Source organism: Adiantum capillus-veneris, chromosome 1 (genome assembly GCF_014529385.1).
Source record: "Adiantum capillus-veneris isolate H3 chromosome 1, ASM1452938v2, whole genome shotgun sequence".
In the NCBI taxonomy this organism is placed as follows: domain Eukaryota; kingdom Viridiplantae; phylum Streptophyta; class Polypodiopsida; order Polypodiales; family Pteridaceae; genus Adiantum; species Adiantum capillus-veneris.
In genome coordinates, this window is record NC_140931.1 from 66,030,928 (window position 1) to 66,103,016 (window position 72,089).

Below are 72,089 nucleotides of genomic sequence, written 5' to 3' on the forward strand. Positions count from 1 at the left end.
TCTTCTTTTCTTTGTAATTTTGCACGTGCATCAGTCTTTTCTTCTTGGGAGCCTCTACTATTCTTTGTTGTAGGTTGAAAATGCACGCAACATGAAAAAATAATGACCTACCTACAATCTCGGAGAAGTGCGAAGTGCAAGGCTCCATGTGTGGTTGAATGAAGCGGCTATGCCTAGTCTATATATGTGTGTGTGTGTGTGTGTGTGTGTGTGTGTGTGTGTGTGTGCACGCGCGCGGGTGCATGTTGGTTGACTTTTTACCCATTTCGCCTTTGCCCGATGGTGATCACATGTCTGACTAGAATCTTCGGGAAGTGCTCTTTCAGGAATTTTTTGCCGGTCGAGTTTATGCTCTTCTTCTACCTCGACCTTGGCTTGCCGCGATCAGTGTAATGCTCTTTGGCACATGCATAAATTTGATATTTAGTCGAGGAAGCTTCTATCTACTTTGTGGAAAATCCGCTTGCCTATGAAGGAGCGGTTGTTTCTTTGGTGTTGTTTGCTTGGTGTGCTCCCAGTTGGCACTTTTCTGAGGACACGCCTTATCCGCCCTTCATCTTCTATCCGTTGCTTGATTGCGGAAGAGAATGTTTTTCACTTGTTGTGAGATTGTTACATTACTCGAGATTTCCTTCGTCAAGTATCGGCATACATGTTGCTCCGTTTTTCCATGACAATCTTCTATAAACGGTTTTGGGCATTTGGCATTTTCTCTCCGGCGTTGCAGGGCTTGGCGATCTTTTTCATGTGGGTCAAATTCTGGGTTTACTGGAGCCTATGGCGACAGCATAATGCCAATATGTTCCATCGCATTCATGCATATCCCTTCCCGTTCTTCAAGATTTGTCTTAGGCAGTCTTTACGGTTCGCTTTGGAAGTTGGTGATATCACTGCAAAGATACATCAACTTTCCTATGAATGCTTTTAGCCATTTTGTACGGTCGAACACTTCTGTGTTCCTTCCCTTGTACATGATCTTTTTGGTGGGTTTTCCTCGCTTTGAGGTTTCCCACATGTAAATTAATCAAATTTATTTACAAAAAAGTGTGTGTGTGTGTGTGTGTGTGTGTGTATGTGAGTGTGTGTGTGTGTGTGTGTGTGTGTGTGTGTGAGAGAGAGAGAGAGAGAGAGAGAGAGTATGTGTGACAAGGCAAAATGTGATGTGAGTGGGACAAGCAATGTGTAGGCAAGGTATTGGGACAAGTGTTGTGTATGAGGATGTGTGAATAAAGAGAAAGTGTGATGTGTATGTAGGTGTGTGAAAGTAGCCAACAAAAGTGTGTCGAGAATGGACAAACCAGGGGTAGCAAATGTGAGACCTTCAACCAAAAACCCCTGTCTTACATGTTGGAATTAGGGTTACAGAGAAACACATACAGCTTGGAGTAGACGAAGGAAGCTCAAGGCACACAATGGACAGTGTATTACTTAGTGTGCAATGTAAAGATAGATAGCCCTAGAGTGATGGACGTATATACAATGCACGAGGGAAAAAACCTCCTAAAGAGGGAAAAAATGCCCCGGCCGTCCTAATGTGTTTACACATCACTACCACATGTATATGGTAACAAATCCCCCCTAGAGTGATGCGGTGAACGAGAGCTGGCACGTGAGTAAAGGGAAGTGCCATGCCCTGAGGACATGATTAGTCCACAAAGGGGAGTAAGCCCAAAGCTTTGCAGAAAGCTTCAAGCTTCGCACGAAACAATGCCTTTGTGAAAAGATTTGCAAGGTTGTCCTGTGTTGGCACATAAGCCAAGCTGATCTCTCCTGCTGAGAGCCTCTCCCTGACATAGTGGTAATGCACCTCAATGTGCTTTGTGTGAGCATGAAAAACTGGGTTCCTCGCAACTGCCAATGCGCTCTGACTATCAGTGTAGATAGTGTTGGTAGTGTCCTGTCCAACACCCAAATCAATCATAAGGCGTCTGAGCCATACACACTCAACCGTAGCTGTGAAGACTGCCCTGTACTCACCCTCACAACTCGAAGTGGCCACAGTAGGTTGCTTCTTGCTCAACCATGAAATACATGAACTGCCAAGCATGAAACAAAACCACATGCGGACACTCGCGTGTCAAAAAAACCAGCCCAATCTGAGTCCATAAAAGCATGTAAGTTTGGCGGCAATGATCCCCCCTTGGGATACAACAAGACAAGATGTAAAGTGCCACTAAGGTAGCTAAAAATCCTCTTGACAGCTTGCCAATGCTTAGACCCTGGGCTATGCATAAATCTGTTGACATGTGAGACTGCAAACTGAATATTTGGTCTTGTGTTGCATACAGAAATGAGGCAGCCAACAGCAGTTTGGTAAAGAGTGACATCAACAGGATCACCAGCATCATGAAGACTCAATTTCAAACCTGTTTCCATGGGAGTGGCAATAGGTTTGCAATCCTCAAGTCCAAATTTACATAGCGATGTCTCTATGTAACTTTTCTGACACAAGGCAATACCACCATCACACTGCTTAAACTGTATACCCAGGTAATGATGCAACATCCCCAAATCTTTCATCTTAAAAGTAGCATTCAAATCAGCCTTAAATTCAGTAATATGTCTCTCATTTGGTCCAATGATCAACAAATCATCTACATAAACAACCACAATGAGAAGTACATCACCCTCACGCTTTACATACAATGTGCTTTCTGTTGGACTGTTACGAAAGCCTTGTTTGACCAAATGAGTGTCAGCTTTCTCATACCAAGCACGAGGAGATTGCTTCAACCCATACAAAGCCTTCTTACATCTGCACACTTTGTCCTCTTGTCCTTTCTTGACAAAACCACGAGACTGCGTTACATAAACTTCCTCAAATATGTCACCATTCAAGAAAGAAGTAACAATGTCTGATTGATGTACATCCCAACCAAAATGAGTTGCCAATGCACATAGGAAACGCACAATAGTCATACGACAAGTGGGAGCAAAAGTCTCTTCATAATCTATGCTTTTTTCCTGTGCATAACCCTTTGCAACAAGTCGAGCCTTATGGCGATTGATCTCACCATCCGGCTTGCGTTTCAACTTGTAAACCCACTTCGTACCAATGGCCTTTTTGCCAGGAGGCAAATCACATAAAGTCCATGTGTCATTTTCTATAAGTGCATCATATTCAGATTGCATGGCAGCCATCCAATTTTTTGAATTTTGTGCTTCATCAAAAGATAGAGGTTCCTCAACATCATGTAAGCTAGACACAGCCACAGCATAACTATCTGATGCATAAGATGCATGGTGAGAGTCTGAACAAGTACGATTAGACAAAGGTGCATCCAATTTACTGTCACACAATGTATACACCAACCATTTTGGCATACCTCTAACCTGCTCATTTTCTTCCCTTTCCTCATCAAGTACATCATGTACATCTACATCAGTAATAGGCTGATCTGTAACATTTTCAGAAACCCCCATAAGCTCTACATTTGCCTCATTGGAATTTACATTCGTATATCCACCACTGAAAAGAGGCAACAAAGTGTCATAAATGTGCTGTGAGCTTACATTATTGTCTCTAGTACATGAGAGCAAGGGCTGAACAGAATCTTCCACAAACACTATATCCTGTGAAACCAGAATACACTTTGTTTGCGGACAACCTATAATCTTTTCTTTCAACACTATAACCAACAAAACTACATTTGACAACCTTATCATCCAATTTTCTGCGCTGTGTTTGTGGCACCAAAGCATATGCCAAACAACCAAAACATGTATGTGCTCAATCAAAGGCTTTCTATCATGCCATGCTTCATATGGAGTAATAGACTGCAACGCTTTTGTAGAAAACCTGTTTAGTATATAAGTGGCACACATAATGGCCTCAAGCCAAAAAGAATGCGGCAAAGCTTGACTTTCGACCATACATCGTGCCATTTCCGTAAGTGACCTATTTTTCCTCTCAACAACACCATTTTGCTGAGGTGTATAAGGCATTGTACATTGGTGTTTTATCCCACGACTAGCCAGAAATGCATTAAACTCATGAGACATATACTCCCCCCCTCAATCAGAACGGAGGGTACCCATAGTACATTTCGAAACATTTTCAACCATAGCCAAAAATTCTTTGAAGCACATAGAAACTTCGAACTTCGCTTTAAGCGAAAATACCCATGCATGCCTGGAGTAATCATCAATGAAAGTCACGAAGTAAAGGTAATTGCCCAAGGACGAAGTTTGCATGGGCCCACAAACATCACTATACACAAGCTGCAACCTGCATGTGGCCGTAACTGAACATCCTTTGGAAACTTCAAACGTTACATCTTACCTAAAATACAGCCTTCACAAACATGTTTGATAAGTGCTTCAAGAGGCGGCAAAGAAACAACCATATCAATTTTTTGCAAACGCAACATGCTAACAAAATTAAGATGACCAAAACATGCATGCCAAAGTTTTGCATCTGAAATAGCCCTTGAATGTGCAACTACATTTGCAAAATTTTATCCACACTTGTCATACAAAGTGAGCTTATTGAGTCCACGGCACAAAAGCCCAAATGTAACAATTTCATCTCCAAAACTGAGATCGTGAACTGTACATTCTGTCATCCACAAATTTGACTACAAGTCCAAGTCTAGCAAGTGCAGATGCAGACAAAAGATTCTTCTTGATCCCAGGTACATAAAGTGCATCAACAAGTGTGAAAGAACTACCATTTGCAGCAGTAAGTACAATCTTTCGAACTCCCTGAACCAGATAAGAGACATTGTTGGCCCAAGTGACTGAATTCCCATGAAGGACAAACTCGAAAGAGGTGAACAATTCACGATGTGAGGTAATGTCCTTTGTAGCTGCCACTGTCGAAATACCACACATGTAAATCTGTAGCAACTGACATGCATGCATCATGGACAGCAGGATTGCAAGTGCACTCTGCACTAAAAGCCCATTCCGCATCAACATCAGCACCACAATCTCCTATCATAGAAGACTCAACAATGGCTACATTTGTAGTGGAACCAACATTTGTAGTGAAACCACCCTCTTCCTTCTTAGCCTCTTTGACCTTCAACTTAGAGCACTGCTTGATCAAATAATCATTAGCTTTACAATAATGACAATGCATCTTCTTTTTTCCCTTATCACCAAAATTTTCAAACGAATTGCTACCAGCACAAGCATTAAGAACAGAATTTTTGCCACTCGCAACAGAACCATAAGAAGTGGCTGCATTACTGTTACCACCCTTTATTTCAGAAGCAATAAAATCATGTTCAACTACACGCTGCCTAGTCGTGTTTTTTCTGGAATGTGAATCTTGCAACAGCAATGTGCATAATGCATCAAACTTGACAACTTCAGGATTTCTTTGGGTCATAAGTCTCCGAGTACTAGCAAAAGTTTCGTAAGAATCTGGTAAGGTACCAAGAACAATCTGCACAAGGAAATTGTCTAAAATGACTTCACCTGCAGAAATAAGTTGCTCATTAATATCCTTGACACCAACAAGTAAAGTGTCCATGTCATCTTCCGCATGCATACTCTTCGATTCCAGCTCTTTACGCAGCAAAGCAATTTTACCTTCATTACAGACTTGCATAAAGACTGCTAGAATATTCCAAGCTTATTGACCTTCGTGGACAATAATTCTCTCTCTCTCTCTCTCTCTCTCTCTCTCTCTCTCTCTCTCTCTCTCTCTCTCTGTGCATAAAGACTGCTAGAATATTCCAAGCTTATTGACCTTCGTGGACAATAATTCTCTCTCTCTCTCTCTCTCTCTCTCTCTCTCTCTCTCTCTCTCTCTCTCTCTCTGGGTAATTGCGCAAAAAGGGGCTGATTTCTATCACTTGAGAAGACCTCTTAGAAAGCCCAAATGGTGCCAACTCTAAGGGCAAGTACATGACTGATATACTTAGCATGCCTGAATGCAAAATCTCAAGAGCCATATACAATTGGCCACATACGTACGGACTAAAAAAAACTGTATGAATTGAAACAGGTCGAGGGAAAAGACCTCTTGTAAAACGAATTAAAAGTGCCCAAGCCACCTAATATAGAGGATGCCAACTGCCTCTAAAAGATATGCACTTCACACCAAAATTACTCTCAATGATTGTACTGTCGTGGTCCATTTAAGGTCATAAAACGCATAGGCAAAGTTGCCTACAATTTGGACTTACCATCCTCTTCAAGTGTGCTGGTCTTGCTGGAGGGGAAAATTGTTCCCCTTTTTTGGGGTAATGAGGACCCATTCAATTTTTACAATTGTTCTTCCTCGGTACATTCCTCGAGTGAGGAACTTCCTATCGGCGTCAGTGACTGCCCCTCTTATCTGATGGGAAGACCATTTGCCTCCCAGTGCTTATAACAGCACGGTCCTCAATACACTTGAATACACCAAGGAGGCCGATCACTTGGACAAGGGACGTGATTCCCAGCAAATACCAACTTGCGTATTTCTCAACAGATAATACACGGGTACACTCCTTCATGCCAGCTTAAAATGCAACATTCATCTAGGTGTTAGCCTAGAAAACTGACTTTTTTCAAATAAGGCCAACTTCTCACCTCCAAATGCTCCTACCCTGAAAAAACAACACAACAGATATTAGAAAAGTCAAACATAAAAACCTCCAAAACACTATTCAGGAGAGGCACCATGGTTTTCCTTAAAACTTATGAGAGCTAGCTATACCTTAACTCTTATCGAGTGCTAGGGAGTACGTATATAATCGGATGGTTATGCCTTCAAAACTGCTCATTGACCCCCAAGGCACTAGCATCCAGCTCTGGATCATCTACTGGCCGTCCAGCAAGTATGGCATTCAAGCCACTCACTAACCTCTCATAAGCTGAAATATTTACACAACCACAAACACTTACATTTCAGTCCACACTAAAGCACTGGAAAATCCGACATAATTACCAATTTGTTTCCACAAATTAATAACTAAGCACATTCAAGTCTACATCACAATGACGTCAATAGGAATGTAAGACGCAGGGAAAGGTCTCTTAGTGACCTTTCACATTAATAATACGACTGCATGCCGACTGGCGGGGAGGCCGCAAGCCATGGGCAGGAGCAATAATTACTTGGGAAAGGTCCCGCAGAAGATCATGAAGGGACCTTTCCCGGCCGTAAAGGTTCGGGGGAGGGGGCCAATAAGCAAGCGACAGGTGGCGGGTACAAGTGTGTAATGATCACTTCTGTGCAGGTGTGCACCAATCTGATGCACTTTGATTGGAGGGCATGAGCAGTATTCCAGAGGTGCTGAGGTGTCAATCATCGGACAGTTGTAAGCAAATTTTCCGGCATTTTCCGGCTCCGAAAGCAGAGTGGATGTACGGCGGGGAAGAGCTGCCCCACGACCCCCAACCTTACGGGGTAGGGAATGGTCTGTTGGTGACCATTCCCTGTAATGTAGCTGGCTGCATGGAGACTGACGGAGGCCGGAAGCCATGCAAGAGCATGCACTACAGGGAAATGGTCACCAACTGGCCATTCCCGGGCCTCAAAGTCGGGAGGAGCAACTGTAACCTACGACAATGTGAGAAGTGGCAGATTGTGGTTGCGTCAGTTGTAGGGAATTCTGACAGCTGACCTAGCGGATATCCAGCGGCCTGAAAATTCTGGCTGCCTGCGTGACAGAGATCAAGCAGCTGCAATTCATATTAAGAGCCCTGAGGTGGGAGGATGTGATTGGCAAACAGTCCAAAGCATTCGGGGTGCTGACTGGGCACACATCTGTCGGGTGCAGGCTAAAGTTACGCAGAAGAAAGGAGGCTAAATGGGTAAAACCCCCAACTTTGACAGTAAAAAACTGCTCTGCCCTAAGGAATAAAGAAGCAGTTGATATTGGATTCCCTGAGGCTTGCACAGTAGTATTAACCTAGGGCAGCATTTCTACCTCCGAATCTCCAATCTCCTATTTGCTACAAAAAACTGGTGAGTTTCAAAGCATTGCCCAATTCTTGTGTAAGCATGCCAAAACAATCACTGTAGAAGCTCACCTTCAGGTAAGACTTCCTGTTGTAGAATGATCTCAGCAAACAGCAAACTAATGGGAGAAGTCTTGGGCTTGCGGTCTTTCGAAAAGAAAGCTGGAAATTTGCCTTTCGAAGCTGGAGGCGGCCACACAGCTACTTTTGCTACAGAAGGTAAATCAGAATGCAGGTCCTCATACCCAAGCTTCACTGTTACCTTGCTGCATCACACAGAGGCCATTTTAAGAAAGGCAAACACAGACTCACGTACACAAAACAAGAAGGGAAACACAATACCAGTCGGATTCTTCCACCATAAAATCAACAGCATCACAGAGCACAGTATGCGAAATGAGCCTCAATTTATCTGACCTGGTCTCTTTGAACTTTCTTATCTGATGCAAAAAGGCCCACTTACATGCACGCAGAGTAATCGTAGCAACACAGCATTTGAAAATTTATTTTGAAAGGACTCAGAAATAATAAAATTAGAATACCTGCTCACGCCTGGATACATATGCTTGCAGCAAATCGCCCAAAATGCTGATAAACATCTACTAGCAATATGACCAAAACCAGAAAAGAAATCAAAACATGCTGGTTCAAATATGTAGCTACAAGAGAAATCGGAACTCTGCTAGTGTACCGCTGCATTAGACGAAAGATATTCTCTTTCAACTTCTTTGAGAGGTACATAAAAGGGAATCGTATGTGTAAGGACACACAAACTTTCAAAAGCAGACCGTCCCACCAGTACTAAGTAGAAACTTTCCACCAGCTTTCCTGCATAAAAGTAAAAAAACATCATTACTTAAAAGACCAGCAGTCGCTGTGTTACATAATTAAAACTAGTATGCTTAAAACTTTATTTGCATAGTAAGGCATATATTCCACGGCTCATTGTTGCAAAAAACACGATGGTGAGCATCTTTTGCCAAAAACGGATCTATTTCAAATAGGCACCACTCAAATAACTAATAGAACATAAGAACTATGCAAAGAACCCAGACTTACCTTCATGGTATGTGTCAAACTGGACAGCTATTTGATAATCTTTGAAGCCACATATGAGCTGGCAATCAGAACCACAACTTAAACAAAAATGGCCAACAGCCAAGAAAGTAATGCATGAGACATGTCCCACAAGCAGACTTGAAACTTAGAGCCCCACTTAGACCCTTCTTATGGAAAGAAAGGCATGAGACATTGATAACCACTTTCATACCTTGTTTTCTATAGTATACAAGATCCGTGCTGACTCCTCTGACTGACCATTGCTGTCTTTCCCTATATTCCATGGAAACTTGAACATACGACAGAAATTAACTTCTATGCTTATTACGCTTCTCAATGTCGAAACAACCATTCCATCACGCATCAATAAAAAATCTCACTTCTCTAAAAATGTTTGTTATTATTCGGTCATCAAATGCCTCTTCCGGCACAATTTGTACTGCAGAGCATGAAAGCAAAAATGTGAGAAGATCCATGATACAAACTCACAACAGTATAACAACACTTATTTGAGGTCAAGCTTGATTAGCAAAGCAACAGAATAAGAGAGGTGAACCCTTTCCACAAGACATGCAATAATGCAAAAAAGCTTTACATGTGCCCTTTAGAAAGAAAAAGACAGCATCCCCTTCCCTTCCAAGCCATTATTTTGAAAAAAGATAAAATAACAAGACTTGAGCAAAAAAGACCAACCACTTGTACACTCTGCTTGCGCATCACCTATCTCCTGCCGTAGACGAGCTGCTATGAGTTGTTCAGAACCACTAATACAAAAAAAACCAGTTTAATGTCTCCTGAAACACTTCACAGAACTTTGAAAATAGGGATGTAATACAATAGAATAATTTGTTACATGGTACAAGAAACTATAATACCTTACTAAACTTTCTTGTATTCGTGAGTGCACTTCTTGAAGCTTAGCCACTGCCATTGGCAAACATTAACAATAATTACCTCAAGTTTTACAAATAAAATTATCTTCTGTGAAGTCAAAATCAGGACAGTACATTTGCTTGCAATGGAGCTTAAAGAAACGTCTTCAGGTTCCTGCACAAAACTTTTTACAAGGTTATGCTAGAATCGATAAAGCAATCAACAAAAAATTATTTTACGGGTATATGTATAAAATCCTCTAAACCATACAGCTTCTCCTGCCAATGCTCGTGCTTTCTTAGTCAGTTGCTCCAGGTGCTGCAGGTTCTTTGGCAAGCAACAACAGCTGTAAGAAGGTTGCAAACAGAATCCTCTCAAGCAGCAGTACTTTGTCCAACAATGCCAAGAACATTCAATCTAGCCTCCCCCAAATTATAAGAATGACTTAAGATCTATAAACTGAGAAAAAATTCCACGTGCAGCACTAGCGTGCGTGCGCGCGCACACACAGAAGGGAGGAGAGTCCCTTTTTTTTTTTTGAGGGGGGGGGCGGGGTGGGGCACTATATATCTTACGAAGAGTCAAAGAGAGGGGCGATGAGGCTATCCAAAATGGGGTTACACTATGCAAAATTTATGGGCTATGCAGCAGCTGGCTATAAGTTATTTGGAGATACTTTGTTTGAGAATGTTGTTTGCAATTGTTTGATCTTGTTTGAGCCTTGTCTGAACTTCTTGTATATTGATTAAGCTTGCTTGGATCTGGTTGGTATCTGTTTGAACTTGTTTGGACTTTATGGAAGTTTGGAATCTAAAAAGACCCACTCTAAGCGGTCTTGGACCGGGTACAACGGTTGGACAAAGTCCACGACCTGTTGTAACGATTATTATTTACGGTTGGCCAAGGGTCCAGAGTCCCAGTGTAACCAATTGGATAGATCATAGAGCCTAGGACCCAGTACAACAATTACTCAGACCCCACTAAAATTATAGGACACTTGTCTGGATCCGTTATGCGGTTTTCACTGAACAGGTTGGCAGTATATATCTCACTTTATGTTTTCTTGTCCGAGTAAATGCATCTGTGATTTCTACCCTTTTAACCCTGGAAATTTCAATTCTAGTCCATCAAAAGTTCTAGTTCCTCCTTCAACGAAAGCACAAGGTATGAACTCATAGTAGTCACCACCCACAAGACAATATAAGCGTCACCTCCATCATGCATAGTATATACCACGATATCCTCACCAATGCCCAATAGTGGGTGTAGAGCTAGGTACTAACATATGCTCCCAACACAGCGCACACCACACGTACACACACATGAGAACCTGTCAGAAACACAATGTTGAATGTGCCGAGTTTCTGTCATGACTCCAGAGATCAAGGGCAGACTCAGCCATAATGAGGCCTAGCAGTTAAAGAAGCTTTAAATCATAAAAATTAGCACAAAAATGTGGTAGTTGATAGGGCATACACACCACAAAAGATAGAAAGAAATAGCACAATATCAACTGGTTGTAACTCGAACAAAAACTCACAATGTGAAGTCTACATGTCCACTATACGACTAAACAATATACCTAGATGAATCCAGGATAAGCCCAGATTCACCCTTCAAGGAAAGTGCAAGGTACAGACTCATGGTAGTCATCCACAAGACAATATACCCATCAGCTCCATCATGCATAGTATTGACTAAATACCACGACATCCCCACCAACATCATCAGCGCCCAATAGCGGGTGTAGAATTGTCACGTGCACATGGCTCTGTGTGCCACGTGGACATGCTTCATTGACTTCCAGAGCCAGCTTTCCCCTTCTTCCTAGATAAGGGTGCCTAAAATCCTAGGAGGATTAGTACTGGCATTTTTGTGAGCCTGCTCACAGGTTCTGCATGTCCGGACGAGTCCATAGATTAGCTTTTCCAGTTTTGGAACCCTCCTTCATAAATGGTTTGTACACGCGTTTTGATAGATCTTCATACACTACGGTAGGCATCTGGCATGACGTGCATATAGTTTTGGGCTAGAGGAATCCGACGAGCCATTCCCTGCGTCAATCAAATTCTCGGGACCGGGCAGCCAAGCATTTGAACAAGTTGTTGATCACCTAGCGCTAGCAGAAGAGCAGCCTAGCGTTTCCAGTTTTCAGATCAGCCTGGCGATTTGTGCTCAAAAATCAGTCGACGTTTACTACAGTTAGCTTTCTGTCACATTCTTGGGCACCCCAAGTCGAGAATCCGACACGACACATGAGAGAATCACTTAAAATACTTCACATCTTAAAAACTTGAGTCGACACGGCCTGGCGAAGTTCCGTGCCCAGAGAGATTGGCCCCAAAGACTGGCGCCCCTTTCGGTATTTCTTTTATATTAATGCTCGATCAAAGTACAACTCCCGCGGATCCTTGGCTCTCAAACTCTGCGTCCATATGCTTTGAAGAGTGAGGCCCTTGGGCTCCTTTTATTCTTACAAGGGATGCCAAAAGCAGAGCCCCAAAAGCAGTTGAACTCTCCCAAAAGCAACTGGTCCTTTCCCTCTTATGTACAGTACGGTGCCAGGAGTGATGCCCTGCACACTACGCACTGCTCTCTCTCCCCCCTACGGGCAGTTATGTTACGCCCCTCAAGTGGGCTTCTCATTTGACCAATGTACAGTTGTGTGGGTTCATGCGCGATTGCCGAGGCAAGAGCCCTACAGGTGCAAGAGCTCGAGGACTTGCTACAGATGCGACTAGCACGCGAAACGGAGCCCGAAACAGGGAATTACAGCCTGTTGTGCATTTTTGCACGTTTAGGGTTTCGGCCCTAAATGGTCTCTAATACCCCCAGGAGGAGGGACCGTTGTAGAGGTGATCTGGCGCATTTTCGGGGCAGAAAACAGAGAATTCAGCGTGCTGCAGATTCTCGCCAGGTTTTGCAAAGTGATCGTATGGGACGGGAAAGTCATCTATTGCGTGGGGATACTGACTGTAATGCGTCCTAGTACAGTTATGCTGCCGAAATCAAGCCAGAACAGATGGAATTCAGCCCAGATTGTGCGGGGCAGCTTGTAGGAAATCACAGGTTTTCTTCTCTGTTAAAGAATAAAGAAATATACCTAGATGAATCCAGGATAAGCCCAGATTCACCCTTGAAGGAAAGTGCAAGGTATAGACCCATGGTAGTCACCCACAAGACATTATAACCATCAGCTCCATCATGCAGCTTGTAGGAAATCACAGGTTTTATTCTCTCTGTTAAAGAATAAAGAAATACCGAAAGGGGCGCCAACCTTTGGGGCCTACAGGGGTCGCTGTCTGCTTGGGAGCATTCTAGCTTCCTGGCCGTGCTTTTGTTTTGAAGTGTAATCCCATTCCCAGTTACAAGTTCCTTTTAAGTCATTGCTTTGTGTCGTAAAGTCAAGTGTGAAAGAATCAGGTGAAAGCTAACGTCTACCGCCCTACGGGCCGGTTTCAATTTCAGCCCTAGAGTTTTCAGTTTTCAGCCCGTCCTGGTCATCCTCATCATTGTCGTCGACATCGTCGGCAAGTCCATTGCATCCAGACCATTGTACCAGATTTATGCAATCTATAGCATAGACCTCTCTCGCCATAGAGAGAGGGGCCCTTGGAGAAGGGTTTGAGAACCGTCTGGTGTCGTAATCTTCTCTCTCTCTTTCTCTTAGTCTCACCACTCTCATTCACAGTAGCATTCACTTTGTTTGTGATCACTGCACTCTCTCTCTAAAGGAACGAAAGGCTCTTCCTTCCGTAAGTAAAAGGAACCCTTGAGCACAGTTTGGAGCACTCATCTTGAGCAATATCAACATTCACTTCCGCTGCACTACATAGGTATCAGAGCTTTTTGACAGTGTTCTGTATAAGTCAAGGAAAGAACAACAAGAAATTTTTTGCTTGTTGCGGTCGCAAGTCGTGTTTTTGAAGAGTGACAGGTAACCCAAGAAAGAAGGGCTTGTCCAGCCTCCCCTTGCTCCTCTTTTCACTCATTCAGAGCGGACAGTGCACTTAGCAGCCAACCAACCGACGTGAGGTGGGAAAAAGCAACTTTGGTGTGAGCGCAAGGCCGCCAAGGGGTGCGCCCGTAGGGAAGAGTCAAGCTCAGGTAAGAGAAAAGCCTTCTCAAACACCGATTGATAGCTAAAGAGCTCAAGAACCTCAAGAACTCAAGAACCTCAAGAACCCAAGAACCTCAAGAACCCAAGAACCTCAAGAATCCAAGTTCCTCAAGAACTTAAGTACAAAGGGGTGCGCCCGTAGGGAAGAGTCGAGCTCGGGTAAGAGAAAAGCCTTCTCAAACACCGATTGCAAGCTCAAGAGCTCAAGAACCTCAAGAACTCAAGAACTCAAGAACCTCAAGAACCCATGAACCTCAAGAATCCAAGTTCCTCAAGAACTTTAGTACCCAAGATCTCACTGTATGGTCATCACCCGAAGCGAAATGGATACTTTGCGTGAAGGTGATTAGAGTGGAGTTGGTGAAGAAGAAGTTTCTACACCAGGAGGATTGTTTCCCGATCCTCCCCCATCCCATCTACGCCACGGATTGCGCCAAATCCTATGGAGGCTTTGGTCAAGTCGATGATGGACATGATGCTACAACAAGAGGTGCAACGCGCCATAATGAAGCAAGCATGCGAACTCAGCGCATAGTGGCCGAAGAAAGGTGAGCGGCTATGGAGTTAAAGCATGAGGCGCAGTGACTCAAGGGACCAACGCATGCAAGAGTTGGTCCTACAAGTACTCACCTCGAAATCCGAGCCAGTCAAGGATGTGGGCAGTTCATCAGGTAGCACAAGTAGAGATGCGGACTCCAACAATCCAGTCACTGAGTAGTTGACGTTCAGTAAGTATGACAGTAAGACGGATGCTAATGTTATCCATTCTTGGTTGCATCAATTTAATGCTTACTTTGCAACAACTAAGAAAACAGGGAATAGCAAGGTTTTGACGGCAGCCATGTATCTTGCCAGAGATGCCATCAATTGGTATCAAGCGTGGCAAAAGGCACAGTTGGTCGCGCACCTAGAGGAAGCCGAAGAAGGCGTGCCCCTTTCTTTCAATTGGGCCGACTTCCAAGACAAGCTCAAGGAGCGGTTTATGCCACCTCGCTACCTAGCGCGGTTGAAAGAAGATTGGCACAGTCTCAAGCAAAATGGCATGCCAGTTATGTCTTTCTCTAACCGTGTTTTGCAGCTCAGCACCCAATTACGCAAATCGGATGATGAGCGCAAAGAGGAATTCCTTTTTGGGTTGGACGAGTATATCAAGTTTGATGTCGAAGTACTCGACCCAGTGGATCTTAACAAGGCGGTAACAATTGCTCTCGCACAAGAGATGAAGCACAACAAAGGAAAGCCTAAGGAGAACAAGTCTTCTCACAGTACCTCTCAAACTCCTCAGAACCCACAGAACGGTAAGAATGGTAAGAATGCTAACTCTTATAGCCCATCTTTCTCCAATCCTTCGGAAATGAACTCTCAAAATGAATCTACGGGTAAAGCTAAAACACCTGCTAAACCTAAGCTAACCCCAGATGAAAAAGCTGCTCAAGGAATTATCACAGAATACATAACGCCAAAAGAACAAATCATTTATGCTATGGAAGGTCGATGTTATCAATGTCACGTCAAGGGTCATATAAAGAAGGCATGTCCTAAGACAACACCACCTAAAGAACCCAAAGCATCGACACCCCACAAGCACTTTAGTGAACCAATCTGATTCTCCGCATGTTTCTGACACACACATTGATGAGTCTCTCTTTAAATGTTATGGTCATGTGAAGGGTCAACGTTTTGTCATATTGTTTGATTCAGGTAGTATGGATGATGTGATTGGTGACTCTCTTGTAGAGAGAGCCCGCCTGGAGTAACCCAGACAACTCTCGAGGTGTCGAGCTTCGCTCCCAGTATGGACTCTCTCATTACGCAAGAGTGCCTTGATGTGTTATTCAATGTTCAACAAGCTTCCTTCCGTAGAAAATTTGTCGTGTCTCCTCTCTCAAGATGTGATATGATTTTGGGCATTCGATGGTTTCATGAGCATAACCCTCTCATTGATTGGGCAGACAATACGCTCAATCTGAATGCCAAAAGTGACTCTCCCATGATGATTCGTGGTAAGGAGGGTCTGCATTCTTTACCTCTCATCTCCCATGTGCAAGCGAAGCATGAATTACAAAGAGGAGCCAAAGCGGCCTTCATCTATGCCTCTCCAGTTACCCAGAGCCTCAAGGCTCCAGACAAGTATTCAGCTTTGTTTACCAAGTATGAGCACCTCTTCTTGCAAGATAATCTTCCACCCCGTCTCCCTCCCGAGCGGCCGGAGGACCATCGCATCGAACTCACGCAAGGGGCACAGCCAGTCAGTAAGGCAGCCTACCGTTTGAACAAGACGCAAGAAGAAGAGTTGGAGCAGCAACTCACAGAGTTGGTGGCCAAAGGATTCATACGCCATAGTGTAAGTCCTTTTGCTGCTCCTATCTTATTTGTCCGCAAGAAGAATGGTTCGTCTCGTTTGTGTGTTGATTAAGGGCTTTGAACAAGATGACCGTCAAGAACAAGTTTCCAATGCCTCACATTGAGTATATCCTAGATAGGCTCAATGGGGCAAAGGTTTTCAGCAAGGTCGATCTCAAAAGTGGATACCACCATGTAAGGGTATTCAAAGGCGATTTAGCATCATCTTTCCTGCGTCGTCGATCAATCGTCGACGCTCCATCTCTTCAAGCTCCGCCGGAGTAGGCCGAGACGGGTCGTACTCACGTGAATCTTCTTCGTGCTCTCCTCCCGCATCTTCGGATGCAGAGGGAGTCGATTGATCTCTGTCTGAAACCATAAGTGCCGCGTAAAAAGGATCGGATTTCCGGGTAGAAGAGAAATCGACCGTGCTCTGATACCACTATAACAGACTTGGACACTCCAAGTCGAGAATCTACCGCGACACCACAAGAATTCACTTCAAACAGTTCACAGTTCACAATTGATTCGACATTGGCCCGCCGACGGAGTTCCGTGCCTAGAGATGTTGGCCCCAAAGACTAGCGTCCCTTTCGGTATTTCTTTTTATATTAATCTGCAACTCAAAGTACACAGGAGTGGTCGGGACTCACTCTCAGACTCTGCCTCCGAATGCTCCGAGAAGTGAGAGCCCAAAGACTCTTATAAAGGTTTTACAAGGGATGCTAAAAGCAGAGCCCCAAAAGCTTGGTAAATCAAAAGCTTTTAAAATAAAGCAGAAGAGTTTCTCTCTCTCTCTCTAACTTGCGTAGCCAAAAAAGCAATCCCCAAAATCTGCCAACGCACTGCCGTAAAATCCACCGCAAAAAGGGGGGCATCCGTACAGCTAGCTGGAATTCCGCGTTTTTTGGGACTGTCGTACAGCCATGCCACGTCAGCATTTCAACGGGTCATTTCCAAGGGTTGTCCACGTGGGGAGGGTGTGTGTACAGGGCAGCCACGTCACTAGTTTGTGACAGCTTCAAGGACATGGTCGATCAATACACCCCAGATCCAAATTTTTCAGATGTATTTGGTCAAATACAAAATGGGGAGGTAGTAGCGGGATATTCTATTCGGGATGACTACTTGATGAAGAAAACGATGTTGTGCGTTACACAACCGTTGAGGGAAAAGGTTCTAACCGAATGCCACTGTCCACCATTTACGGGTCACCACGGCATTGATACCACCTTGAAAGGTGTGGAGCGATATTTCTTTTAGCCGGGACTCAAGAAGGACGTGGACGATTTTGTACAGAGTTGCTTGGTATGCCAGCAGGTCAAGTTTGATAGGCATAAAGCAAAAGGATTGTTACAACCTTTACCCATTCTGTTGCTAATTGGACTATTTCTTATTTTTAATGATTAATTTCTTTTTATGAAATTAGGATATTTTAATGTGTACACTAAGAACTGTTAAAAGATTGTAGCTACAGGAAATGCCATCAGGAACGGACAACTCTGATGTGTCATTTGATGGGTGACGGTAAACATCGCGAAGGAGTTTCTGTAAGTTCGGTGGAAAGGGCCGGGTTACGAGTGCCCCTGATGCGTCACATGATGGGTGACAGGTGCATCAGTAAGGGGGCATCCCGTAGACTAAGGAGGAAATCCGAACTGAGTAAGAAAATACGCGTAAGAACGCAAGCACAAGAATAACGATGGGTTCAATGAAGCTTTTTACGAAAAGCAGGAACAATCACGGGAAGGCAGACGCTTTCCCGTGAGGAATCTATGTTTGCATTGCATTCGTGCATGTGGTTGCATCCAGGGACGCCTGGGAAGTGTTGTGAAATGCATTGGTTTTAACTTATAAGGTTTTATTGAGTTTTTGGGTAGGTTCAGACCAATTTTAAAATATGACGGCCGCCCACTTAATAAGTGGGCAGCCACTTAGAAGATAAAGCAACAAAACCAGCCAGTGAATTCTCTCTCCTTGTTTCGGGTAGAACAGCGCAAAAAAAAAAAAAAAACGGCCGCGATCTCTACGCGAGCAGCTATTCGTGCCATGGCCAGGGAGCTATAAAAGCACCACATGCCCTCACTCAAAGGGGGTACCAACGTCAGCAAGAGAAGACTCTGCCGCCACAAGAGATCACGAGACTACGAAGCACGGAAGTCGCTTTTTCCCGCGAAAGAGCGACAAGTATCTATTGTGGATTCGCCATACGAATTGTTGTCGCGTGTTTGTGTGGTTTGTTTTGCAGGAATCTCCCGTCTTACGGGAAGGCCCTTCACGGGAAGTACGGCTTCACGCCTAAGTCACTTACGGGAAAGTACGGCTTCACGCCTAAGTCCCTTACGAGAAGGAACGGCCTTGTGTCCAAGCCCTTTACGGAAAAGCATGACCTTCGGGTCTAAGATTACACAAACGGAGGGGTTTCCTCCGGTTCTCGTACTTGTATACGAATTCTCCCTGAATAAAAGAATACTCTTAACGGGGGGGGGGGGGACCAACCCATCTTCTGGTCCCCAATATTGTGTCGATCTTCTCCCTTCTCTCATGTTTGCAAAGTATTATAATTTTCAGATTTTCTAAGTGCTCGAGTACGCTCCCGTTTTGTGACACATTCCCACCCGCCCTTGGAAAAGTATTGCTATGGATTTCATTTTTGATCTCTCGAAGACACAGAGTGGGCACGATGGTATCTGGACTGTTATTGACAAATTTAGCAAGCAAGCTCCTTACATTCCAATGAAGAAAACAGTCAAGCCAGATCATTTAGCAAGATGTTCATTGCCCAGATATTCAGATTACATGGCATGCCTGAGATAATCATCTCTGACAGAGATCCTTGATTCACGAGTTCATTTTGGAAGGCTATTTGGGAGAACATTGGCACACGGTTGCAGTTCTCGTCATCTTTCCACCCACAGACAGATGGGCAATCTGAGATTGCAAATTTAGTCGTACTGGATTTATTTGAAGTCTTACATTTCTGTTCAAAAGACTCAATGGGAAAAGTTTTTGCCCTTGGCGAAATTTGCCTACAATAACACGATCCACTCTTCGACGAGGAAGGCGCCATTTGAGATTATTGAAGGTGCTATGAAGGTTCCACCCTTCCTAAGCACGAAAGATAAGATTTTTTAAGCCGACCAATACACGAGGGACTTAGACACTGCGTTTGCCAAGGTCCGAGAGGCTTTAGAGAAATCTCACGAAAGACACAAGAAGGCAGCAAATCAACATCGTTGCGATTTGAAATTAAAGGAGGACGATCAGGAGCTCAAGAACTGTCCTGGTTAAATTCAAGAACTATCCTGCATTGGATGCGAAGTGGATGGAGGAGGAGGACCTAGCAGGTACTCCTCAGATTTTGGAACTTTACCTTGAAGCATTCATTCTACTCCGGTAGAACCCTTATTTCAGCATGGGTGAATCTAGTGCAGCGAGCTTGCACAAGAGGGGAGTCACTCCGCTCCTTTGTCAACAGATTGCCCTGATTTTTGATATAGAGTCACTGATGTCCCTTTAAGTTTCAGGGATACTGCTGGGTTGACAGTATTCTGCTGTATGACTTTATGAACTAGAATTCCCGAAAATGAAAAAGATATTGATTGATTTGTACTTGACTTGTTTAAGTGCAGGAAATGATAGACGAAATGACTGCAGCATTTCGGTCTCATAAATCTCTATGACATGATTGCAATATAAATTAGTTAATCGGGCATCTGTGAGGTCCCGACTGGACCTAGATGCGATTGCTAAATACGTTGTCAATTAATCATGGTCTGAGATTTGGAATGATTTTGAATGTGATTTGTCATATAATATCTTGTGATGTCAACTGATGTCCTGTGATGTGACTGTCGATTCGTACATGTGCTAGATGTGTTGTTCCTAGTGCGTCAGTACTAACAATCAATGTCTGCTAAGACAGTTTATGGCCTCTGTCTGTTTTGCAAGCGTAATCGCGGGCGATTACAATGCTTTCAAGAGAGGGGTGTCACAAATGGGTGACGTGGCAGTAAACCCCGGACACACACCGACATCTGGCAGCAGTACCGACCCCCGCACATTGCACTGACAGCGCAGAGTCTGAGAGTGAGCACCTTCCCACTCTCTTGTACTTTGAACACATATTAATACAAAAAGAAACACCAAAAGGGGGCACCAGTCTTTGGGGCCAATATCTCTAGGCACGGAACTACCCCAGGCCGTGTCGACTCAAGTGTGAATTGATAACTGTTTTGAAGTGAATCTCTGCTGTGTCGCGGTAGAATCTTGACTTAAGGTGTCCAAGTTTGTTACAATCAATGAGCTGTGAAAAAACTCCAAGAAGACCCAATGTAGCAATCTGCGTCATAAACTCCTCTGAATCAAGGAAAGCCCGACTAAACATTATACACTGTAGAAGCTACCATAAGCTGCAGCAATCACCAAGAGACCGCACGGACCACCATCGGATGGTGTCCTGTCAGTAGGTAGGGTAATCCAAGATGAGGGGAAAGCCAAACTCAACATTCTGCGTTGTGAAGGGCCTCTGAGAAGAAATGTGGTCAGACCAAGCTGTCTGCACCATGATCATCCTATATGAAGAAGGGAAGCTAGACTGAGCAGTCTAGGCTATGAAGATCCTCTAAGAAGAGGAAAGGCCAGACAGATCTGTCTACGTCGTCTTGCTTGTATCTCTTGCCTCGAATCCTCCGGGTGTCAACCAAAATAGAATTCGCGCCAACAACGCCACCAAACCGCATCTCGGTGTGGCTCTCAATGTGAATGAGCTGGGAGTGGCCTACTGCCCAGGTTGGGAGATAAGTTTGTTGTAAGGTTACTAAGGGTGAGTGTAAGCAACTCTGAAGGTAGCAATCCAAATGATCAGGAGTGTAGAAGAGCGACTGCACTACCATCTAAGCCAAGCTCCGGGTGACTTCGGATGTAGTCGCGGGATGCCTGATGTCCCGCATCTCGCGGGTAAACATTGCAAGAGAGTCCAAAGCACTGAAGGTCCACTCCAGTCTGTATATCCAAGCAATGAACCTGTCCAAGAAGAGATCCAAGATCCTATCCCTAAGTCCGTGTAGGTGGTCCTGTGTAAGCAAGTGATCTGGCGTGTCGAGTGGTTAGTGTCCGTCCACCCAAGATGATGGTGTCCTCTCTGGGAATGTTGGAATCCCATATGCCATGAGCATGGCCATATCTCGTGTGAACTCCTCTGATGAGTGCATAGGTGTGTCCATAGCAAACCACAAGTCACCACCCCCTCTGGAGTGCGCAACCGCCGAATGATGGCTGGAATGAATGGATCTCCCAAGGATCGTACGCCCGTAGATGATCAAGCGGATGTAAAAGATACCGTGTAATGCAGCAATCACTTAGAGACCGCATGGACCACCGCCGGATGGTGTCCAGGCAGGAGGTAGCTTCATCCTCTCTGAAAAAACACAAGCCAAGAGGCTGCTGTCTACCCAAAAACGAAACTGCGAGATGATGAAAACGCTGCTGTCCAGTGATTTTCAGCGTGCTCGTACGCTCCTGGCATGGTCCGGAATGGTGCATAGGGTCTGGGGAGGGTGGGTAATCAAAGTCACAACCGTCGGAGGGCTGAAAACAGAGAAAAAACAGCAGTTGTATGGCTGAAATCAGTGGTATATGGAGAGGATTAGGCCCAGCGAGGCACGGGATGTCAAGCCAGCTCAGTGTAGGCAAGATACAAAGTGGGCTTAGCGCTCTCCCCTCCTCTGCTGCAAAAAACGCTGCAGCCTGACAAAAAACGCCAGGTCTGGTTGAAAAACGCAAATAGAGGAGAGGGATTTTCCACGACAAAAAGGCCCAAACAGGCAGCGCTGACAGCCAGAATGCAAAACGCCAGGTATGAATGTGAAAACAGGTTGAATGGAGGTCCTCCGCGACAAAAAAGTTCTTGTTTCTTCGCTTGCCTGGCTGATGCAAAAAACGCTGGCTGATCTTTAGAAAACTCTCGCTAATCTGATCTTGGGAGGAGTACATGATGCGGGTATGCGCCAGACGATGGAGAGCCACGCGAAATGGAGCCCAAAACAGTGCATTACAGCCTGCTGTGTAAATTTGCAGGTTTAGGGTTTCGGCCCTAATCGATCCCTGATATCCCCAGGAGGTCCGGGGAAGCGAGGGGATCGCTGTACATGCAATCTGGTGCATTCTCGGGACAATAAACAGAGAATTCAGCGTGCTGCAGATTCTCGCCAGGTTTGGGAAAGTGCCCGTATGCGCCGGGAAAGTCATCCAATGCGTGGAGATTTTGTCTGTGAAGTTTCCTAATACGGTTATGCTGCTGAATTGGGCCAAAACAAGTCTTTTTCAGCCCGGATTATGTGGGACAGCTCGTAGGAAATCGCAGGTTTTCTTCCCTTTTTGATAAGAATAAAGAAATACTGAAAGGGGCGCCGGTCTTTGGGGCCAACAAGTTGTCGGCGTCTGCTTGGAAGCGCTCTAGCTTCCAAGCCGTGTGTGTTCAAAGTGTTAAATTCCGGTTACAGTTTTTAATTGCAAAGTTTCTCTGTGTCCTAAAGTCTAAAGTAAAGTCTCGGGTGAAAGCCAAAGTCTACCGCCCTACGGGACGGTTTCAACTTCCCACCCTCAAGGCCATACATATTCTGCAGTGCATGCACATTTCCTTTGGCCCTTGGTAGCCTCGTGCTAACACTTGTTGACCACTCTTGCCTCAGCTTCGGATTCAGCGCCAACAATTGCCTATTGGCTTTTTGACTTTGAACGTCACTTACCAAGTCATACTCTGGATAGCCGCACCCAAGCTAAAAGTCCGCCTACTTGATCTTGCGACGCCTCCTTCTCTTGCTACGTTGCTAGTCTCACACTATTCCCTACCCTCATATACCTTTTCTTTACCCTTGCAACCCCTAGTTTCCCGCTCAGTTTCTGTTCCCCTCTTAACTCTCGCTCTCTTGTTGGCCAAAACTTCAACATCCTGCTTATCCACCCCTAAAATATTCACCATTGGAACCTCACCAATGTCTAGCTACATCGGATTCTCGACTGCCTATTCCCTTTGGCCATTGAACTGGCCTTCACCTCTCACTCTACCAATAGCAGGTAAATACCGCCGAGGAAGGGCAATCCGGAGCGTAGTGAGCATAGTAACAAGGAATGGCCATTTTCAAGTCCCCGTTCCCATCCCAAATTCCCATTCCGAATCCCCGTTCCGTGTTTCAAACGTGAGTATCTGAAACAGGGAATGGCATTTCATGCATGTTGTCGTTTCCCGTTCCCCGTTCACCGTTCTGATTTCCTGTTCCTGGTAACTATGGTAGTGACCCTCTTCACCACAGTTGTAGCACCTGCCCAGCAACGGTCTTGCCCTACCTCTTCCTCCTCTTGGTTATCCCCTACCATCACACTTAGCCGTAACTCTCGCATTTGCTCCGACAAATCTTGAACCGTGTGCACCCACTATTGTGGAATAGTAGCCATAGCCCTATTCCCTAATTTTCCTCTTGGGCTGCCTCTCGAGGACCTTGCGATTGAACATGCGTCATCATTTCGTAGCCCATTATACCCTCCTCTATCTTCTTCTTAATCTTCCTGCTTTTTGATCGTGCAATTGCCGTTGCCCCATTGTAGTTTTCCGGGGTTTCATAGTCCACTTTCTCTCACACTTTAGGATGCAAACACGCCATAAACTTATCCAGCTTGAAATACTCACCATTGGCCAATTGCATAGCCGCTGCTACCTCTGTCCAACATGCTTCAAAACAATCCAAAAACATATTAAACTCCTCACTTACTATCACAAAGTGATGACGTGGCGGACAGCAAAAACCCTAATTTCTGCCAGAAACCCTAAAATTCTTGCAAACCCTAATTTTTGCCAGAAACCCTAATTTTCGAAAAATCACAGAGGCTGGGAAAAAAATATTCAAATGATGAGCAACGCAAATTTTGCTTTTTCTCTACGCAATGAGAAAGAGAGAGAGAATGCTTTTGCTTTCAAGTTTTGACTCTCTGTGAGAGAGAAAGCAATTGCTTTTGATTTGAAGCTTTTGGGGCTCTGCTTTTGGGCATCCTTTGTAACCTTTAAATTAGTGGGAAGGGCCTCACTTCTCAGAGCATCTGGACGCAGAGTCTGAGAGTGAATCCCGACCCACTCTCTTGTACTTTGAACTGATTAATATAAAAAGAAATACCGAAAGGGGCGCCAGTCTTTGGGGCCAATATCTCTAGGCACGGAACTCCGTCGGGCCAGTGCAAATCTATTGTGATCTGTGAATTGTTTTGAAGTGGTTATTTGGTGCTGTCGCGGTTGATTCTTGACTTGGAGTGTCCAAGTTTGTTACAGTGGTATCAGAGCACGGCCGATTTCTCTTCTACGGGAAATCCGATCCCCATTTTTTTTTCCGCGGCACCTATGGCTTCACGCAAGGATCAGTCCACTCCCTCTCCATCTAGAGATGCGGGCAGGGATCACAACGAAGATTCCGGCAGAGAGTATGGCCCGCCTCGGCCTACTCAGGCGGAGCGGCGAGAGATGGAGCATCACCAGTTGATTGGCGATGCAACGAAGATGATGCTCAGTTTTGCAAAGGACCCAAAATTTGCAAAATATATGAGCGAGACTTCTTTTCAAGAAGTGCATGAGCAGTGGCAGAAAACCACTACACCCACTCTCAAGAAACCTTCTGCTCACAAGAAATATTTAGAGAAGGAATTAGAAGAGGTAGTTGATGCACGGATTGCTGAGCTTTTTGACGCGCAAAAGAAAGCCAAAAAGCACGGCAAAAAGCAGAAGAAAAGCACTGACTTCCCGGGATATTTGGGTCATCAGTCGACATTTGACAAGGCAAAGAAACAGAAGAAGCGTGTTCGATTTGAAGGAGTACCCAGTTCTTCTTCTTCCTCTTTGACAATTCTTCTAGCTCTTTAGATTCGAGCGAAGAAGACAGAAAAGGTAAAAAGCGAAGCAAGAAACAAAGCTTCGGAAAGGGCAAGAAAAAGGCAAAGAAGGCTAAATCTCGCCCAGAGACTGACAGCTCTACTGAGGACTCGTCTACAGAAAGCTCAGATTCTGATGATGGAAACTTCTATGCGAACAAGAAGAATTTTTACAAAGCCAACCAGTATGACTTTCTCGAAGATAAAAAGCAAGAAAGTCCGAGAGTTTAAGGAAGGTGGCCACTCGATCAAGTTTGATACTTTTTCAGGATACTCAGATGCTTCGAAGGCTTTGTCTTTTATACAGCAGTTTGACATCGCTTTCGCGGGAGGACGCTATTCAGAGCACTCCAAGATTCGGAGAGCTGCCTCTTACTTTAAGGGGAATGCTCGTACTTGGTGGTCCACGCTTCTTTTAAACAAGACTGCGCCAGTTAAATGGCTGAAATTTAAAAAAATCTTTTTATTTCTTCTTGGTTGATGCAAGAATATGAACGAGATATACGAGCTGCTTGGAACCATATTCGGATGACCAAGAAAGATACAATCAATGCTTATTGTGAAAGATTCTGGAGCTCTTTTCTACCCGCCTCTTCATTCAAGAAGATCTCGTTCAGAGAACAGATTGAGCGATTCACCTTGGGTCTACCTACAGAGATCCGAGATCACTGCTTGGAACAGAAGTCAGCTTCTATTCAGGAGTTGATGAGTCATGCGAAGCGGGGCTTTGCCATTCACTCTGGCAGTCTGACCTACCCCACAGATGAGGCCATGACACAACGAGCCGAACAGACTTCTGGGAATGAAAGTAGAAAGAAAAAGAGCAACCCAGAGAAAAAGGATGCACGACCCAAGCTTACTCCTAAGGAGAGAGCTCACTTCATCAGAGAGGGGAAGTGCTTTGGATGCGGGGAACATGGACATATCTCCGCGAAGTGCCCTAAAAAGGCACAGAAAGAACAGAATGATAAAGACGACGACAAGCCTGAGAGTTTGAGAGCAACTAAGGAACGTGTCAGAAAAGGCAGATAGAAAAGTAGAACCGGTACCACATGGCGTGGGACCTGCACCGAATCTAATGAATGGAAGTACAAACTTTGCCGCTTTTGGGGCAAAGTGAAGGATCAGGAAGCTCTTTTGAAGGAGTCAAGGCCAACTTCTTTTCACTTGGAATTGGCGGCTCGATTTGGAATTACGCCCAACAGACTGACGCCACAGGCGGAGGTACTTTGACTGGCACCCGGATGGGATGTTGCCATTACACCGAGCATTGGCAAACTTCGTTTGCAATGACAGGGGTGTTCAGGGCACGCAAGTGACGTTCTACTCAGGATCCCTTGGTACCACAAGAACTACGCCGTGGTTGACTACCGGGCCGAGAAAGCGACTTTGATAAATGAAGGGCTTAGAGAATTGTACTTGATGAACTTCAGTTTCTTTACTCATTCTTTTGGGAGAGAACTGAACGATGGATAAAGATTGAATATGTTTTGACCTGATCAAAAAAACGCCAAGATTTTTCTCCACACTCATGCCGATTGCTTTTCAGAGGGCCTGAAGATCAGACCATTGACCTGATACCTGGAAGCACGCCACCGAACCGGCCACCTTACCGTGTGAGCCGGGTACAGAATGAAAAGATTATGAACCCAGTGAAAGACCTCTTGGAAAAGGGTCTTGTCCAGCATAGTACTTCACCGTATTGCTCTCCACTGTTGTTGGATTTGAAGAAAGACGGATCTTGGAGAATGTGTATCGATTATAGCGCTCTCAACGAAATCACCATCAAGAACAGATTTCCGATTCCTAGGATCGATGATATACTCGACAGGTTACAGGGATCCTCATGCTGGATTGACTTGAAGAGTGGATATCATGAGATTCGAATCGCGCCGGGAGACGTCTACAAGACAGCCTTTCGGACGACTTTTGGGTTATTTGAGTTTTTGGTGATGCCTTTTGGCTTAACCAATGCTCCTGCGACATTTAACAGGATGATGGACATGATTTTTCAAGAGTACAGGCTATTTGTTGGCACTTTCTTTGATAATATCATTGTTTTCTCCACGAATGAAGCAGACCGCAGAGATCATATGCTTCAGAGATACATTTTTTTGGGGACACTTTGTCTCAGCAAAACAGGAGTGCAAATGGATCCGGCCAAGATAGACACTATCTGTGATTGGCCCGATTTGAAGAATGTCCATGAAGTTGAAAGCTTCTTGGGACTGTGTTCGTACTACAGACGGTTCATTTGAAAGTTTGCAAAGGTTGCTTCCCCTTTGCATATCTTGATACAGAAAGGAGTCCCTTTCTCGTGGGGATCCACAGAGGTGACTGCTTTTCAGACATTGAAAGAGAAATTGACTACAGAACCAGATTTGACTTTGCCGGACTTGCAGAAGTCATTTGAAGTATTTTGTGATGCTTATGGTCGTAGTCTAGGTGCGGTCTTGATGCAAGAAGGCCATATCATTGCTTACGAGAACCAATTGTTCTCTAGGCCGGAGATGACAGCACAGATTTATGAGAAAGAGCTTTTGGTGGTTATCCATGCTCTTACTCAATGGTGGCATTACCTACTCGGAGCGGATTTTACTGTCTTTACAGACCATCAGAGTTTGCGCTACTTCTTGCCACAGAAGCAGCTTTTGGAAAAGCAAATGCGGTAGGCGAAAATCTTGTCACAGTTTCACTTCCAGATTGTCCATGTGCAGGGACAGAAGAATGTGGTGGCAGATGCTTTGTCTCGGAAGCCGTTGGTTCTGGCTATTTCCACGATACATCATAGGAGCTTCGAGGATATGGTCGATCAGTATGCCACAGATACAGATTTTGCAGATATTTTCACACGGATACGGGATGGGGAGACAGTAGCTGGATACTGCCTTCGGGAAGGCTACTTGATGAGAAAGACTATGTTGTGCGTTACACAGCCGTTGCGGGAAAAGGTTATGACTGAATGCCACTGTCCACCTTTTACGGGCCACCGCGGAATTGCTACCACCATGAAGGGGTAGAGAGATACTTATTTTGGTCGAGACTCAAAAAGGATGTGGAAGAGTTTGTGCGCAATATGCCAGAAGGTCAAGTTTGATAGGCATAAGGCACAGGAATTGTTACAGCCTTTACCCATACCCACCCGCCCCTGAGAAAATATTGAAATGGATTTCATTTTTGATCTCCCGAGAACACAGAATGATCACGATGATTTTCTGATTACATGGCACGTCTGAGACGATTGTCTCCGACAGAGACCCCAAATTTATGACTTTGTTTTGGAAGGCAATTCGGGAGAACATTGGCACGAGGTTGCAGTTCTTGTCATCGTTCCACTTGCAGACTGACGGGCAATTTGAGATTGCCAATTCAGTGGGTTTAGATTTATTGAAGTCTTGTATCTCAGATCAGAAGACTCAATGGGAAAAGAACTTACCTTTGGTGGAATTTGCCTACAATAACACGATACACTCTTCGACGGGGAAGACGCCATTTCAGATTGTTGAAAGTGCTGCGAAGGTTCCATCCTTCCTGAGCACGAAAGATTAGATATTTGAAGCGGATGAATGTTCGCGAGATTTGGATACGGCTTTTGCCAAGGTTCACGAGACTTTGCAGAAGTCTCAGGAACGACAGAAAAAGGCAGCGGATCGCCATCGTCGCGACTTGAAACTGAAGGAGGATGATTGGGTGCTCTTACGTTTTGAGAAGGCATGCCTACGAAAGAAAAAGGGAAAGGAGAGGCTTTTTCCAAAGCTTAGTATGTGATACTACGGACCTTTCCAGATAACTGAAAAGATAAATGATGTCTCCTTTCGATTGAAACTGCCACATACTTGGAGGATTCACAATGCATTGCATGTGAGTCTCTTGAAACCTGTTAAGGGTGATGTGCCTGATGATGGGGAGCCTGATGAGCAACCCGCAGTGGAAGAAAACGAGGAGACCCTTGTTCCTGAACAAATTTTGGCACATACGGATACAAAGAAAGGTAAAGTCCGAAGGCGGTTGTTGGTTAAGTTCAAGAACTTTCCTGCATTTGATGTGAAGTGGATGGAGGAGGAGGACCTAGCAGATACTCTCCGATTGTGAAACTTTACCTCGATGTTTTGGTTTAGCATAGTCTACTCCAAACGGAACCCAAAAATTCAGCTTGGCCGAAGATCTGGTGCAGTGGGATGCACAAGAGGGGAGTTACTACGCTCCTTTGTCAACAGATGCCTCGATTTTGATACTAAAGTCATTGATGTCTCTTTGAGTGTAACAGACTTGGACACTCCAAAGAATCAACCGCGACAGCACCAAATAACCACTTCAAAACAATTCACAGATCACAATAGATTTGCACTGGCCCGGCGGAGTTCCGTGCCTAGAGATATTGGCCCCAAAGACTGGCCCCCTTTTCGGTATTTCTTTTTATATTGATCAGTTCAAAGTACAAGAGAGTGGGTCGGGATTCACTCTCAGACTCTGTGTCCAGATGCTCTGAGAAGTGAGGCCCTCACCACTAATTTAAAGGTTACAAGGGATGCCCAAAAGCAGAGCCCCAAAAGCTTCAAATCAAAAGCAACCGAAAGGGACGCCAGTCTTTGGGGCCAATATCTCTAGGCACGGAACTCCGCCGGGCCAGTGCAAATCTATTGTGATCTGTGAATTGTTTTGAAGTGGTTATTTGGTGCTGTCGCGGTTGATTCTTGACTTGGAGTGTCCAAGTTTGTTACACATACATCCTATTTTAAAGCCTTCAACTTCGCATCCATCTCAACTGGGGACGCTTCCCTGCTGCAAAAACCTTGTCCATAGAGCCGGTCATGCCTGTCTCGGCTCCCCTTCCAAAGCTTTGAACCACAGCTTAGCTTTACCGCGCATCACTAACGGGAAAGTTTGCAGAGACAGCAGCAGAAGAAGTTTTACCAACTTACAAAGTCTTGTCGAGAGGTCTATTTATTAAGACGAGTTCCCACTAACTTATGGGACCCTGTCGGATGGGGGCCCAAGTCACTGGAAGTAAAGCCGGTACACACGCATGTAAAGAGATGCTAATGTGGTAGACAATACGGAATCCCGTAATTTACACTGGCATGCTGACGTGGCAGACAGTACAAAATTCCGCAATTTACGCTCACATGCTGACGTGGCACCTGTACGGATTTTCGTGATTTGCGATGGTTGATTTTTAGTGCCAGCTTTTGGGCCAGATGCTTTAAGAGTATGATGCTTTTCATGTAACTACTTTTGAGAGGCCAAGGGCCTTTAAATATCAGCCAAGGGCTCATTCTCTGGCATGCTTCTACGTGAAGGTGCAAAGGATGGAGTACCGGCAATGTACTGAGTTCAAGCAATATAAAGAAATGCCGAAAGGGGCGCCAACGTTTGGGGGCAATGCTTTGTTGGGGTGAAACTCCGCCACTCCCTGTCTCGTGTCATGCACTCTCTCTCTTTCAGTTGAGTTGTTATTTGAAGTGCTTAAAGTTGTTCAGCCTGTTATTTTCAGTTGGCACGTGAGGCTCATCCCCGTGACAAAAACCAACAACAGACCCAGCTCGAGTCTCAACTAACTCTCTCTCTCTCTCTCTCTCTTTCTCTCTCTCTCTCTCTCTCCACCCCACAAGTTCCAAAGCATTTAAAAAGTCTAAAGAACGGAGTTGCATTCGAGGTAATGAAACCTTTCACAATATTCAAGAAGGTAGGAGGTGCCCAAAAATTGCACTTACTTGCTGATTAACGTATCGAATCCACTCTTCAATGTGAGTCAATTACGAAATCAGCTTAGTATAACAGACAATGTGGTTGAGACACGCATATCAATAAAATTTATTGAACCTGAGGTTCAAACTCATGAGCGAGGACGTATTCTAGATTATCATTAGCAACGTACAAAACATCAGGTTCACAAACAAATACTCGTCAAGAGGAAACACCGTCCAATTGAGAATACATTGGTTGTCACGTGACACATCCAACCCTATGTGTCCGTGTACAAGCTACAGCATGATCAGGGTTCAGTTCAGTCAAGTGAGTCTAGATTAGAAGTGATCTGGCACTTTTGTGAGTCTATTCGTAGACCGTGCATGCCCAATCACTTAGCATAGATGCATATCCTCTGGTTGCAGACAGCATGATCATCAGTATTCCTATCAGAATCCATTACAATCAGTTAGGGGAATTTTCCAGTGGTTTTAGCCTATTTTCCCTATTTTTGACATTTTTCACTTATTATTTTTAAGTGACTTTCCAACAATAGTAGGTAGGGCAATTTTGCTAAGTTTGTATATAAGCAAACTAGAGTTAGCACTAAAGGGCAGAAGAGGCAACAGAAGCCAAGCTCAACAGGCAACTTCTCAGCAGAACCTTGGTGGATTCCCTCCAAGCAAGATCCCAAGCCTTGGCATTTTCTCCAAGCAACAGATTCATATCCCTAACGTTTTCAACAGCCTCCATCGCCGCAAGCCAAGCCCTTGGCGTTTTTGCATCAAATCGTCACCGGAAAGACCATCTATATGCCTGGAGTTTTTTAGTCAACCTCAGCTTGCTAGCGTTTTTGGTTCTCAGCACACCTAGCGTTTTTGGAATTCAGCCCCAGCTTTGCAAGGTTTCCATTACCATCAAAGGCTGCAATTTCATAGCGTTTTCAGCAATAGAAGACTTGCAGATTCCGCCCACAAGAAGTAGCAGATTCAGCCCGGTAAAGACATCAGTTTTCACCATTTAGGAACCTCAGTTTTCAGCCCTAAACCTACAGATTTTCAACGACAAGACCACAGCAAATCAGCCTAGCGTTTTTGCAATTGCAGAACCACGGCGACAGAAACACCAATTTCAGCCCCTAGCGTTTTTTATTTGCAACACCACCTCAGCGTTTTTGCATATCATCGCAACGGAAAGTCAAGTACCACCAGCGTTTTCAGTTTTCAGCAGTTAGACATCGCAGATCAAGTCCCGAACCTTGCAGATCTCACCTTCCCGCAACAGTTCCTCGCCGCACGGTCAGTTTCCGCGAAGTTTACAGTTTCAGCCCGGAAAACGCAGATTTCAGCATCTGCATTTTCAGCGCGTCGTCGTTGCATCGTCGTCATCGCCATCGTCATTGACATAGAGTCAGAATTCAGCAGATAAAAGATTTGCAGATTTCAGCCCATAGCGTTTTTGGACAGCAGTAGAAAGATTGCAGATTTCAGCCCTTAGGTCAACTTCGTCATCACCGTCGTCATCGTCGACATAGCCTAGACTTGCATCAGTCTCATGCATACCATTTGTACCAGATTGTGCAATCATAAGTAGACCACTCTCGCCGACGAGAGTGGGGCCTTCGGAGGAGGGTTTTACAACGTCTCTTGTGTCGTATCTCTCTTCTCTCTCTATCTCTCAGTCTCATACACTTGCACGCACAGTGTCCATTCACTTTGTTTGTGATCATAGCATTCTCTCATTAAGAACGGAAGGCTCTCCCTTCCATAAGAACAAAAGGAACCTTGAGCACAATTCGGAGCACTCATCTTGAGCAAAGCGCAAACAATCATTCCGTTGCACCTAACATTGGTATCAGAGCTTTGACAGTGTTCTGTATCACTCAAGGAAAGAACCACAAGAATCACAAGATTTTTTATTTTATTTTTTTGCTTGTTGCGATCGCACGAACCCAAGTTCGCTTGGGCGTGTCGATTCCTAATTGTGTTTTTGAAGAGTGACAGGAATCCCAAGAAAGAAGGGCTTGTCCAGCCTCCCCTTGTGTCTCTTTTCACTCATTGAGAGCGGACCGTGCACTTAGCGGCCGGCCAATCGACGTGAGGTGGGAAAAAGCAACCTTGGTGTGAGCGTAAGGCCGCCAAGGGGTGCGCCTGCGGAAAGGAGTAGAACTCAAGTGAAGAGAAGATCCTTCTCAAACACAGATTGCAAGCGAAAGAAAACCTCAAGAACTCGAGAACCCCAAGACCCTCAAGAACCCAAGTTCCTCGTAAACTTCAGAACCCAAGACCCCCAAGAACCCAAGTTCCTCGCGAACTTAAGAACCCAAGACTTCAGAATGGTCATCACTCGAAGCGGAATGGATACTTCGCTTGGAGGTGATGAGCATGAGAGAGGCGAAGAAGAATTTTCCCCACCAGGAGGTTTTTCCGACCCTCCCCCTTCCCCATCTACGACAAGGATTGCAGTAACTCCTATGGAGGAGTTGAAGCAGTTGTTTAAGGAAAGACAGTTAGAACACAAAGAAAGAAAAGCAGAAAGAGAAGCGGAAAGAAAGGCCTACGAAGAACGAAGGGCAGCCATAGATCGTGAATACAAAGTAGAAATGGCAACCATAGAGCATCAATACGACTTGGAAGAAAAAGAAAGTCAAGCCAAATTTGATCGCGAGAACAAAGCAAGACAAGCAGAATTTGATCGCGAGAACAAAGCCATGAAAGAAAAGAGCGACCAACACATGAAAGAATTCTTGCGACTCTTTTCTCAAGTTCAGGCACAGATGCAAGAGATTCGAGGAGACTATCTTAGTCTCTTCTTCTCCAAAGCAAGACACACATGATTTGCATGATGATTTGAATGACAATGATTTGCATGATGATTTGAATGATAATGATGAGCATGATGATTTGCATGATCAAGATGTGATTTCTCACGAGCATGATGATTTGCATGATCAAGAGGTGATTTCTCACAAGCATGATGAGTTGCATGAAGATGATGTGATTGTTCACAAGGATGATGTGTTAGTGAAAGCTTTTTCTAGCGAACCTAACCTCGTTGTAAATTCGATTAATCACGAAGAACCAATCTTGGCTTTCGAATCGAGGTCCAAAGAACCCCCACAGCACGATCCGATCCCTCAGGAAGAACCGATCTTGGCTCTTGAGCTTAGGTCCAAAGAACCCTCACAGGAAGTATTATGTGTTCGCATGATTGATACGCACGCATTGTTCGAATGTTTCATTCGTGACCGTTTCCTGTATTTTAGTCAGCATCGTTATGTGATCCCTTTTCCTAGGCATGACATATTGTATGTTGAGCACGTTTCTCTCATGGATGAACACGAATGTATGCGGATTTGTCATGAAAAGCTAAAAAGTACGTATGTAAGGAAGTCACATTCCATGTCTCTTCCTTGGCATGACACAGTTTCCGAACGAGCACATGACAGTATAAGCACCAAGCATGGGCATTTCCGTTGTGAATTGCCACAGTTGATTGCTTTAGATCATAAGGGAAAGATTCAATCTCATTGTTTGCATGTGTTTGATGAACGGGTTATCACTCCGTCTCTATGTTTTGCATACACAGTCTTTAGCGAAAACAAGATTTTTTCCACTCACTTTACAAAGAATGGGTATGTTCATGTTTTTGTGTTGGAAGTGGTTTCAGGAATTTTCAGCCATAGAGATTCTTGAAGAAGTAGGAAGCATGACTCTCAACGAAGTTGAAGCATTGAAGGAGCCACAAAAGACTGTCACTTTCGACGCGGCCCAAAGAAGCAAGCGTTGCAGACCTTTATGAAGTTCAAGTACCGCACGACCCACACATCAGAGTGGGCCGGCGAAGAGTCCCTTCCAAGATTCCGGATCCTATTGGCGATCTCCCTGGACGCCATACAGTTCGGTACCAATACCTCACTTTGAAAAGGAGGGGATGTCACGTGACACATCCAACCCTATGTGTCCATGGACAAGCTACAACATGATCAGGGTTCAGTTCAGTCAAGTCAGTCTAGATTAGAAGTGATCTTGCACTTTTGTGAGTCTATTCGTAGACCGTGCATGCCCAGTCACTTAGCATAGATGCATATCCTCTGGTTGCACACAACATGATCATCAGTTTTCCCATTAGAATCAGTTAGGGGAATTTTCCAGTGGTTTAGCCTATTTTCCCTATTTTTGACATTTTTCTCTTATTATTTTTAGGTGACTTCCAACAAAAGTAGGTAGGGTAATTTTGCTAAGTTTGTATATAAGCAAACTAGAGTTAGCACTAAAGGGCAGAAGAGGCAACAGGAGCCAAGCTCATAGGCAACTTCTCAGCAGAACCTTGGTGGATTCCCTCCAAGCAAGATCCCAAGCCTTGGGCGTTTTCTCCAAGCAGCAAATTCATATCCCTAGCGTTTTCAACAGCCTTCATCGCTGGCAAGCCAAGCCCTTGACGTTTTTGCATCAGATCGTCGCCGGAAAGACCATCACATGCCTAGCGTTTTTTGGTCAACCTCAGCTTGCTAGCGTTTTTGGTTCTCAGCACACCTAGCGTTTTTGGAATTCAGCCTCAACTTTGCAGGATTTCCATTACCATCAAAAGACTGCAATTTCATAGCATTTTCAGCAATAGAAGACTTGCAGATTCCGCCCACAAGAAGTAGTAGATTCAGCCCGGTAAAGACATCAATTTTCAGCATTTAGGAACCTCAGTTTTCAGCCCTAAACCTGCAGATTTTCAGCGACAAGACCACAGCAAATCAACCTAGCGTTTTTGCATTTGCAGAACCACGGCAACAGAAACACCAATTTCAACCCCTAGTGTTTTTTATTTGCAGCACCACCTCAGCGTTTTTGCAAATCATCGTGACGGAAAGTCAAGTACCACCAGCGTTTTCAGTTTTCAGCAGTTAGACATCGCAGATCAAGTCCCGAACCTCGTAGATCTCACCTTCCCGCAACAATTCCTGGCCGCACGGTCAGTTTCCGCGAAGTTTACAGTTTCAGCCCGGAAAACCCAGATTTCAGCATCTGCGTTTTCAGCGCGTCGTTGTTGCATCGTCGTCATCGCCATCGTCATCGACATAGAGTCAGAATTCAGCAGATAAAAGATTTGCAGATTTCAGCCCATAGCGTTTTTGGACAGCAGTAGAAAGATTGCAGATTTCAGCCCTTAGGTCGGCTTCGTCATCACCGTCGTCATCGTCGACATAGCCTAGACTTGCATCAGTCTCATGCATACCATTTTTACCAGATTGTGCAATCATACGTAGACCACTCTCGCCGACGAGAGTGGGCCCTTCGGAGGAGGGTTTTACAACGTCTTTGGTGTCGTATCTCTCTTCTCTCTCTATCTCTCAGTCTCATACACTTGCACGCACAGTGTCCATTCACTTTGTTTGTGATCATAGCATTCTCTCATTAAGAACGGAAGGCTCTCCCTTCCATAAGAACAAAAGGAACCTTGAGCACAATTCGGAGCACTCATCTTGAGCAAAGCGCAAACAATCATTCCGCTGCACCTAACATTGGTGTACTCGAGAAGAGATTTCCCACTTTTCTTTTTGAGGACAAAAACTCTTGTACAAGGGGGCGGGGAGGACACGGGTGATCAAGGAAAGGGTGCTTTGGGAGGCATATCTTCGAAAGCTAGCAATACAGAGAATATTTATAGGCAAGGGCTTAAAAATATACGAGCTTGGTGGAGATATCTAGCTAGGGGGTTCACGAGAGAGCTCAGAGGAGCTCTAACCTCTCCAAGGTGATGGCTATGGCAACGGCCTGCCTGTCTACCTCACAAGTTGGATCCTTGTTCTGCGAATCTACTCTCAAACTATGGTGTTCCCCAGCATGCCCAAGTTGCTAAAATGAAGCATCTTATTCATGCATCAAGAAAGAGTGAAAAAAAATGGATCATTTCTCTACTTTCCTATCCATCGTCACCAACCAGGTTTAGTGGTCACCCCAATAGTTGCTTTGAGTGGTGTCACTCATACCCCTAGCCAACCAAGGCTCAACATTCAAAGATATTGGCATCAAAAGATATTGCAATGGAAACCTCCAGAAAACAATAAAAGAGCAAAAGAAAAACCCACGACCAAGAAAGCTAGTGTTCCAAAACGATAAGAGATTGAGCAGATTCAGCAAAGAACATGAGGTCAGGGACCTATTTTTCTAGTGTTCACTCTAAACTCTATCCACTGGGAGCCACCATGGCAAAGCCACAAAGAAGCCCTAACTCCCTAGATCTAGGCATACGCCCAGGAGATGACTTTTCAAAACTCTTAACTATCTCTACCTATCTCCTCCTTATGCGATCCATTATCTAAACTTCTCTTTATGAGTGACCCCTACAAGTATGTTGTAAAAACAGGGATCCCTCTTGGCTGGCCACAAGGGTGTGTTTATTTGAGAGACGTTGGCTAATTGTCTCTTGAGAGAGCTACAATTTTGTGCCACCCAATTGTGTCTTCCACTTTTACATCTCATTACCACCCAATTGTGTTTGCAATAGGAAGTAAATACTGAGCTGGGGGCCAAGTATGTTGCCAAGTTTGACTCTATATTATACAGTCATGAATGCAGGCTCCAATTGTCTTTACATGAGACTCGAGAGGGTTAGGTAGCATTTTTGCAATAAGCCATGCATACACAAGAGCACACTAACCAAATTCCTGCCTTTCAATTATTTAATTCCCAAACAAGCCATCATTATTTTGTGATGATGAATAAACATTTGAGTTGATAAGCCATTCAAATAGAACTATATGCAGCATCAACTTGCCATTCTGAAGGCAAAAAAAGTAGGGCAAGACATCGAAAAGGGAAATCAGGCAAGGCGCATGCAACACACAAAGCATAGTTACAGCAAATCCTTGTACCTTGGTGGGCAAAAAACGCGGAGTCGGCCTGCGTTTCCCAGTTTTCTTAGGCTTCTCGTCCATGCTGTTGAGCTTGAAGGACGAAACTTGTTAAAAGACTTACCCAGAACCAAAACCTCGCAGAGAGGTCTACGGGGAAAGGCGCGCCTTGTGGTTCCGGCTCTTGCGTTTCTGCGTTGTCTGAGTAACCCTAACCCTCGATTTCGTCTGCATTGACAGGATGCTCAAATTCCTTGTTCACACTTGAAACGAGAGAGAGAGAGAGAGAGAGAGAGATTATTAACCTGTTCTAGAGGCTGAGTACAATAAACTAGAATTAAAGCTAATTGTGACTCTCGATGAGAAAGGGAGTGTACAATTGGCTGGGAGAGAGATAGAGACAGGGAGAGACGAAATGAAATGATTAACATCTGTAAAACGCTAAAATGTCCTATGAACCCAAAGTGATACAATGATCATGAACAAAACTGAATAAAAACTAACCTAAAACTAGGAAATAACATGTATGCAATGGGTGTAGCAATACAAGGTATCAAATTGTAAAGGGGACGGTATAGTACAAGGAGGGGGAGAGTTCAACCCATAAAGAGTCACATGGGTCTCTACAATGTTGTATCTCCCTGATAAAGAAGCAAGTAGGCCTCTCTTGGTATATGAGAGAGAGAGAGAGAGAGAGAGAGAAAGAGAGTGTATACCCTCAAAATCAAGACTTTATGAGTCTCAGTGGGCAGCTTTGAGCCATCTAACTGCGGGGGGAAACTAAATCAAGGAGGGTATCTCTTTCTCTCTCTCTCATACCAAGTGACCATGAGACATCTAAAGGTTGGGGGAAACTAGATGAAGGAGGCAATCTCTCAAAAATACAACCAAAACTTGAGGCCCACATGAATAATGTTTCATACAATACACAATGTGGACCCTTTCAAGCCTTAGGGTGTGTGTGTAATTTTTTGTAATTGCTAGGTATCGACCCCTCCATTGGGCTCTTGGTGTTGGGAATGGGGGAAAACTTCTAAAGGGATCAACCCCTCCCAACAATATCGTTGCATATGCATGCTTAACTGAAAGATTTCCCAAATTGGTCTAGCCATACAAACCCCAAAATATTAAGGTGATGGATACCTCTAGTCTCTTACATATTGGCAATATTTCAACACCTACCTTGGTGCCAACTTGTCCTTGGTTGTATGCATGCCAGCATGCGCACACCCGATTTGAAAGGACCAAGCACAAGGCCACTTTGTAGGAAAATGACTCCCAAACACCACCAACTTCACCTTCAAGTGCAAGGCAAATCAAGTTGGCTATGATACCCATGGTTAGAAATTGGGAGAAAACTTTCCTGGAGTTCAACCCTCCAAGCAGTGTCATTGCATATGCATGTTTGATTCAAAGATTTCCCAAATTGGTCTAGCCATCCATATCCCAAAACCTTAAAGGTGATGGAGACTCTAGCCTAGCTAATTTGAGTCTTCTTCCATGCCGGTAACATTTCAACCTTTGGGATTTGTATATGACAGCCCATCTTGAATATGTGATAACCCTCAAGTTACATCAGTGATATGTGCATATCATCGTAATATTTGTTTTTCTTTCTAAATACACTAAAATTTGTTTTTGTAAAGAAATAGAAAGGCTTTTGATGTTGTGAAGGAGTGAGAGAATGCAACATTAGATCAATTGATACAAAAGCATGAGGTAAAAAGTTTCACTCTTTTTTTCTTGGCAATACTCACAAATGTGAGCAGAGTTAGCCAGATCTTCTTGTTGTTTCCTTCTTCTTAGTTTTGTTGAGCACAGTGTTCCAAGCTACCCAGCACTAGTGTGCTCATGCTAGTTACAAAGTTGGTCAACAAGAATGACATAAGACATCTTATCAACAGGTTCATTATACATGGGATAAGTGGCTGGGTAAAATCTCGAGAGTTCATCTTCTTGCATTGAGAAGGCATACATCAAAATTGGTGAGTCTAGAATTGCTTCAATATCTAGTGCATCACTTTATCATTCTCATCGTGCATCATTTATTTGTTTATCCTTGTTGGGGCTCAAGCCAACTGTCCGGATGCTCGTTACTAACCTATTTTTATAATTCACTTATTCTTTACTTGTATATTGTATAAGGAACAAGAAAGTATAACTCACTTTGTGTGCTTCACCCACTCCGTGCTCTCCATCCTCACACAGCATCGTACTTACGCATTCATGCATGCACACTCTTCAAGCCGAGGGTTGTGGTGCTACTCCTCTCCTTGCATTTCCCTCTTCCTGAGACGAGCTTCACATCGGCAATGAAATAAAATCTCGGAGCTTCCATGGCTATGGAGGCATTGTGGGCTCAACAAGTAGAGCTCACATATCAAGTTTCTGTGAGCACAAGAAGAGAGAGAGAGTAGGTGACATAATTAATCCATTACTAACTTTGCCAAGAAACTAGAAAATATCATTAATTCACTATAAACATAGTGGATGACTGCTCGGGATATACTCAAACCAAGCCCTCTTGTTCCATTCATGCCTTAATGTTTTACATGTGATTAATTTAGATAGGGAGACTAATGCATCAAACAATGGAAAAATATCACCAGAGATTGAATTAGAGAAGTGGATGTCCATGTTACCTGTCACCATCACCACAAATAAAAACATGAGAATGTTAGTACATGTTGGTGGAAGACAGGTGTCTAAAGAAATCCACTTGTTATTGATGTCACCCTAATGCAAAAAAGAACTCTAAGTGATAAATGACCTGAGAGGAGGAATCCATGAGGTGAAAGTGTTGTGGTAGTAGTACCCTCAAAAAAAGCCTAGCTTGTCCCTTCTTCTTCTCTGTCCTTTCTCTCTTGTCCTTTATAGAGAGGAGTCCTCTCATGCCTTGCTTTTCCAAGAAGTGGTATAGTTATGTTGGTAAGAGTGGTGGGGTCCTTTTTGGGAGTGGGAGGTATTCTTGGAGTCCAACGGTTTGAGTTGGTTAGAGAGTGGGGTCTTTTGGTTCCAAGAAACAATAATCCTTTGTCCCAAGCATAGCCACGACATCCCTTATGTAACCCTTTTCATTTTTCAACAAATAGGTTCTATGGGTGTCCTTTTTCCTAAGGCTAAAGTGTTTGGGTAAAAAAGAGAGAGAGAAAAAAGTGGAGATAGATAGAGAGGGAGAGAGAGAGAGAGAGAGAGAGAGAGAGAGAGAGAGAGAGAGAGAGAAGCATGTCGCTCAGTTCAAGGTAGAAAGGTAGTAGTTCACTGTTTCACTCATAACTTGAGCTAAAAAACTTGGATTCAAAAACCTTTTTTTTATCAAAATGAAGCACTCATTAAGCTCTATAACTTTGTAGAAGAGCTTGTCAAGTGAATTGGAGTGCATATATATGTGAAATCGAAACAAAAAGGATGTTTTTCATGACAGATTGTAAAAAGATTACAACCAATTTCCGTTACAAAGATTGTAATTCTCCTTGGCACCTTCTTTACATAGTTGGCCTTTGTCGTTGGAATCTTCCAACATTCCCCCCTCCTATTTCATGTCGTCATCGATATGAGTCAAAATTGAGGTAGTCGTCGAATGTACAATTTACGTTGCATGTAGCAATTTGCTTGCCCTCTTAGCCCTTCTTGACATTCCATTGCTAGCTATGCATCTTCAGGGGCAAACGATCTGTTGGCGTTAGTCTAGTGGAGTTCCATGGCGTGATAGCTCACAAATCTTGCACGAAGATCGTTGTCTTTTGGGCCAAAGATGGTTGTGTCCATTGTGAAAACCCGTGTATAGACTACCTCTTCAAATGTATTCATGAAGTATGGGGCATGAACATTAGATGTGTGAAGAATCCATGTAGAATTTGTCAGGACAAGGGTCCTGTACCCTAAGAACTAGGATAGTCATGGACTACGGCCAAGGGTCGGGCTAGGCAATGTGGACAGGGGATCCGTCTAGGGCAAGGGGCTAGGAGCCCGCCTATATAAAGGGAGGTTGGGAGGAGGATCTCAGAGTTTAGTTCCCTAGTTCTTACACTGGTATCAGAGCTTAGGAGTCTCTTCCACTCTCTCTCTAGGCGTGGTCTCTTTAGGTCCCTAAAAGCAAGCTCTTTGGGTGAGAACCGTGGCTTTTTGGGGGGCCTTTCCAAATTTAGATAATTTTCTTGCCAAATCGGGCGGCTTGTCCCGTTTTGGAAGTGAGTGTGTGGTGGGTGATTTCGCGAGGAGATTGGCTTGGAAGGGGCGCCATGGGGAGGTAGGGCTTTGCGCCATCATCTTGTGGCCATAGCCAGCCTCACCTAGCCACGCCATCATCATCTCCTTGCTCGCAGAAAGCAGCACGCTGCCTGTGAGGTTTGGCTTCAAAAAAATACGCTATTTTCACATTGTGAGGTCTTTGGCCATTAGCCTTAGGCCTTGTCCACTACAAGTGGCCCTTCCCACAGGAAATTCAGCGAGCCAAAGCGGTCACACAAAGTCTGACTACGCTCAGTACCTGCAGAAATTTACAACACCTGCATTTTTTTTTTGCGACGACTTCAAGAGGCGTTCAAGCAACGTAATAGTCGACGTTTCCAACAATTCAGCTTCGACTCAAAGGTGAAGCTTCAACCATACACGGTGCGGAGTTCGATTTGTATCCCGTCGGTGCAAGTTACTGTTTCTTCGACGATTACGAGCTACAACGCGCAAAGGGGAGTTCGCTTTACTTTGCAAGTGCTACCAAAATCAGGTTTTTTTTTAAGTACTTCTTTCACTGCACTGTGTAGCCATGGATTCGGATATCAACATGACATTCGATTTTGAGCAAAGTACTCCCGACCCTACCAATGACGGCTCACGGTCGGAGCCTCTCAAGGAGAGTACCCGACCGCGACGCTACGGCAGGAGAAGATACTTATGAATTGCTCGATATTCAAGAATTTCGTGCACTTTAGACACACATGTCAATCATGGATGAAAATTTAAAGGCTTTAAATGAAAATGTTACTAAACTTTCCACAGTCATTCAAATGATGCAATAGCAAACTAAGACAAGGGCAAGGCCCACTTAATGAAACACTGCATACTCTCACTGCCAAAGAGGTAGATTATTTGTTGAAGAATTTCAAACCACCAGTTTTCAAAGGCGAAGACCGGGACCTCAATAAGAATGCAGTGAACATCTTTCTCGGTAAATGGGATGGAATTCACTCCTTACGGTGAACTCCGGATGCAGTAAGAGCTCTGCAAACGAGCTTAACTCTGGAAGGCAAGGCCTACAAATGGTGGATGTCTCTCAAGGAGAAGAACATCATACCACAGAGTTGGAAAGCCTTTGAATCAATGTTTAGCAAGGAATTTTTGCCTACAAACGAGGCCGATCGGAATTGGACCGCTTGGGACACGTGCTCCATGCGCCAATTTTCGTCACTCCTTGAATATATCTCTCACTATAGGGATGTCATCCTCAAGTTGGAAGGCTTGGATACCTTTCAACAAGTACGAGGGTTCATACGAGGTCTAACTCCAGAACTTAAGAAGTATGTCAAATCCCAGAACCCTAAAACACTTGAGGAAGCCATAGTAAAAGCACATATTCATGATGACCCTGATGATAAGAAAACACATAACAGTAACGTGCCTGCTAGTACACATAGTAACACACACACTCGGTACGGGCAAAATAAAAGAAAATTTATAGTTACTAATTCAGATGCATCTAAAAAACCCAAGGGGTCCAGGGGTCCTCTCTCCCCTGAGGATTTTGATAAGGCCAAGAAAGAGAACCTATGTTTTCAATGCTTAGGAAGAGGCCATGGCAAAAAGGATTGTCCCAAGGGGAAATCTGCTGCCCAGGGGAAGGAGAAAGCAGTGCACATGGTGCAACTACTGCCTCTCGAGTCTTCCTCCAAGTTCTCTATAGTGGAAGTAACACACACTGAGGTGGTGCATGAATGCTGTCTCACAGCTTCCATGTGGCAACAAACCTTTGGACCACATGAGTTAGTACGTATGCATGGATATCTGCAAGGGCACAAGGTGCGCATCTTGGTAGATGACGATGCTACGCACAATTTCATCAATTACGGATTGGTGAAAAAGCTCAAACTGCCTCAACCTCCGAGTACCCACCACTACAAGGTAGCAATGATGAATGGGCATGATAGTGAAATATGGGATACTCAATGCCGAGTTGTTCCATTGGAAGTACAAGGGTACTCTACTTGTTTGGATTTTCAAGTTATGAACATGGAAAGGGCGGATGTGGTTCTTGGTAGGGAGTGGTTGCATAGCCTAGGGCCATCACTGATGCGTAGCTATGAGCACAACAGTTTGATGTTTGATTCCCATGGCACACATGTGTTGTTGTTAGGAGAAAAGGATATACCATCATCACCACTGATTTGTACTACCGAGCTTATGCAACTCGTTTCTGATAATGAAATAGAACATGTTTTCTTATGTTACTCACTGTCTCATTTTCTTTCTAACATTGAGTCTGTTGAACATTCCTCAACGCCGCATGCTTCTCTCTCCTCTATTCCGCCAATTTCTAATTCTACACAAGAAAACGTTGCTAATCACTTACAAAAATTGTTAAAGGAATTTCAAGATGTCTTTCCTAATGATTTGCCATCATGTCCACCGACACGCTCAGTGCAACATGACATTGACGTGGCTGCAGGCTGTAAACCTGTTAGTAAACCACCTTACCGTATGAGTTACTCAGAGGTTGCCGAGGTGGAACGTCAGCTTGCTGACTACCTTAGCAGAGGTTTTATACAACCCAGTTCTTCACCATGGGCTTCGCCTATCCTTTTGGTGAAGAAAAAGGAAGCAGTATGCGCATGTGCGTAGACTATCGGGGTTTCAATGCGGTTACAGTTAAGAACAAATACCCATTGCCAAGGGTAGATGAGTTATTTGATAATCCAACTCATGCTCGCATTTTTACGAAAATCGACTTACGGTCAGGATATCACCAAGTCCGTATTCGGCTTGCTGATATACATAAGATTGCATTCTGAACACGGTTTGGACATTACGAGTTTTTGGTGATGCCCTTTGGGTTAACCAATGCGCCCGCGACATTCATCACACTTATGGATAGTGTCTTGAAACCACAAATTTGTCATTGTGTTCCTCGATGACATTCTAGTTTATAGTGCTTTTGAAGAAGAGCTCAGGCAGGTGTTTGAGTTGTTATGTGCAAACAAATTTTATGCCAAGGAATCTAAATGTGATTTTCTCAAGGAAGAAATTCATTATTTAGGGTATGTCATTTCAGCTAATGGCCTATACATGGATCAATCCAAAGTGGATACCATCCGAAAACGGCCACCTCCTAAAAATCTGGAAGAATTAAAAATCTTTTTAGGCTTTGCAGGTTTTTACCGAAGGTTCGTTAAGAACTATGCTCACCTTACTGTACCTATGACGGACCAACTAAAAGGCAAAGGTAAGGCTTTTCAGTGGGATTCCGCTCAACAGCAGAGTTTTGAAACACTCAAGGATGCATTAGCTACAACTCCTATACTGGCTATTGTAGATCCTTTGAAACCATTCGTTTTGGGAAACGGATGCAAGTGACCGTGCTATTGGAGCAGTCCTATTACAAGACGGACGGCCAATTGCATTTGAAAGTAAGAAGCTGGATGCAGCTCAACAGAATCATTCTGCTTACGAACGTGAACTCTATGCAATAGTGTCAACCTTAAAGACATGGCGTCACTATATGTATGGTGCTCAGTTCGAGATTGTGTTTGACCATGAAAGCATCAAATAGTTTACACAACAAACAGATTTAAAGGGTCGAAAAGCCAGGTGGGCCGAGATCCTTTAAGAATATGACGCCAAGTTAAGGTATCGCAAAGGCCAAAACAATGTAGTGGCAGACGCTCTCAGTCGAATGCCAGAGATCAATTCGCTCTTGTTCACGGAACTTCGTAGTGAATTTTTAGAATCTCTCATGGGCAAATAAGAGCAAGATGAAACATATTCCAAAGTGTGGAGCCATGTTCAAAAGAGGGATCCTTCTCACTCCAATGCAGGTAGTGTACAGTTAAACCTCCACACCTAGTTCTCCTTTATCAAGTGATAAACTACAACAATGGAAGCATTTCACCATCGACAATGGGTACCTACTCCACAAGGGGAGATTTTGTGTGCCGACGGACACAGACATTCGGCGCCAAATTCTTTATGAATGTCATGATAGTCCAAGTGCAGGGCACTCGGGGATTAGAAAAACTTATTCTCTCGTAAGACGGCAGTTTTACTGGCCATGCCTACATGGCTTTGTTCAAGCTTATGTCTTGCATTACCAAAAATGTCAAGTTAACAAAGCAGAGCGCCTGAAAGCAGGAGGACTCTTACATCCTTTGGAAATTCCCAATGGAAAATGGGAAAGTATCTCCATGGATTTCATTGTAGGTTTACCAACCACTATACGAGGTCATGACTCAGTATGGGTGGTCGTAGACAGGTTGACTAAACTATGTAAGTTTATTCCGACCAAATCAACGGTTACGACACCGGAACTAGCAAGGTTATTTGTGGACAATCTATACAAATTGTATGGGTTGCCAAGTAATATTGTTAGTGACCGTGATCCCAAGTTTAACAGCCACTATTGAAGAGTTGTATTTAAACGATTGGGTACACAAATCAACCTCAGTACAGTTGACCATCCAGAAATAGATGGTCAAACAGAACGGGTTAACCAGTGCTAGCGGATACGCTAAGAGCATAAGTCAGCAAAAAACAGATAGACTAGGAAGAATACTTACCTATTCTCGAGTTTTCCTACAACAGTTCTAAGTATGTCACGACAGGCTTTAGTCCTTTCATGCTCATGTACAGGTTTCAACCTAGGTCACCAGTTACGGTGGGGTTGGCAACCGAAAAACTCCAACAGGTTAAGGATTTTCTCTAAGACCACATGGATATGCTGAAACTTGCTCGTTAGAATGTTCGACAAGCACATGATTGGTATAAGAAATACGCTGACGAGAAACGTCGGCAAGTTACCTTCGAAGAAGGGGAGGAAGTATTTTTACGTGTGCTAGAACATTCAGAAAGTCTGAAAACTGGACTGACACCTAAATTATCTCCCCGATTTTGTGGGCCTTTCAAAATACTCAAGCGAGTTGGTGATCGTGCCTACAAACTACTACTACCATCACACTCTCGCATTCATCCGGTGTTTCATGTAAGCCGTCTACGAAAGCGGTTACATGGGGACGACAACGTCATTGACCAACAAGTTTTGGTCGATTACATTGAACCTCCTACTTTACCGCATGAACCTGAACCTGTTATGGATTATCATGAGTTGCGTACACGACATCATGTACGACAACAAGCCTTAATCAAGTGGAAAGACTGACCTGAAGAAGGTGCCACTTGGGAAAACATTAGTGTTCTTAAGAAGAAGTTTCCCACTTTTGTTTTCGAGGACGAAAACTCTTCTTTAAGGGGGGAGTAATGTCAGGACAAGGTTCCTGTACCCTAAGAACTAGGATAGTCATGGACTACGGCCAAGGGTCAGGCTAGGCAATGTGGACAGGGGATCTGTCTAGGGCAAGGGGCTAGGAGCCCGCCTATATAAAGGGAGGTTGGGAGGAGGATCTCAGAGTCTAGTTCCCTAGTTCTTACAGAATTTGTTCGGCTGGCGGCTTGCCGAGATCATATATTAAACCTTTATTTCCTTCCAAGGAAGATAGCCATGGGGGTTCTGAAATCCATGGTTTATGATACATGGTGATGCAGGCGACCATCATTTTGTATATCTTTTTGAGCATTTGACAGGAAAAATCTGGTAAACCTTCATACTACTTTACAGTTGTGGTGAGGGTGCCTAGCATGTATTTCTCATCTAATCTTTCAATGTCTTTAGGGTCGGGCAAGGCTGGGTAATTCAGTGAGTTGCAATGTCTCTTTTGTAGTGTCTCATGCTGACTCCAAGTTCTCTTGGCACTGGGTAGAAGGTAACATCTTGCTCAAGTGGAGTGGGAGCTTGCATCATGTGGATCGGGCACTCAAGATGTTTTTCAAGCCATGCCTTCCTCCATTTTGGTTGTCGTTCACTTGATTGAGCTTCAGAGATTTCTTGCTCAATGGCGGCTTTGCAGCAAAAACATATGAAATCAGTGGGAATGGAAGAGATCGAGTATACCAGTCTTCGTTGATTTTAGTAGATATGAGTAACTGCAAATCGACTGAATGTAAGATCTTGATTTCCCATTCCATAGCTCTCTTCCAGTGCTCTTCTTCTATTGTTGTAATTCATTCTTTCATTTCATTAATTGCGATCTCTATTAACCTATATGTCTTTTCAGCGAGAGTCTCTGGCACTATAGAATCTCTTGTGACTCATGTTCTTGTCTCTGGAACAATGCTTGTCTCTAATGCTTCTTGCGTCGTGTCTATGTCGGCTTGCTAATTTCTTGTGTCTTTGTCACCTTGTGGTGCTGAGTGGGTGACTTCAGATGATGATCTTGTTGTCTCTCATTGTGATTGTTCCTATTTTCCTTCAGATCCTCTTTGAGTGTCCTCATAGTTGCCATGATCATCATCTCCACGATCATCCATTTGAGTGAATTTGGGTTGCCTACAATCGAGCATTTTTTTTGGAGTGCAGCCACCAAAGCCTGTAGGTCGTCAATTTATTTTTTAAGAGATTCATTAGACATCATCTTTGAGAGCTAATGCAACCATTGTGGCATACTGATGCATGCGTTCTTGTACTCAAACAACTCTCTCCAGTTCTCTGATCCTGTTGTTTGCATTCGACGACGTAGCACCTGTGTCTATGAGTCATGTCAATCTCAGGAATAGTATGCATGAGTCTTTGTGTAGCCACATCCTTCTAGAGTTTCTGAACCTACTGCTGGCTGCTCTCCAGTTCTTCTTTGAGCTTAACCACTTGCTCACTAGGCGCCGATGCATCCATCATCTGTCCTAAGGCATTGACAATAGTATTCCATGATGGATAAGCATTGAGCAACCATCAGCTACATTTGCTTGGTCAGATTGAATTGACTCATAGACCATTACGGGAGCCATTTATGGTAAATGTGCTAAATCAGTAGTTTGAAATGTCAATTTGCCTTTAAGGGGATTATGATGTAGTTGTTGCAGTTTATCTTTCTTGGCTATGGACAAGGCTAATTCACTAAAAGAAATTCTATTTGATGGACTGTCAGGTACTGGACCCTTTCCCTTATCTTTGACTACAGGTTGTTCGGTGCTTGTCTTTTCTTTAGAACCCTTTCCAGTGCTGATGTCCGCTGGGATATGTTCCTCTTGCTAACCCTTCCCAGCACTGGTCTTTGCTGGAGTTTGTTCTTCAATTTGGCTGAAGTATGGCCGGTTGAAGCTTTTCCAATATGTAAAGGCTTTACCTGATCCTCAAGTTGCTTAAGAAAAACAGTGCTTTTAGTCAACGTCACCCCTTGGTTTCTTAGAACCGCTAACTTCCCCTTGGTTGCCCTTCCTCTTTTGTCCAGTCAAGGCCAACTGATTACCTGGATCTTCTTCATCTGAAGATAGCTTGACATTGACAGTCTCTGGGATTGGCTTCTGACTCCAAGCCATCCGCACCTAATCATGAGCTTCTAGCGCAACTGCCCAATATAGAAATTGCCAGACATACCAAGCCTTGAATACAGTCTGGGATTTTAGCTTGGTAGTCTGCTGGAGCACATTATGAGATAAAATCTGACACAAATTTATCTTAGCTGAAGCATTTAATCTTTTTGCCAAGAGCATAGCAAAGAGCTTTTTTGACACATACATAGGGTTGTTTTTCAGACTAACAGCCTCAGCCACCACAAACATGTAAACTGAGGGGACGTCCAGTCCTGCTACTGGAACCCCTTGTGCACTGGCTTTGTGCTTCTTCTTTGCTGCTTCATCTTCTTTCAGTGCCGTGCTTATCTGTTCCGCAGAGGCTGTGGTCGGCTTTGGCTCATTAGGCATTTTGAAGGCATATGCAATGTCATCAGGAGTTGCTGTTATTCTGACGCCATTGATAACAGCACTACCATCCTTGGCATTAAAGGAGTTGAGAACCTGCTTGATTATGGCCGAGTCAAAATCAATTCTTCTGGCCTATAATACCACATGCAAGTCCCAAAGCCTTAGTAGCGCTTCGGTCTGCTCAGTGAATACATACCTTTGTATCTTGCTATGCGGAATAATTGGTAAGGAATCTTTAAGAGAAGTGATGATAGTCTAAGTTTCATCTATGGTTTCCTGCATCTTCTCCGACATTTTCTTCCTACCCATACACTGTGAAGACAATGAGTCTGTAGAGGAAGAAGACTTACTTAAATAGTCAAAACCGTAACCAGGTGTGTCAGGTAGAGAAAGGTAGTGTTCAACAGAGTCCGCTGACGATAAAGTTTGCGGTCGTAGTGAAGACTCCTCAGAGCTCGACGATGGCGAATGTGTGACAGCAGGGAAACGTTGCACATGAGATTTATAAGGAAGAATGCTCACCCTCCTTACTGTTATACGCATTCTCGCCATAAAAGCTCCACTACTTACCGTTCCTAGAGTTTTTTGCACCATCGACGACGTGGAATACATGCATTGGCCTATACTTTCCATGTACCCATTAATGATTATCACTAACCCTTTTCCCTATAAAAACTTGTATTGGCTCTGACACGTGTCTGACTCTGTCACTGGCACTGGTTTGTCATGCTGGAGCTCTTTTGTCATCTTGACTGGCTCTGGTACTGGTTGTATATGGAATAAGTTCAGAATAGATGGTTCTGAGAATGCCTGATCATTAGTGACCAGAATGCCAGTATCATCTTCTTGGGAAGTCTTTTTCTCATCAGAGTAATATAGCTTGATCTTGGCCCCATTATAAACACCTGGCAATAGTAAACCGGATAAATCCTTCAACCTTACTGTGCCATTGGAAAACACCCAGTCCACTTCATACGGACCAGCCCAAGCTATCTTTAAGTTTGGCTTCTTCGGCCCTAGTTTGGATTGATAGAGCAGAACCAAGTCACCTTTTCGGAATTCCCGAACTTTGATTCTCCTATCATGCCAGTGCTTCCTTCTTTGCTGAACAATCTCCTGTTCCAGCATAGCCTGTTGTCGTAACTCATCCAACTGTGTTAGTTCCTCCAGTCTTTGTTTAAGATTGTGATTAAATCCAATCCATATTCCACTGCCATCCTGAGACTGGGAATTATGAATTCCATAGGCACTTCAGCTTCAATACCATATACCTTTGTAACTTTGTAAGCTGTCCGGTAGGCCCATAAAGCAGTTTGGAGCTTAATATCCCATTGATGTGGCTCCTTCTGCACAATCTTGGTGAGAATGTTCTTGATGGTTTTGTTACTGCTTTCAGCTTGCCCATTACACCTGGGATAATATGGCGTTGACTTCCTATGTTTCACTGAAATCATTTCCATCGGAATATCCATAGTATCATTAATAAAGTGTGTTCCTTGATCATATACAATCTCCACAGGGCATCCATAACGACAGATGATATTTTCAAATAAGAAGACAGTAGTGGACTTCGCAGTGTTATCTGGAAGAGCCTTGGCCTCGACCCATTTGGTGACATAACAAGTGGCCATCAGTATATACCGGTTCTTCCGAGGAGTAATCTTCTTAAATGGACCCATGAAGTCCAGACCCCATTTCATAAATACTCCCAGTGGCTGAACTGGAGTAAGCGAAGTCATATCTGTTGCTGCTGTTGGTCTGCCCATCCTTTGATATATATCACATGTTTTACAAAAACTTTGAACATCATATACTAGAGTTTGCCACCACAATCCAGCCTGCAAAATCTTCTTGTAGGTAATATCAGTGGAGAAATGTCCTCCAAAATCCCCTTCGTGTGCTTCGGAAATAACTTGCATCCTTCCTTCCATCGGCACACATCTTCGAAGAACCCCATCTATTCCCAGTCTATAGAGAAACCCTCCAATGATTATGAACTTCAGACTCTTAATAATCAGTGCCTTCTTCTGATTTTGAGTTCAGTTTTTTGGGAATCCTCCTTTAGAAAGGAACTGATATACATCCGTCCATTCTGGATCTGTGTTCTCTTCAGTTGTAACCTGGAACAATTCTGCATCCACTGGCTCATCTCTCAAGGATACTTTTGAATAACCATCAGTGCTTCTGGATAGGAAATCAGCTCCACAATGGGATTTACCGAGTTTATGGAATATACGAAATTCAAATTCCATGAGGAACATCATCCATCTAATCAATCAACCTTGAATAATAACTTTGTTGATCAAGAATAATAATGCCCGATGGTCCACATTGTGATGTCCCCACCCCACCGTATCAACGGCGGATCTGATGGTGAACCTGGTGGCCACTAGATCTATTGCGGAAGCAAAAAAAATGGTTCGGGGTTCGACTAGCGGACGATCTCTCATCACAAAGTGAGTCGAGTTCGAGCCTACTAACAGGGAGATCTAGCTCCACCTCGCAGGGGAAGCGTACTTGAGCTATCTAGCGATCCTAAGACCCACCTTCCAAGAGGAGAGAAGCCTCGAGTGCCTTTTTCCCCATGTTTTAGAGGCACGTACTCTCGAGAATTCCTCGCTCTAGGGGCAATGAGCATTACTAATATTGAGTAAGCACTATGGGGACAGAGAGTTCCCGACCAATCGGGACCACCCATCTCGTAGGCATTGGCAACCTGAGCCAAGCCCCCACTTTCCACCCCCATACTCACACTTCCTTGTGTGACCTAATTACTACCACAAAGGTTGTTCAACATAAATATTCCTTGTTTAATTCTGAATCACATTGTTCGTTAAAACAGCCCTTCAACCAGTATTGCAAACAACACCAAGACAGTATTCTAGTAAAAATTCTACTCAAACTTATTCATTAAAATTCCAATGTTCTGGAGGTACAACATCCCCCCTCCAGCGAGAGTTCACTCCTCCCGTTGTCACCTAGCTGCCCATACAACTAGGTATGTCCACCGCATAGAAAGCACGTCATGGACACTCCCACCGCATAGAAAGCAAGACGTGAGTTCCCACCGCATAGAAAGCAAGTCGTGGGTATCCACCGCATAAAAAGCAAGTCGTGGATTCAAGAGCCCTTAACGAGGAACTCTGCCCCTTGTGATCAGTAGGGGGGTTAGGACTGATTCAACATTTGAAATAAAATGAACATGTCGAGCTAAATTTTCCCTAGTAGACATTCTTTCCTAATTGCAACCAGCATACCCACCAATCATTTCCTTCCTACTTTATAACTTAATGTACAATGAATTCAATGCCGAGGTTTCCGTCGGATTTCTCCAGCATGTTTGGGGATATTTCCATTCCTAACTAAACATGTGCAATGTTAAATTAAACAACTTGAATGAAATTATGATCTACCTCTTCCATTTCTTCGTCAATGGCCCGTGAGATGGCCGGTATTTGTTCCTCCATGGGAGCTTTTCCCTTTCCGTTCACCTTGCTCGTTCCTGCCTCGTGGTCATGGGCTCCACCAAGGCGAGTCCTCTTAACCGGGGCCATTTTAAACTCACTACTTTAAATAATTAACTTGGAGAAAAGAGCTAATGTCCGCAAGCGTCATAACAAGCCAAATGATAGATTAGCAACATCAAACAATGCCTGCTACATGAGAGGTTTAGATTTTTCCATATAGCAATCATTATGGATGACACATAATCTTATGGGAACCGGCTCTAAAGATAATTACTCGGCTTACATGATTAAGAATAATAGGATTTCACTAATGGAATTACCAGAGAGATGAATTAAGACGATTAATCTCTTTCCTAACAATTAGAGGGTGCAGAATCACCGCATGCATAGGTGTGAGAAAAACCACCTCTTAGAGACTTAATGACAGATTAATCTTACCTTAATTATATCTTAATGCATAACAGAGATGAATCTAAATCAGCTACAATATTAATCCGTGATAGAAAGAGTGATTCTCATCATTCTACACAATTATCAGCTTACCGATTAATTTTTATGCTACCTAGAGAGAGAAAATTCTAATAATCGTGCACTAATCATTAATTAAGAGTAATGAATGGTTGATAATTCAGCTATGGGATGATGATTACATAATAGAATATGGTTAAGGAGAATTTAGAGAGTAATTATAGAGAATTACGATTAGGAATAAGCATAATAGACGAGAAATTTAGATGGTAGAGAAAGGAATTTACAGATAGCATTAATTAAACCGTGGTTACCGTGATTAAGGGCTGATAACCTTCTCGATTTTTTGATCTAATCGAGCTTCTTGAGATGAGAATTCGGCAGCACCTTTCTCCTTGCTTCTCCTTCAAAAGGTGTGTGAACCGGCAGCACCTTCCCAGTGTGTGTAGGAGTGTGTGTGTGCACTGTGTGTGTGTATGAGCATAAGTGTGTGTGTGTATGAGCATAAGTGTGTGTGTGTATGAGCATAAGTGTGTGTGTGTGGGTGTGTGCAGGCCTTTAAATAGGCTCCTAAAGGCTGAAAATCGACCAGCCTTGCTAAATGCAACTGTAGGAGCACTCAGTCTCTGCATTGGCAAGTCCAGTTCCCCTACCCACCAAGTGTCAGGCTGGCTTGGTTAACTGGCTCTGAGACTTAGTTACTGGCTTGGAAACTTCCCAAAGACTCCCACAAGGCAAGAGGGCGCCCCCTAGCTGCTAAAGCTGGTTTGGAGTGGCCTGGAACCTGTCCCCACACAGTCCCGGGCCCTTGGTACCTCCCCGGACAATTTTTAGGAAAATTGGTTCTAGGCTAAAACGGGTTATACGAGTCGGATTTTGATGCCGAAAATTGCTATACGAAGCTCTAACTAAGACGTACTGGCCCGAGTACCTGCCATATTTAGCAGCCCCCGGGGTCCGAAAATGCATTTTTTCAAATTTGGGGTACGAGTGCATTTTTCGAGACGGTCAAAACTGAACGGGTCGGGTGACCAAAAACTTACTATTTTTGGAAATTTTTCACAAAAATTATTTTAATTCACATTTTGAAGCTTTATAACATTCTTAACATCATGGCACTTACAGAATTTGGAAAACTGCTAAAATTAGTAACTTTTTCCATTATGTTCATTTCATGGTACAATGGTGCTCTTTTTGATCGGGGTCAGAGACCTTACACACATAAAAATGAAATAGCTTGCCTAGCAAATAATGTCGAAACTTAGTGGCACTAAAAACCATCCCTAAAGCTTCTCTTTCTGTATAGTATCTCCTTGTTCAGCCTGACTGAATCTTCTACTAGCAAAATATACTGGATAGTCAGTCCTTCCTTCTAGTTGAGCCAAGATTGCCCCCATTGCCAGTCTTGATGCATCGACATGCACATGGAAAATCACTTCCCAATTAGGTTGTCGGAGTACAAGCTTACTGATAATGGCACTCTTCAAACATTGAAAACTCTTCTCACATTCAACAGTCCAAATGAACTTGCTAGTCTTCTTTGTGAGCTCATACAAGGGTAATGCCTTAGAAGCAAACATATGAATGAATCTTCTATAAAAATTGATGTATCCCAAGAATGAACTTAACTCTGATGTTGTGCGGGGTGCCTTGTCCTGTTGGACACTTTGAATCTTATCATTGGCCATCTCAATACCATTCTTGGACACTATATATCCCAGTAGCTGTCCCTTCCAGACCAGAAATACATATTTGAATGGGTTCAAACAGATCCTCTTTTCCATACATCTTTGGAAGACCATTTCCAAAAATAATAAATGATTCTCGTCCGTGGAAAATACAGTGAATTCATCCGTAAATATGGCAAGGAATCGGTGCAAGAATTCACTGAACATTTCCATCATACACCGTTGGAACATTGCTGGAGCATTGCAAAGACCAAATGGCATGACTAGATACATGAATGCACCCCATTCAGTAATAAAAGTGGTTTTACTCCGATCTTCAAGAGCAATCTTTAACTGATTATAACCACTATAGCCATCCATGAAGCTATACATCTCATGGCATGCAATCTTATCAAGAAGCATGTCTGTAAAAGGTAATGGAAAGGATCCTTGATTGTTTGAGCATTTAGCTTTTGGTAATTCACACAAACCCTGAGCTTGCCATTCTTCGTGGGCACAACCACAGTTGGAAACAACCAGTCACTACTAGCTACCTCTGTGATGAATCCAGCCTTAAGAAGATTGTCGATTTCTTCTTTGAGCTTCTTGGCATAATTTTGATTCATTCTGTACCGTTACAGACGAACCGGTTTGGCATCTGGCTTCAGAGGTATTCTATGTTGACAGACCTCTGGATCTACACCTTTTAGATCAATATGTTCCCATGCAAATACATCTTTGTACTTTTGGAACATGTGTCGGGCTTTTTCTTTCATTCCTAGGTTCAGATGCTTGTTTACCTTGATGAGTCGAGAATTTTTGTCAGAACTCAGATTTCACTCTTTGATTTCCTGGTCATCTGGAAGCAACCAGTTAGGCCCACCTCCCTTCCTTTTAGTTGACTCCTCAACGTAATTCTAGTTCTGCACTATCATTCTGAACTTCAGAAACATTTTCATAGTGCCTTTCTTCAGTGGTCATTGGTGTACTGGAATCTAACAACTCTTCTTTGGAGTCAACTTGAATCTCTGGCCGTCCAGTTAGCTGAATTGATCTCTCTCCAGAATTCAGTTCAGTGAACTGATCTGGAAATTGCCTCCTTTGTTTTTCAACCTAGTCCTTATCAAATATATTGCATTCAGATCTATCTCAATCAAAGGAAAAATATTCATTGTTGCCAGCATTCTCTCAATTTTCTTTATCCCATATTTTTGACAAAGCTCCTCTAGTCGTAATGCCTTCCTCCGGTTTCTGGTGTTGGTTGTCTGGACCTGAATTCTTCTACTGGAACCTTGTATTGTCAAAGTCTCATTGGCATAATCGTGAGCAGCTTGTGCCGTTCGCAGCCATGGGCATCCCAGTAACATTCTATATGCACCTTGCACATCCAAAATTAAGAAACTAGTCTTGAAATTTTCTTTTCTTACCCTTATCTGCATATTTTTGATCATCCCAGTTGCTTGCACAACTCTGTGATCGGCCATCCTTATCTTGAATGGTGCCGGTTTCAAGTTTGTTATACCCATTCTTTGCTGAAGGTGTGCCCCAAGATGTTGACACCTGCCCCTCCATCCAGTATGACACCGAAGAGTAGTTCCCATTGTTTTATGACTTTGTAGTCCACCTGAATCACCGACACTTCATCATCCTTGACAGCTGCAAGGCCAACTGCTCTAACATCGGCTTCAATTTTCCTTCGCTGTTTGATGAATTTCGCTGCTTCAGGCTAAGTTTTTCTGATGTCTTCCAATTCAACTGTCAGTTTCTAAATTCTTTCACAAATTTTCACATGTATTTCCTCTCTCTCTAGATTAGATTTATCCTCAAACTTGAGGGACCTGAACCATCTGCACAGTGCCAATCCTCCACTCTGATGTCATCTTTCCCTTCTGCACCGTTTCCTATTCCCGTTAGATCTGATTTGACATTTTTTCTAGATCCTCCACCAATCCATGAACCACAACCAACATGGTCTCAAAAAGTCCAGATCCTAATTGATCTGACTATCCTTTTTCAGAAGATTGGCCTGGTATCTTCTGAATGACTCAAGCCTCAGAACTGGTTGCTCTGGTAGCTTCTTGGCTAGATCTTCAGTGATCTTTGCCGCCCGTTCTCCCTTCTCCTGCCATTTGTCGACTACCTTCTCTTTGCCCTTTGCCTTCCATACCTCTCTCTGCTGAGTCCATTTGCTAGTTTCAACACTGATTGGTTTTGCCTGCTCCTCTGGGATTTCCTCAATGACTACCCCTTTACTGTGTGTAACAGCTCTCACTGGAACTGGCTCTGGGACTTTCACCTCAGTAGCCGCAGTAGTGGGCGTCTCTAGACACTGAGCTGCAAAGTGCCGTACTTGCCACAAGTATAACAATTTAGGCTTCGGTTTTGAAAATTACCACAACCCCGACCTCGGCTAGTACCTCCCTGGTATCTGCCGCGCCTAGTACTAGTACCACCGGTACCTGATTTCTCTTCTTGGGGTACCACTGGTTGTCGCTACTCTAGCTGGTTCAGCATTGGTAAATGCTACTACTAACAGATCCTTTCCCTTCTTGAAGTAATGAATGCGAATGCCACAATTGTTCCATAAATGACCATATGCTTTGCACTAGGTACATTGTGGACACTCAATGGAAACATGATCTTTAGATTTGCACCTTGAGCACCAAGTTTCCATTCTCCTAAGTGGTTGTCTAGTTTGGCTGATTTCAACAATTTGCCGGGCCATTTCATTAATTTTTCTGGACCAAGACCCCCTTCTTAGCCTTGTCCTTACCTTTCTCATTTGAGCCGCTCTCATAGCTGCTGGAAGTCGCACTAGAATCAGAATTCTCAGAAGAAGAATTGCTACTACTAGACCTCCTCTTCTTATGGCTTCTCTCCTTTTTAGCTTGCTATTCGAGTTTTAGAGCTCTATGCACCAGATCATTAAATTTCTTTGTTGGTGCAGGTACCTCTTGTTCTCGGAGCTTTTTACTACAAAACCCATTTAAAAACCATGTGTGTAGCCTCTTTTCTGATGGTGGCTCCTGCAATTTCTTGGTTAACTCCTTGATCTTTTCTACATAACTCCTCACTGAAAACTTCCCTTGTCTAATCTTATCTAGCTCGCAGAGGATTTCCTCATCGCCCCTATTATCTCAATACTCCAATATGAAAACTTTAAGTAATTTGTTGTATAATCTGAGTTGGCAAGCTGGGTAATGGTCGTACCATTTCCTTGTTGCATATTTGAGTGTTTGAGGAAAATATTCCCCCCAGTCATATTCATCAATATTCTTCAACTCAGCATACTATTCAAAAGCTTGAATATGAACATCTGGGTTATCTTTCTTCCCTCCTTTGAACACTAGAAAATAGATTTTTAATCAAGAAGTATAGTCATGCCGGACAACATCATCTCTGCTTCTTCTGTCCTTAGAAGTCTGACTTCGGCTAGAAAACTTTTTATAATGATTTGTATCAGCTTCCCAGTCAACTTCTTGTTCAGTCTCAGTCGATGTCTCTTCTTTGGCTTTTTTGCAGGAACTGTGACAACTACCCTTACTGCCTTTGGCCCCTTTCGACTTATGCACGGACCGAGAACCCTTGGTTTTGCGTTCTTCCCGCTCAGCCCTTCTCCTTTTGGAATGACTGGAGTGCTGAGAGTCCTTAGCCTCATTAGCATGACTGTGCTCCTCCTGAGCCTCAGTCTCGCTCTCTGGGTCTTTCTCATACTCAGACTCTCTTTGTGAGACCTCATGAATGGGGTTGACGCGGTCTGAAGTAGTGCCTAGCCAGGTTGACGGTTGACGACCATGATTGACTTTAGGTGCCGTGTGTTCAGCTGAAAATTCAAATAGGGAGAGAAGAGTTTACTGGTCGAAGAGTTTACTGGTGAAGAGCGAACAGCTCTAACCACCATGATCGCCAAAATGGAAATGGAGATGATCTCTTTAGATAGCTGATTCCGATGTTGGAATTCACAGCTACTGGGTATGTCGTCAGTTCAGATAATGATATTGGAACAAAGCATTGACTGAATTGAAATAGATAACTGAACTGAAATGTGATACTGAGACGAGAGACATAGCTAGAAAACTAAGAAGAGTATTTGCCAGTTTAGATTAGTAACTCAAGGTTAACCAATACAGTGTGTAACGGTTCAAGCTCAGATGATTATAGATTTAATGATTACAAGTGAGGCTAGAGGTGAAGAGGCGAAGAGCTTGAAAGTACTAAGAAAGCTATAGCCAAGTATATACAGTTCGGAACGCCGTTACAGTGTAGCGGGCCCTATTTATAGCTCTCCTGAGTTACTACAGTAACTGCCTGTGGTAATTACTACCAGTCCGTTTGCCTTCTGCTTGGTCAATCTTCTAAGGGCTGTTCCCGCCTGTCAGGACTGTCTTTGCCTTCTACACCTAACAATCACCCCATTCAACTAAACTTGGTGCACAAATCCCAGCTACTATTGACTCATCTAGGCATAGTGTCTGATACATCATGGCGAGTCTCATTGTGGATGCATCACCAAGGTTCACAAGGACAGTCATCCTAGGGTCATCGAGAAGTTCTTACCTTTGACCTCATTCATATTTTTCGGGCCAGTGTCTAGTCTTGTTACAAAATGCCATAATCATATGGGGGTTTCATATAATAAACAATCATCATTTTATTGTGTACATCGTCATCGTCGTTAAAGAAGTTTCGTGTGAACACCTTCCAAGAATAAATCAAGGCCATTCAAAATTTCTTTAATGGAAATACCTTGGCATGGGATGTTCTCAAGAATTCATCAAGAACATGAGCTTCTACAGGATACTAATGGATCTATCGACACTTTAGCTGAGTAGGACAACATGTTTATTGTAGATGATTGCTTCAATAAAACTATTATATACACAATACCTGAAAGAGTGCAGGAGGTTGAAGAGAGGGGGTGCTAGATGAACCTTTGCAGTGTCATGATGAGTTGTTAAGTAACATGGATGCACATGAGGAAGAAGAGGACAACATTGATGAGTATGAAGATTGTTTAGATCATGCTGATTGTGAACATGTTATCCATGGGGATTCTACTTTTATGCTTATACATGGGCTACATGAGGAGGTAACTCTTGTAGCTCTGATGAATGGTGAGCTTTGAAAGAGTGGTTTTCCTGAGGGTGCTATGGATGAAGATTGACAAACTAAAGTTGTTTTCCATGATCAAGCTCAATTCCCAAGTAAAGATGCCTCTAATGATACAGGTCCAGATTGTTCCAAGGTTCTTCACGATGGCTATGAAACGAGAGGGGGTGATGATACTAAATCATCATTGGTGCTGCAAAAAGTACACAAATTTCTTCATTTTCTTGGGCAATATGCCAACTTTGGTTGGATTTGGATGTTATTGCTAATGATGCTTATCTCAGTGATGTTCTGGCTGCCAGTAAAAGGGAGTTAGTTCTCTTTAATGCCTACTGGTAACAAGCTAAATTTACCAAAAGTTTATGGGATGTGGGTGCTGCATTGTACTTCATGTGATGCTCTAGATATTGCGGAGCCCATCAATGCTACGTGATCTTGAGCGTATTTGATCCAAGAGATTCTAGCGATCTTCAAAAGCAAAGTCAATACGGGTGGATACTTTTGGGTATACATTGTGGTTGCTTGATGTTGGATCCAGGAATAGAATATTTGCAATAGAAATGTTTGATGTTGATTGATACAGGAAATGTGTAATGGAAATGGACTATGAACATTGAGATTAGCGAAATTTAGAGAACTGTAGTGAGCATTTTTATGAGAATACTTTGAGAAATAGAGGGAACTTGATTAGAGGTAGCAACATAACCATTATACTTAAGTAACTTGGCATGAACAATACTTTGCAAGAGAGAGAATTAAAGAATTTGACAACAGTTGAGGACCGGATTTATGTGGAGCCGGTCCCCCCTCCAAAAGACTTTTGTATTATAGAGTCTCCCATAAAGAGAGACTTGGTACAATACAAGATTTGTGTTCCTTGAGACCTTGATGGTGCAATGAATATAGAGAGCTTCATGCACCACAATTATGCCCGTAATGGTAGCCCATGATGTCGCCATTATTCTTTTGTGCATATGTTTAGTCATGGGCCAGGCTTGTCGGTCCAAGAGGTTTATAATAAAAGGCTAGTGATCGCTGATGAAAGATGTACCAGACCCATTCAACACAAATTGACAAAATATGGGCCCCCATATGTGAAAAGGATGGCAAGCCCTAGATAAGGTTGTAAACTAGGGTTTCAAAGAAAGTATGAATGTACAAGCTTTGCACTGGCTTCGCCGTTTCTTGCTTGTCTGAGAGAGAGAGAGAGAGAGAGAGAGAGAGAGAGAGAGAGAGAGAGAGAGAGAGAGAGAGAGAGAGAGAGAGAGAGAGAGAGAGAGAGAGAGAGAGAGAGCATCAACGGGCACGAGACACAGAGAAGTTCGAGCCGCGATGTGGGAGCTTCTTCTTCTCTGTGCGCACACGGAGTCCCTCAGCAGCACTGTAGGAGGCGAGTGACACACCGCCCTGTGGACGTAGAGCTTGTTTGCATTTGTAAGGTTGTTTGCTTGTAGGCCTATGGATCGCGCACGATGTGGAGCAAGTCCCTAGAAGTAGACATTTTTGGTGTCGCTACCGGGGAAATGCTCTACGCCAAGCTCTGCCTGTAGCTTGCATACTGCGTTGCTGAGGTTAATATTTCCTTTTGTTTATAGAGAAAGGTTGGGAAGTGTGTGTGTGTGTGTTTGTTTTTGTAGATTTGGAAGTAGATCTTGTAACATTTAATGGCCTAATAACTTATGTGTAGCGGAAATTAGCATGAACATAGAGGGCATTTCATTAGAATAGATTCCTAATGAGAATTACAAGAGTGCTTGGGTGGAGAGAGCAACAAAAAGCATAACACCTAGTTAGATAGCATCGACAATACTTTCAAAAGAGAGAGAAATTAAGCTATTGACAACAATTGAGGACCGGATTTTCATGGAGCCGGTCCCCCCTTCAAAAGGCTTTGTATTATGGTTTCTCCCATCAAGAGAGACATTGTACAATACAATTCTTTGTGTTCCTTCAAGACTAGCTAGTGCAATGAAGATGGAAACTTCATGCACTAAGCAAAACACTTAACAAACACAACTTGAATTATCCCCGTTCTCAGACCCAAGACCTCACACACCTTCCAAGATGGTGAGAGCTAGCAGGGTATGAGAGTAGATTGAGAGGAAGAAGGAGTATCTTACGAGAAAGATGTACATCTCCTCACATAATCACTCATATGTAGCATAGCTTAGCTTAGTAATTAGCTTGGTAGAGGAGATGAGCATGCATTGAAGCTTGGCTCTTGGTTGGATTTGCATCCAGATGCCAAGAGAGTGTTGATGTAGGCTTCTATCTCACAAGCTTGGAGTAGGCGATGAGTTCTCCATTAAAGCTTGGGAAGAGATAGTCTTCTCTTTCTTCACACATGAGCTTGTGTGAGTGTGTGTGTGATAATGCCTTGCAAAAATCAGCCCCCTCTCTCTCTTGGGCGAGCCCTCTTGCTAATTGCTCTTGCTGAAGCCTCATTGGCCCTCCCCAAGTCAAGCCAATTACAATTAAGCAGCATAAGTGATAGCCTTTTGACATGTGTCCCCCTTTCCCCTTTTGTGAGAGCTTTAGGTAATTAAATAATTAAACTAAACTCTCATTGGACCCCTTTGCCTCCTGGCCAATAGGAATCAGGCAAGCCATGGGGCTCCTGAATGCTCATTGGACCCCTTGGGAGACTGCCCAATAGTCTTCTAGGAGACTTAATTCTCATTGGTTTCTTTTATTAAATGTTTTTAAATTAATTAAACTAGATTTACTCTAGCTTAATTCTCATTGGTCCACTTCAAGGGTCATCCAATAGAAATTGGGCACACCTTGTGGGCATCTGGCCTAGGGAGCTGACATGTGTCCCTCATTCCCTTTGTGTAAAGGGAGCCCGTGTGTGTGTGTTTGGCTTTCTCTCTCATCCCCTACCTTTAGGGCTCACCCCCTCCCATGTAGGGATGTGCAAAGACTTTTAGGGCACACACAAAGCATCCAATTTTCCCTAGGGTTGACCTTTGGACACAACCTTTGAATTTTGGAACCTTAGCATTTTGGAAGTCTTAGTGGGCTGAACCTTAGGGTCTTTTTAGCCCATTGTTTCACATGGCTCTTTTGCAGATGGCCCCCCCTTTGGATCCGTATTTTCCCTCCTTTGGATCCCTACTGTGGCCGGTCTGCTAGCTTAACCAATATTCTAGCTTTTTCTCCCCTGGCCTTCCCCACATTAAATGATCAGTTTAATATGAGAAAATCATTTAGGAGAATTAGATATTGATTATTATGACATTACCTCTCTCTTGAAATCATAGTCGTCCTCGACTATGGTGTAGAGAAGATAAAGCATGTTCATGAGTCCTTTTCTTAGCGGGTAGAGGATCCCTATGTTACCCTACGACATCATTCCACAATGGATGACTAGTCCATTTGGCGCTTGAGAGCCTGAGGCTGCCGCAAGCATGTCTGCACATTAGTCCTATCAGTCTTCCATAGTAGAGTTACAAGCTCTACTTGGTGTTTGGGACGTCGTCTCTGAAAACTTGATCTAAGCATGCATACTACTTCATTTTTGTGTACAAATAAAGAAAAAGAGAGTCTTATAAGACAAAAATTTTGTTCATTTTTAACATTTTGTACATTTGCTTACTGTTGGGAAGCATTGTAAGCATTGACAAGGTTTAGGTTATCCTTTAATTGTATGCCTTGCATCCATCTAGCATCTTCAAAAGGATAATTCTTAAACTTAATAAGATATCGTCGGATAGTCTTACCGCCTCTTAGTATCTTGTCTTCATGTCGGAGAATGGACTCGGGCTGCAGCACCTCTTCTTGGTCCTCGATCTCCGGTGGGTCTTCAATAGTTGGTTCTTGAGGTGGCTCTCCTTTGTAAGGCTTTAATAGGCTCACATGAAAAGCATTGTGTATGAGCCAATGATTGGGCAACTTGAGTTGATAGGCCATCTCATTGATTGGCCTAAGAATCTGAAAGGGACCATAGTACCTTTTTGCTAGTTTAGCATAGTACTTTTGGTGACCCGTAGGATTCTTGCCCGTTGTGTGCCTTAATCGAGCCTTGGGAAACTTTAACAAGACCCAATCGTTTTCTTTAAAGGCTTGGTCTCTTCTGTGCTTGTCAGTAGCAGCCTTTTGCCTTTGCTGTGAGATAGAGATAGCATCCTTAATCTTTTGGAAAGATTCTTGTAGGTCTCGGCTATACTCATCTGCAGCGAAGATCTTCCCATGTACCTTAAGTAGCAAGGGACTTTTTGATCTTCCCTCAATTACCTCGAAAGGTGCTTTTCCCGTGGAAGTATGTACAGTGTTATTGTAAGCATACTCCACTAAGGGTAAGTACTTCTCCCATTGGGATCTTTGATCTACTTCCGTTACATAGGCTTTTAGTAGATCAAGAATGGTTAGGTTAGCTATTTCACTTTGGCCATCAGTTTGTGGATGATAGGCCAAAGACAAGTTTAATCTTGTTCCTAAATTCTCAAAGAGACCCTTCCAGAAATTACTGGTCATTCTAGGATCTCTATCCGACACTATGGACATGGGCAAGCCATGGTACTTGAAAATTTGTGAAATAAAGAGGGTTTCCATTTGATGGGCTTTGATAGTCTTTTTGACAGGTATAAAATGAGCTTGTTTACTAAACCTGTCTACTATCGTCCATATTCTAGTATTCCCATGGATAGACTTAGGCAATCCAAAGATAAAATCCATGGATATGCTCTCCCATGGTGAATTAGGGATTGGCAAGGGTTGAAGCAATCCAAGTTGCTTCCCTCTATGAAATTTTGTCTTTTGGCATACCACACATTTGGAAACATACTCTTGTATGTTCACTTTCATGGTAGGCCAATAGAAATATGTTTCAATTCCCTTTAAGGTAGACTGAATCCCTCTATGCCCTGCATAAGGTGTGAGCATGAGATTCATACATTACTTACTAGTACGTAGTCTATTGCCATATAGAGAATATAACCATAGTAAAGATGGTCTCTTTCTTGTAAATGTACTGAAATTTCTTCTCTCTATGCAAGGGATGAAATCACATCTCTAAATATCGATGAAATAGATCTCATCTATCATTGAAGATAGATCATTGTGAGTTGCTATGGAAACGCATTCACTCTCGCCGTCTTGGAGTGCATCAGCTACTTGATTATGCTTGCCAGCAATGTGAGCAATATGAAAATGAAATTGCGAAAGGAAATTTGCCCACCTCATTTGTTTGTCGGAGAGCTTGGTCTGCGTCATGAAGTACTTAAGACTTTGGTGATCCGTTCGCAGAATGAAAGGAGTCCCCAATAAATAGTGCTTCCATGAGTCTAAGGCATGTAGAACTGCAAGGAGTTCCTTTTTGTATATGCCTAGAGCTTGCTCAACAGGGTCGAGCCTTCGACTCTCATAGCCTATGGCGTGCCCTTCTTGGAGCAAAACAGCTCCAAGGCAATCACCACAAGCATCGCATTGGACCTCAAATGTTTTTGAGAGATCCGCTAGTGTAAGCGCAGGTTGAGAGATAAGCTTTTCTTTAAGCTTTTCGAAAGCATTGTTCTCCTTAGCAGACCATGTATACCTAACGCTTTTCTTTGTTAGGTCATGTAATGGTCCCGCAATTTGTGAGAACTTTTCTATGAAGCGTCTAGTATGCACACATACCTATGAAGCTTCTTAGTTCATGAAGATTCCTTGGTTTAGGCCATCCTTTTATTACCTCTAACTTGGATGGATCCATTTGGATGCCATCTTGAGTGATAATGTGACCTAAATACTGAATCTCTTGCAAGAAAAATTCACTTTTCTTTGAATTAACATAAAGTTTATTCTCTCTTAAAACTTGAAATATTACCTGGAGGTGTTGCTTGTGTTCCTCCAATGAATTAGAGTAGATGATAATACCATCAAAGAACACTCTAGTGAAGGTTCGATGAGGCCTGAACAGCTTCTCCATCAAGCGGTTGAATGTGGCTGGTGCATTGGTCAAGCCAAAAGGCATGACAATGTATTCGTAAAGACCAAATGTAGTACGAAATGCGGTCTTTACAATGTCTTGATCAACTATCCTTATTTGATGATAGCCACTTTTTAGGTCAACCCTACTGAAGTAGGTCGATCCTTGTAGCTTATCAAATAGGTCTTCTACCCGTGGAACGGGAAACCTATTCTTGATAGTGATCCTATTTAGTGCTCTATAGTCGACACACATACGATATGTGCCGTCTTTCTTTTGCACTAATAGCACAGGTGAGCAAAATGGAGATGAGCTTGGCCTAACCATACCCTTCTCAATTAACTCATGCACTTGCCGCATAATCTCCTCTTGTTGAGCTTGAGAAACTCTATAAGGAGGTTTATTAGGCGGTGAACTTCCTGGAAGAAGTTCAATTGCATGGTCATCATTACCTCGTTTAGGAGGTAGCTCACAAGGGATGTCGTCAATAAAAACATCTTGAAACCCCTTGAGAAAATTGGATAACTCTAATTCCTTTTGGTTGCTTTTATTTTCTTTTGCTAAAGCATTAGGTTCATTTTGAGAGTCTTTAACAAAAATCATGTACACGGAAATAGAGCTCTTTATTGACTTGTTGAAAGCTGGTGTATGTACAATGGGGATGGTGTTACCCATTTCCTTAGCATCTATATACATGTCTTTTTCCATGAACTTAAAGGAGATTCTCCTTTCAGGAAATTTAACATCGGCAGCCAGGCGGTCAAACCATGGTGCCCCTAGGATTACATCCTCATGCTTGAGAGGAGAGATAAAGAAGTCCTCTTTGTCCACATAGCCTTGGACATGAAGCCTCAATTTCCCGATTAAGGGAGTGACTGAAGCTTCTTGCCCCTTGAAGGCACTGTCTGCGGGTAGAACATCTCCCATCTCGTAGGATTGTATTCCTAGCTTGGTGGCCAACTCTATAGATATAAAATTGTGAGTAGAACCATGGTCAAAGAGAATAAAAGCATCATGTTCTCTTACCTTTCCCCAAGCATGGCATAGAGGAGATCCTTTGTGGTGAGTTTGGTGAGTCTCCTCCTCTTGGATTTCAACCAAGGAAGCTCTAGGAGGATCTTGGCGGTTGTTCTTTTGGGGACAAGCGCGGTACGCATGCCCTTGTTCGCCGCACTTGAAACACCGGTTATCCTTACGATAACGCTCAAGCTCTTCAGGAGAGAGTTTATTCTTACCTTTGTAAACTCCCTTCTCTTTAGCTTTGTTGGAGTTGCCCTTAGGAGACTTTTGGACATTGTCCTTCCCCTTAGGCTCATTGGAACCCTTGTTTTCCGGGGCCTTATTATTTCTTTTTGCCCCCGCTTGGAAATTGATTCGAGAGGCGACCATAGTGTGGTGTATTACCGCCGATATGGTATGTGGTCTTTGGGAGTTGACATACTCCGCCATTTCTTCGGTTAAGCCCACACAAAATTGTTGCTTTTGCTCTCCAAAATCCAACTTTTTGAAGACAGTGGCTTTGAGTTGTAGGTCCCAAAACTTGTCTACATATTTGTGGATAGATTCATTGGGAGAGAGCTTTAAGCTTCGCCATTCGGTGAGTACTTTGTCTTTGGCATCGGTGGCCAAAAACTGCTTCATAATGGAAGCTCTTAAAGCTTTCCATGTTCGTGGAGCTTCACCGTTGGCTCGTAGGCTAGACCACCATTGTCTGGCGGACTTTTGAAAGTGCATAGCTACATGGCGTAGCTTAGAGGACTCCGTGAAGCCCTCATCTCCAAACGCCGCATCGAATTGTTGGATAAAGGCCAAGACTTTGTCCGTAGCACCAAAGGTACCATCATAGGTAAGGAAAGAGATGCTCTTCCCTCCCTCTTTGAATTTCTTCAACTTGGATGACCTCTTCCATGCGGCATAGGATTTCCTATGGCCTCTTCTTTTTGATGGTTCAAAGGTTGCACCATCACTTTCTTCAAAAGGTGAAGAATTTGAAGAAGGTGGAGAAGAGGGTGACCTCTTTCTCGCCTTTTTCTTGTCTTGATCTTTGTCGTCTTTACCATAGCTTTCAGAAGAGGAAGAGGATGAAGAAGATGGAGAAGAGGGTGTCCTCTTTCTCGCCTTTTTCTTCTCTTGCTTTTTATCATCCCTCTTTGAATTATGGCGTGGAGAAGAGTGTGATGGTCTTCTCCGCTTTGGTGGTGATGGAGAGCGTTTAGCCCGCCGTCTTCGTGGAGCCATCTCCGCCGAGGTGGCGGGAGACTCGCTTCTTTCTCGTTCCTTCGGTGGAGGCTCTTGAGTTCTCCTTTGGGAAGGAGATGCATCATCAAGAAGTAAATTCTTGAGCCCTTCATATGGATTCTCTTCTTCTTCCCGAATCGGAGAGAGACCTCTTTTGGTAGTCTCACAAGGAGGCTTCCTAGGTGTTCTCTCGTCATGGTGATGAGCTCGGAGAATCCCGTGAGCACGGAGCTGCTGTTGCACTTCACTTTGTAGAGATGGATTGCCCATAGCCTGTTGAAGCCTAGAAACAAGATAGTTAACAAGAATTGAAGCATCATTAGTAGCTTGCTCATGAGCAAAATCAAAGTTATCAACATTAATTTCACTCTCTTTACTATTGTTAGCCATTCTAAAAACTTTTAGGTGTAAACTTTTTAGGTGTACTTTGGCACTTCAAGCCCTAGTTGCTACTCCTCTTTACCCCTTTAGAAAAAGCACTCAAGCTACTGTACCCGCGGCTCGAATACCATTAATTGCAAGGAATAGAAGAGAGGGTCTTTCGACACCAAAACAACACCGGCTCCTGTCAAGCTTCTAATAGCTCAATAGTGGTTAAGCCGTAGGCAAGCCCCGTAGGACTCCACTATTAAGACCATAGCTCTCGACGGTGATGCCCCGTTAACTGCACGAAGGCGGGCGCACTGCAAGGCTGAAAAATCCCTATTCTACTTACTTACAGGCGATTAATAATACCAACCATTTGTAGCTAGCTTGAGGACCTCCCTTCTTGAGCAAGAAAAGAGAAACCTTGAGCTCTGATACCAATGTAACATTTAATGGCCTAATAACTTACGTGTAGCGGAAATTAGCATGAACATAGTGGGCATTTCATTAGAATAAATTCCTAATGAGAATTACAAGAGTGCTTGGGTGGAGAGAGCAACAAAAAGCATAACACCTAGTTAGATAGCATCGACAATACTTTCAAAAGAGAGAGAAATTAAGCTATTGACAACAATTGAGGACCGGATTTTCATGGAGCCGGTCCCCCCTCCAAAAGGCTTTGTATTATGGTTTCTCCCATCAAAAGAGACATTGTACAATACAATTCTTTGTGTTCCGTCAAGACTAGCTAGTTCAATGAAGATGGAAACTTCATGCACTAAGCAAAACACTTAACAAACACAACTTGAATTATCCCCGTTCTCAGACCCAAGACCTCACACACCTTCGAAGATGGTGAGAGCTAGCAGGGTATGAGAGTAGATTGAGAGGAAGAAGGAGTATCTTACGAGAAAGATGTACATCTCCTCACATAATCACTCATATGTAGCATAGCTTAGCTTAGTAATTAGCTTGGTAGAGGAGATGAGCATGCATTGAAGCTTGGCTCTTGGTTGGATTTGCATCCAGATGCCAAGAGAGTGTTGATGTAGGCTTCTATCTCACAAGCTTGGAGTAGGTGATGAGTTCTCCATTAAAGCTTGGGAAGAGATAGTCTTCTCTTTCTTCACACATGAGCTTGTGTGAGTGTGTGTGTGATAATGCCTTGCAAAAATCAGCCCCCTCTCTCTCTTGGGCGAGCCCTCTTGCTAATTGCTCTTGCTGAAGCCTCATTGGCCCTCCCCAAGTCAGGCCAATTACAATTAAGCAGCATAAGTGATAGCCTTCTGACATGTGTCTCCCTTTCCCCTTTTGTGAGAGCTTTAGGTAATTAAATAATTAAACTAAACTCTCATTGGACCCCTTTGCCTCCTGGCCAATAGGAATCAGGCAAGCCATGGGGCTCCTGAATGCTCATTGGACCCCTTGGGAGACTGCCCAATAGTCTTCTAGGAGACTTAATTCTCATTGGTTTCTTTTATTAAATGTTTTTAAATTAATTAAACTAGATTTACTCTAGCTTAATTCTCATTGGTCCACTTCAAGGGTCATCCAATAGAAATTGGGCACACCTTGTGGGCATCTGGCCTAGGGAGCTGACATGTGTCCCTCATTCCCTTTGTGTAAAGGGAGCCTGTGTGTGTGTGTGTGTGTGTGTGTGTGTGTGTGGCTTTCTCTCTCATCCCCTACCTTTAGGGCTCGCCCCCTCCCATGTAGGGATGTGCAAAGACTTTTAGGGCACACACAAAGCATCCAATTTTCCCTAGGGTTGACCTTTGGACACAACCTTTGAATTTTGGAACCTTAGCATTTTGGAAGTCTTAATGGGCTGAACCTTAGGGTCTTTTTAGCCCATTGTTGCACATGGCTCTTTTGCAGATGGCCCCCCCTTTGGATCCGTATTTTCCCTCCTTTGGATCCCTACTGTGGCCGGTCTGCTAGCTTAACCAATATTCTAGCTTTTTCTCCCCTGGCCTTCCCCACATTAAATGATCAGTTTAATATGAGAAAATCATTTAGGAGAATTAGATATTGATTATTATGGCAGATCTAGTGAAGTTGGCATTGCCTTTTTTAATTTTCTGTCAAAACTATTTTTGCTTTAGATCTATGTGCCTAGGTATTGTATTTCTGCAAATCTGAATTTTTTTGCATTTGTGTAAATCTGCATTTTTGTAATTTTGCATTTTAGTGATTCTAAAATTCCACACTTTCTGTAATTTTTGATTAAAAGAACAAAACAAAAGAGAAAGGGAAAATGTTACCATATAAATGTGGTAGTGATGTGTGTGAACACACTTAGGGCCGCCGGGCCATTTTTTCCCTCACTAGGAGCTGTTTTCCCATGCATTGTATATACGCCCATCAATCTAGGGCTATCTTATCTTTCCATTGCACACTAAGTAATATACTCTCTGTTGTGTGCCTTGAACTTCCTTCATCTTCTCCAAGTTGTATGTGTTTTCTTGCAAACCTAATTCCAACAATTGGTATCAGAGCAGTTTGCGTCCTCCCGGGCTTAGTCGCCAGAAGCTCCAGTACACGCTGTTCGCGTGCAAACAACAAGGAAAACGAGTGACTCTATAGCCTTGCACGAGTCACACCGTCAAAAGGAAGAACTATTGCACTGCCAAAACCACCTGTAAAGATTTATGAAGAACCCTTCTCTCCTCAGCCGACAAGGCTCTCTTGCAAGGCTCCATTCAATTGGTCCATTTTTGGCCTCATTTGGGTAGGAAATGGGGCAGTCGGTGACTTTTGGGCCAAGGGAAGGGGTGGGAGCTAGTGTCTAGGGGACCAAAAGGAAGGCCAGGTGCTTGGGCAGCAAGTGGGAACTCAAAAAGGCACCCCCTTCTCCCCCAAATGTCCATGAGCCCCCATAGCCAAGGCTTGAGAGAGCTCCTCTCTCCTTTGATACACCATAAATGGGCTCCCAACTTGCCCTATATACCCTTTGCTTTGAGCCCACTCTCCCCTATGTGGGATTATCGCATTGCCACATGGCACCTTCCCCAAGGTCTCCCCAATTTCCTCCTTTCCCCACCAAAATTCTCAGCTCACCCTTCTTTTCGGACCAACTTCCCAGGAGCATGGTGCATTGCTCCGGCCACCGAATGCGACACTGTAAAACACGACTCGGAGCCCATTACTTTGGCTACTTCTA

General features: G+C 43.6%; 1 protein-coding gene across 1 annotated transcript; it reads right to left on the reverse strand.

The window, feature by feature from the left end:
• Positions 1 to 5,991: 5,991 nt before the first annotated feature.
• Positions 5,992 to 51,172, reverse strand: LOC147464920 (centromere protein O). The gene is made up of 20 exons (XM_086524315.1): positions 50,965 to 51,172; positions 50,412 to 50,605; positions 49,539 to 49,832; positions 49,375 to 49,439; positions 49,247 to 49,322; positions 37,867 to 37,892; positions 37,764 to 37,791; positions 10,102 to 10,158; positions 9,966 to 10,005; positions 9,834 to 9,882; positions 9,652 to 9,722; positions 9,339 to 9,397; positions 9,170 to 9,247; positions 8,959 to 9,016; positions 8,591 to 8,727; positions 8,442 to 8,498; positions 8,242 to 8,339; positions 7,972 to 8,165; positions 6,653 to 6,809; positions 5,992 to 6,542 (listed from the first exon to the last, which is right to left on the reverse strand). The coding sequence occupies exons 1-19, from the start codon at positions 51,170 to 51,172 to the stop codon at positions 6,706 to 6,708; spliced, it is 1,893 nt and encodes a 630-aa protein (XP_086380441.1). The 3' UTR covers positions 5,992 to 6,542; positions 6,653 to 6,705.
• Positions 51,173 to 72,089: the final 20,917 nt, after the last annotated feature.

Excerpts from the sequence above, each read along its gene's own strand:
- LOC147464920 (XM_086524315.1), bottom strand. The coding sequence starts at position 51,172 with ATGGATATTCCGATGGAAATGATTTCAGTGAAACATAGGAAGTCAACG. Across the intron at positions 49,833-50,411 it reads AGCATGACAAACCAGTGCCA|GCCAGAAGAATTGATTTTGA; the intron begins GTGACAGAGTCA and ends GTGGTATTATAG. Across the intron at positions 9,398-9,651 it reads GCAAGCAGAGTGTACAAGTG|TACAAATTGTGCCGGAAGAG; the intron begins GTTGGTCTTTTT and ends CATGCTCTGCAG.